Raw genomic sequence first — 72,089 nt, forward strand, 5'->3', positions numbered from 1 at the left:
GAGGAAGGCTCCAGAATGCTTAGAAAGGTAGAACCTGTAAGATCTCAGTCCTGAAGAGTTCGGGTTTTATTTAGTGGGCAGTGAGGCATCATTGTAAATTTTAAAGTGAGGGCCTGTTTTAATTAAGTCTGTGTCTGACAACAGTTTGGACAGAAAAGATGGAACACAGATTTGTTAGTAATCGTCTCATAGTCCACAGAAAGATACTGAAGTACCATACTCGGATAATGGGAATGGAGATGATGGATTGGATTCAAGAGACAAATACAACATAGTGATCAGTTGAATTGGAGGTGAGTTTAGCAGGAGTGAAGAAAAGGAAATTTGCTGCCCAAGTTTCTAGTTGAGCGATTATGTGGATAGTGATGCCATTAACCATGATAGAAAATATAGGAAGAGAAACATGAGTAATGGAATAAAGACTTTGGCTTAGAAGCTAGGCACTGGAAGTGGGCTTGAGGACCAACAGTACTCCCAGCTCCAAGAAAACTCTAAGAATGGCAGAATCTTAGACCTCCATCCCAGACCTATAGAATCAGAATCTGAACTTTTCCACCATCACCAAATGATTCATCAGTTCAGTTCAGTTCAGTCGCTCAGTCGTGTCCAACTCTTTGTGACCCCAAGGACTGCAAAACGCCAGGCCTCCCTGTCCATCACCAACTCCCAGAGTTTACCCAAACTCATGTCCTTTGAGTCGGTGATGCCATCCAACCATCTCATCCTCTGTTGTCCCCTTCTCCTCCCGCCCTCAATCTTTTCCAACATCAGGGTCTTTTCAAATGAGTCAGCTCTTTGCATGAGGTGGCCAAAGTATTGGAGTTTCAGCTTCAGCATCAGTCCTTCCAGTGAACACCCAGGATTGATCTCCTTTAGGATGGACTAGTTGGATCTCCTTGCAGTCCAAGGGACTCTCAAGAGTCTTCTCCAACACCACAGTTTAAAAGCATCAATTCTTTGGTGCTCAGCTTTCTTTATAGTCCAACTCTCACATCCATACACGACCACAGGAAAAACCATAGCCTTGACTAGACGAACCTTTGTTGGCAAAGTAATGTCTCTTTTTAATATGCTGTCTAGACTAGTCATAACTTTCCTTCCAAGGACTAAGTGTCTTTTAATTTCATGGCTGCAGTCACCATCTGCAGTGATTTTGGAGCCCCCCAAAATAAAGTCTGACACTTTATTTTCCCCATCTATTTGCCATAAAGTGATGGGACCAGATGCCATAATCTTCGTTTTCTGAATGTTGAGCTTTAAGCCAACTTTTTCACTCTCCTCTTTCACTTTCATCAAGTGGCTCTGTAGCTCTTCTTCACTTTCTGCCATAAGGGTGGTGTCATCTGCATATCTGAGGTTATTGATATTTCTCCCGGCAATCTTGATTCCAGCTTGTGCTTCATCCAGCCCAGCATTACTCATGATCTCAGCATTTCTCATGTTTCTCATGACTCTGCATATAAGTTAAATAAGCAGGGTGACAATATACAGCCTTGACTCCTGGATATACAGTACTTCTTTTCCTATTTGGAACCAGTCTGTTGTTCTGTGTCCAGTTCTAACTGTTGTTTCCTGACCTGCATACAGATTTCTCAAGAGGCTGGTCAGGTGGTCTGGTATTCCCATCTCTTTCAGAATTTTTCACATACACATGAAAATCTGAGAAGCACTGGTAAAAGAACACATAAAACCTGTGTTGGAACTTTAGGCTTTTGGAGGTCTCCATAAAGAATCTGCCTGCAATGCAGGAGACTCCGGTTCAATTCCTGGGTTGGGAAGATTCACTGGAGAAGGGATAGGCTATTCACCTCAGTATTCTTGGGCTTCCCTGGTGGCTCAGCTGGTAAAGAATCCGCCTGCAATGCAAAAGACCTGGGTTTGATCTCTGGGTTGGGAAGATCCACTGGAAAAGGGAAAGGCTATCCACTCCAGTATTCTGGCCTAGAGAATTCCAGGACTGTATAGTCCACAGGGTCAAAAAGAGTTGAACACAACTGAGTGACTTTCACTTTCACTTTCATATCAAAGAGAGTTTTATGGTTATATAAATTTGGGAAAACCTCCATATGATAATTCATACAAAAGCTGTTTTTGGAGATTCAAAACTACATTTCAAGCAACAAGCAAAGCCCAAATTTAATAAAAAGAAGGAAAAACAAAGATTGAACAGAAATAAATGAAATAAGGATGAAAAAGAGAATAGAAAACATCAATGAAACCAAGAGCTGGTTCTTTGAAAAGATACATGAAATTGACAAACTTTTAGCTAGACCCATCAAGAAAAAAAGAGAGAAGATCTAAATAAGTAAAATCAAAAATGAAAGAAGAGAGGTTATGAAAGGGTCATAAGAGACTACTATGAATCAGTCTTCAAAAATATAGAAAAGGAGGGAATGCTTCTAAACTCATTTTCTAAGGCCAGCATTACCCTGATATTTTTTTCAGGCCAATATCTTTGAACATAGGTGCAAAAATCCTCAACAAAATATTAGCAGATCAAATTCAACAATGCATTAAGAAAATCATATAACATGATCAAGTAGAATTCATTCCAAGGATGCAATGATAGTTCAACATCTACAAGTCAATCAGTGATACACCACATTAACAAAATGAAGGATAAAATGATTATCTCAACAGATACAAAAAAAGCATTTGGCAAAATTCAACGTCCACTTGTGATAAAATCTCTCAACAAAGTGAGTATAGAGGAAATGTAGCTCAATATTACAAAAGTCCTTATATGATAAGTCCACAACTAACATCAAACTCAACAGTGAAAAGTTTGGCAATGATTTTTTGGACCTGACACTAAAAGCAAGGCAACAAAAGCAAAAGTAAGCAATGAGACCACATCAAACTAAAAGATTCTGTACAGCAAAGGAAATCATCAACAAAATGAAGAGGCTGCCTACTGAAAGAGAGAAAATATTTGTAAACCATATGCCTGATAAGAGGTTAATATGCAAAATATATGAATAACACACACAAGAACAAATAATAAGCAATCTGATTTAAAAAGTGGGCAGAGATTGCATAGACATTTTTTGTAAAGAACACATACTGATAGCCAATAGATATGTGAAAAGGTGCAACCTTCTCAGCAGAACTGCTGCTGCTGCTGCTGCTAAGTCACTTCAGTCGTGTCCGATTCTGTGTGACCCCATAGACGGCAGCCCACTAGGCTCCTCTGTCCCTGGGATTCTCCAGGCAAGAACACGGGAGTGGGTTGCCATTTCCTTCTCCAATGCATGAAAGTGAAAAGTCAAAGTGAAGTCGCTCAGTTGTGCCCGACTCTTAGCGACCCCATGGACTGCAGCCTACCAGGCTCCTCCGTCCATGGGATTTTCCAGGCAAGAGCACTGGAGTGGGGTGCCATTGCCTTCTCCATCTCAGCAGAACTAGACTTCTCTAAAAGTATATGTTACATTCTTCAAGTCCAGAGGATCCTTTATTCAGGCTTATGGGCTCTAGAGGAATGTAGAAAGGAATAAATGAGGTTGTATGCATAAGAATAATAAAAAAAAGAAAGGATAAGCAGAAGTCAGACAACATACATTAAAAGAAGAGAAATTATTCCATGAATTTGACAAAGAATCTTAAAGAGATTACAGGCAGCATGATCTCTCTGGGGGACAAAAGCACAGAAAAAATATACAAAGACTGAAAACGAGATGATAAGCCAATAGAAGAAAATAAAAGACAAATTAGTAGAGCTCAGTAAAAATGAAAGAACTGATGGGGAAACGAAGTCAACATAGAGATAAAAGTCTCATTAAACAACAACAAAAAAGGCAGAATAAACAATATTGAAAACATAGGGTTAAATGGTTAGGAAATCACTCAAAAGAAAATGAAAAAGAAAAGAAAGAAGTAATAGAAATGGTTAAAGAAAAGGTAATTGATAAGGAAGACAGAAATATCTAGCATACATGCAATTCAGTTCAGTTCAGTCGCTCAGTTGTGTCTGACTCTTTGCGACTCCATGAATCGCAGCACGCCAGTATTCTAACTGTTGCTTCCTGACCTGCATACATGCAATACATGCAATAGAGGCTTATAAAGAATAGAATAGAATGGATGAAACTACAAGCCTTTTACAGATGGAAGGGTGAGAACTTTCCCGAGATAGAGATGAGACTCTGCAGAGAGCAGGAACATACTGTGTCCCAGACAAGTTTGTGATCATCAGCCCACACGATGGTACAGTCTGGGAATTGATAAAGACAGAATCCTGTGTGTATTCATGCAGAAAAAGCAGGGCAGCAAGGAAAAATTCCTACCTGCAAGTACACGGTAAGGAGTGAAAACACGGTCAATTGACCTAATTAGTGACCTGCTAATTAAAGATGTCTTACTATTGGAGCCTGGAGAAGAAGGAACTGGTCCTATCTCTAGCCTGAGGAAAGAAAGTTTCAGAAAAATGCTATTCTGAATAGCAGAAAAATAATATTTCAGAAAAATAATATTCAGAATATCTGCTATTCTGAATAGCAGAAAAATGCTGTTCAAAAAAAAAAAGGAGTTTTTGGGGGGAAAGAATTGATTGTAGGTTTTGATATTTTTGTGATTTTTTAAAAATGATAATTTCCTCTTCCTTGGGAGGGCAGTAAAAAAATGCTACTTTCCTAAGACTTTAGAAAATAATTAGTGAACTGCTTGGCATTTCTTTATTTACATTTCTATACTGTATAGATATAAATATTTACAGAGCTGAAAAGACATTAATCCATAAATAGATGTTGTTTTCAGTTTCTAATAAACATTAAGTGAATTAAATGTATTCAGAATCAATATTTTGATTGTGATTAATGTTGATTTTGTTCTTTAGAAATAGCTGATTTATTTTACAGAGTTTAATAAGTAAATAAATTTATCCTCCTGAACCTCTGAGTTCTCACTTTTAGCTTTAAGAATTCTACTTCTTTACGCTGATATTTTTGAATACCTTGTAAAATTGTTCTACACTTAATATCTTCTATTTCTTCCATGGATGGGTACGAAGCCTGGCTCCCTTTTTAGGTATCTTTACTGCAGTGCTTCCATTTCTCCTAGAAGTCTTGTCTTGATCCTGCTGCTCAGTTACTCAGTCCTGTCCAAATCTTTGTGACCCTTTGGACTGTAGCCCACCAGGCTTTTCTGTCCATGGGATTCTCCAGGCAATAATAATGGAGTGGTTTGCCATTTCTTTCCCCAGGGGATCTTCCCAAAGCAGGGATTGAACCCGTGTCTCCTGCATTGCAGGTGGATTCTTTACCTGTTGAACCACTGGGGAAACTCCCTTATCTTGATGAGAGGTTTTATTAATTAGTAAGTAGGGATCTGGGATCAGGGTCCAGATCAATGGAATGAGATCTGCATTCCTTTTATTTCTCCTTTCGGTGTGGAGATATTCTTTTGCAATGTCCTTATGTTTGCAAGATTTCCATTAATAGTTCTCATAATCAAAATTTTCACAGTTATGAGATGGTGTAAGTACTGATGGTGTAAATTGGCAAAGGAAGAACATATGGCCAATGACTCCATGTCAGTTGTGTTCCCATTAAGAGCCACACAGATAGCAGGAAAGATGTTTGGAATCCTGTGGAATAGAAAAATGGTATCCACCCCCCAAGGCTATTTTAATGGATTAGACCTCAGCTCCATAATCCCCCTTAAGCTGATGGCCTTCAAGTTGGGTTTAGGCTCCATACAGATGAATTTAACTGGCCAGAAGGGTGTTTGACAACACAGCCATGGAGAAGCCCATCTGTCAGAAGGCAGACCCTCAGTTGGTCTCTCAGTGCCCTTCTGAAAGAATTATTTCCTCTCTCCCACGACCAACTGTTTATCTTTGATTTGAGTTTTCTTTAAAGAACTTGATACTAGTGGACACTGTATGTGTATGTGTGTGAATTCATCTCAACACACCCAATAATGCAACTTAGGCCCACAGTTTGGTACCCAAGGCCTAATCCCCAGGAAAAAATGTGACGTTATCCTGTAATGTTGTTTTTAATTCTCTTCAGTATCATAAGCTACAGTTGGTCTTGTGTGCTGTCACTGTACATATTAGCTGAGGCTGGGAAATCCAGGGTGGGGACTGAGATAGGTCTCAGGTGTCCTTTGGACTGTGTTGGCTAACTCAGGGGTTTATTTCTTAGTTCCCTGACACTACAAAAGAGTCAAGAAAGCTCTTTCACAGGAAGTTCTACAAGAAGGGAAATGAAATCACCCTAGGGCTTCACATGGGGAAGGGCCTTGCTGTACCACAGGTTTTGCACTGGAACAGAAGAAACTAGGGGCAGTTGTCATCATCTCAATGAATGGCACCACCACCCACCAAGCAGAAAATTTAGAATTATCCTTGATTCCTCTCATGCCTGCAGCTTCCACATATAACTTACCAGCAAGTCCCTTTGATTTTACCTCAAAAATGAACGATAAGTCTGTATTCTGCTCCCCATCTCATGTCTACACTCCTGTGCCAGGCTCTCTAGCTCTTGTTTGGATTATTACAAGTTTCCTGTCTCCCAAATCCACTCATTTCCTCCTTCAGTCCATTGTCTGCACAGTAGCCATGCAATATAGAACATAAATTACTTCATGCCCCTCTCCTATTGCAATCTCCAACAGCTTCTGATTTGCCCCAGAATAAAGTAAAAATTCCTGATCATAGCTTTTGACATCTTGTGCAGTCTTGCACCTGCCTGCCTCTCTGAGCACATTCTGCTTGCACTGAATTCCTTTCAATGCCATGAACACACCAAGCCCTGAAACTTCTTAGGAGACTTTGAATTGGCTATTTTCTTCTACTGAAAGTGTTCTCCCTGCTCTGCTGCATAGATGACATCCTTTCATCTTTCAGGGCTCAATTTACATATCACTGTTCAGAACATCTTTCCTTCCTCATCCTGTCTAAGGCAGTTGTATCCCACTCCTTTGATTCCCCACCTTGGTCTCCTGCTTCTTTCTTATATCTTACCAGTACTTGTAATTATTTTAGTTTATTTATTTTTCTCTCTTTACTAGATCAGGAACACCTCAAGAACAAATATTCAGTCTGTCTTGTTTTATTTGCAGATGTACCCCTAGAATTTTGAACATTTGACAAATAATGGTGCTGTTGTTCAGTTGCTAAGTCATGTCTGACTCTTTGTGACCCCGTGGACTGCAGCATGCCAGACTTCCCTGTCCTTCACTATCTCCTGGGGGTTGCTCAAACATGCCCATTGAGTCAATGATGCCATCCAACCATCTCATCCTCTGTTGCCCTCTTCTCCAACTGCCCTCAATCTACCCCGGCGTCAGGGTCTTTTCTAGCTAGTTGGCTCTTCACAATACTTCTCAAAGTATTGGAGCTTCAGCTTCAACATCAGTCCTTCCAATGAATATTCAGGATTGATTTCCTTTAGGACTAACTGGTTTGATCTCTATGCTGTCCTCCAACACCACAGTTCAAAAGCATCAATTCTTCAGCACTCGGCCTTCTTTATGGTCCAACTCACACATCCATACCTGACTACTGAGAAAACTGTAGCTTTGACTATATGAACCTTTGTTGGCAAAGTGATGTCTCTGCTTTTTAATATGCTGTCTAGGTTTGTCATAGCTTTTCTTTCAAGGTGCAAGCATCTTTTAATTTCATGGCTGAAGTCAGCATCTACAATGCTTTTGGAGCCTGAGAAAATTAAATCTGCCACTTTTTCTGTTTTTTATCCATCTATTTGCCATGAAGTGATTGGACTGGATACCATGACCTTAGTTTTTTGAATGTTGAGGTTTTAAGCCTGCTTTCTCACTCTCCTCTTTCACCTTCATCAAGAGGCTCTTTATTTCTCTTTGCTGTCTGCCATTAGAGAGGTATAATCTGTATATCTGAGGTTATTGATATTTCTCCCAGAAATCTTGATTCCAGCTTGTGATTCATCTAGCCTAGCATTTCACATGATATACTCTGCATATAAGTTAAATAAGCAGAGTGAAAATATACAGCCTTGACGTTTCCTTCCCCAATTTTGAAGCCATGAGCCATGTCGTGCAGGACCACCCTCTTGAATGGATCATAGAGGACAGTTCTGACTTAATGTGGTCCACTGGAGAGGGGAATGGCAAACAACTTCAGTATTCTTGCCTTGAGATCCCCACGAATAGTATGAAAAGACAAATAATGAGCAATCAACAAATATTTGAATTAAAGAATAAATGAATCCAGTCTTGCAGACCATATATGAATTGCAGCTTTAATGGCTGCAAATGCACAGGCTATGCTCCCTTTCATTAAGGAAAGTCATATTTGGGGATGGTTCATTTTCAGAATCCTTTGAGCTAACATTTTTCAAATAAATGTCCACAGGCACAGTCTGGAACCTGATACATTGTCCTGTGAGTTTGTGTTGTTGCTGGAAGCTAGGAACATTCCAACCACAAAGCTGCTCAGTCACAGACTGCATCAAGGCCCTGATCGCTCCTGGCCTCACAGTTGTTTATATCATCTATTGGAATTTATCAAATAAGCATGAAGTGGGTGTTGATGTGGCCTTTATTAGCAACATTTAGCAACTGAAAAAAATGACTTAACTGTAATTTATATAAAAAAAACAATGATAAGGTGTATGGATTTCAAACATATCTTCCATTGGGAGAAACTATAATGAAGGAATGGTGGAGGTAGAAAATTTGAATTAAATGGTGCAAAAAAAGTTATTATGCAAGCATACACTTGTCTTTAGGTATATTTGACAGGATGGGTTTTTCTTATTCTCCACACATCCTTTATTCTGCCACTTTTCTTTACTCTTGGTAGGAAAGAAAACTTTTAGCTTTACAATGCATGATCTGCTGTCAGCCAGTATAGATGGCTATAAGAAACAACCTATACTGCCAACAGGAAATCTTGTTCATCTTGTAGTCATTCTACATAGAAGAAGCTGAAAGACCACAGATAATGCGTACAGAAAACTTAAAGGAATTACTGATAAAAGGATTCCTTATAGATTCTCCATCCCTAAAATGGGCAGGGATCCTGATCTTTGTGGTCCAAATGAAGGGGTGAAAATGATGGATACACTGGGACACTGGAGAAAGGTGGGAGATCAGAAAAGGAGAGAATATAGCACACGGAACTCTGCTCAATGTTATGTGGCAACTTGGATGATTAGGGTGTTTGGGGGAAAACAGATACATGAATATGTATAGCTGAGTCCCTTCATGGTCCACCTGAAACTATCACAACATTGTTTTTGACTATACCCCAGCACAAAGTAAAAAGTTCAAAAGCAAAAATAAAGGAAAAGAAGAGAAGATGGGGGAATCAGAGGATGAAGAGGTTCTTGGACATGCATCCTAGGCTGACTTACACAAAGTTAAAATTGGCCCCATCTGATCAATAAGGAAATGCTCTGGCCATCTTTCATCTTTCAGAAGAGCTTGGATAAATTCACAGTAGGATATATTTCTCCTGACAATGGACAATTTTCTGCCACTGCATGCCCTTCTAGATATTTTGGGAGGGATTGGTGGAGGGAGATAATGTTGTATTTACATCAGAGTTTTATCTAAAATCTCATTAGCACAAAGGCTCAGTTCAGTTCAGTTCAGTTCAGTTGCTCAGTAGTGTCCGACTCTTTGCAACTTCATGAATCACAGCACACCAGGCCTCCCTGTCTATCACCAACTCCCAGAGTTTACCCAAACTCATATCCATTGAGTCAGTGATGCCATCCAGCCATCTCATCCTCTGTCGTCCCCTTCTCCTCATGCCCCCAATCCCTCCCAGCATCAGGGTCTTTTCCAATGAGTCAACTCGTCGCATGAGGTGGCCAAAGTATTGGAGTTTCAGCTTCAGCATCAGTCCTTCCAACCAACACCCAGGGCTGATCTCCTTTAGAATGGACTGGTTGGATCTCCTTGCAGTCCAAGGGACTCTCAAGAGTCTTCTCCAACACCACAGTTCAAAAGCATCAATTCTTCGGCGCTCAGCTTTCTTCACAGTCCAACTCTCACATCCATACATGACTACTGGTAAAACCATAGCCTTGACTAGACAGACCTTTGTTGGCAAAGTAATGTCTCTGCTTTTGAATATGCTATCTAGGTTGGTCATAACTTTCCTTCCATAGAGCAAGTGTCTTTTAATTTCATGGCTGAAATCACCATTTGCAGTGATTTTTGGAGCCCCCAAAAATAAAGTCTGACACTGTTTCCACTGTTTCCCCATCTATTTCCCATGACGTGATGGGACCAGATGCCATGATCTTCGTTTTCTGAATGTTGAGCTTTAAGCCAACTTTTTCACTCTCCACTTTCACTTTCATCAAGAGGCTTTTTAGTTCCTCTTCACTTTCTGCCATAAAGGTGGAATCATCTGCATATCAGAGGTTATTGATATTTCTCCCAGCAATCTCAATTCCAGCTTGTGCTTCATCCAGCCCAGCATTTCTCATGATGTACTCTGCATATAAATTCAATAAGCAGGGTGACAATATACAGCCTTGACGTACTCCTTTTCCTATTTGGAACCAGTGTGTTGTTTCATGTCCAGTTCTAACTGTTGCTTCCTGACCTGCATATAGGTTTCTCAAGAGGCAGGTCCGGTGGTCTGGTATTCCCATCCCTTTCAGAATTTTCCACAGTTTCTTGTGATCCACACAGTCAAAGTCTTTGCCATAGTCAATGAAACAGATGTTTTTCAGGAATTCTCTTGTTCTATGATCCAACAAACGTTGGCAATTTGATCTCTGGTTCCTCTGCCTTTTCTAAAAGCAGCTTGAACATTTGGAAGTTCACGGTTCATGTACTGCTTAAGCCTGGCTTGGAGAATTTTGAGCATTACTTTACTAACGTGTGAGATGAGTGCAATTGTGTGGTAGTTTGAGCCTTCTTTGGCATTGCCTTTCTTTGGGATTGGAATGAAAACTGCCCTTTTCCAGTCCTGTGGCCACTGCTGAGTTTTCCAAATTTGCTGGTATATTGAGTGCAGCACTTTCACAGCATCATCTTTCAGGATTTGAAAGAGCTCAACTGGAATTCTACCATCTCCACTAGCTTTGTTCATAGTGATGTTTTTTAAGGCCCACTTGACTTCACATTCCAGGATATCTGGCCCTAGGTGAGTGATCACACCATCGTGATTATCTGGGTCATGAAGATCTTATTTGTACAGTTCTTCTGTGTATTCTTGCCACCGCTTCTTAATATCTTCTGCTTCTGTTAGGTCCATCCCATTTCTGTCCTTTATCGAGCCCATCTTTACATGAAATGTTCCCTTGGTATCTCTAATTTTCTTGAAGAGATCTCTAGTCTTTCCCATTCTGTTATTTTCCTCTATTTCTTTGCATTGATCGCTGAGGAAGGCTTTCTTATCTCTCCTTGCTATTCTTTGGAACTCTGCATTCAGATGCTTATATCTTTCCTTTTCTCCTCTGCTTTTCACTTCTCTTCTTTTCACAGCTATTTGTAAGGCCTCCTCAGACAGCCATTTTGCTTTTTTGCATTTTCTTTCCATGGGGATGGTCTTGATCCCTGTCTCCTGTACAATGTCACAAACCTCCGTCCATAGTTCATCAGGCACTCTGTCTATCAGATCTAGTCCCTTAAATCTATTTCTCACTTCCACTGTATAATCATAAGGGATTTGATTTATGTCATACCAGAATGCTGTAATGGTTTTCCCCACTTTCTTCAATTTAAGTCTGAATTTGGCAATAAGGAGTTCATGATCTGGGAGTTCATGACTGGGAGTCAGCTCCCAATCTTGTTTTTGCTGACTGTATAGAGCTTCTCCATCTTTGGCTGCAAAGAATATAATCAATCTGATTTCGGTGTTGACCATCTGGTGATGTCCATATGTAGACTCTTCTCTTGTATTGTTGGAAGAGAGTGTTTGCTATGACCAGTGTGTTCTCTTGGCAAAACTCTATTAGCCTTTGCCCTGCTTCATTCCGTACTCCTAGGCCAAATTTGCCTGTTACTCCAGGTGTTTCTTGACTTCCTACTTTTGGATTCCAGTCCCTTATAATGGAAAGGACACCTTTTTTGGGTGTTAGTTCTAAAAGGTCTTGGAGGTCTTGATAGAACCATTCAACTTCAACTTCTTCAGCATTACTGGTTGGGGCATAGACTTGGATTACTGTGATATTGAATGGTTTGCCTTGGAAACGAACAGAGAATATTCTGTCATTTTTGAGATTGCATCCAAGTACTGCATTTCGTTCTCTTTTGTTCACCATGATGGCTACCCCATTTCTTCTAAGGGATTCCTGCCCACAGTAGTAGATATAATGGTCATCTGAGTTAAATTCACCCATTCCAGTCCGTTTTAGTTCACTGATTCCTAGAATGTCGACCTTCACTCTTGCCATCTCCTGTTTGACCACTTCCGATTTGCCTTGATTCATGGACCTGACATTCCAGGTTTGTATGCAATATTGCTCTTTACAGCATTGGACCTTGCTTCTATCACCAGTCACATCCACAGCTGGGTATTGTTTTTGCTTTGGCTCCATCCCTTCATTCTTTGTGGAGTTATTTCTCCACTGATCTCCAGTAGCATATTGGGCACCTCCAACCCGGGGAGTTCCCCTTTAAGTATCCTATCATTTTGTCTTTTCATACTGTTCATGGGGTTCTCAAAGCAAGAATATTGAGATGGTTTGCCAGTCTCTCCTCCAGTGGACTACATTCTATCAGACCTCTCCACCATGACCCGTCCGTCTAGGGTGGCCACACATGGCATGGCTTAGTTTCATTGAGTTAGACAAGGCTGTGGTCCGTGTGATCAGATTGACTAGTTTTCTGTGAGTATGGTTTCAATGTGTCTGCCCTCTGATGCCCTCTTGCAACACCTACCATCTTACTTGGGTTTCTCTTACCTTGGACGAGGGGTATCTCCTCACCGCCACCCCTGCTGACCTTGAATGTGGAGTAGCTCCTCTCAGCCCTCCTGCACCCATGCAGCCGCTGCTCCTTGGCTATGGGGTTGCTCCTCTTGGCCGCCGCCCCACCTCTGCCTAATACATTCTCCAAATTGACATTTGGAAACTGCAGGCCTCAACTGTCTGTTCATTGAGGCCACTTCCCCAACTCTGTGTGTAAATGACATCATTTTATCTTTTTACTTTCTATCCTTTTAACGTTGATTTAAGGTCCTTTTTATCTTTGGTGGAAAAATGCAAAGATTCTGGCAGGATGCACTTTTAACATAATGTATTTAATAACTCTACTATGCTGCTAATGCAAAATTTGATGATATCTCAGCTGGTATGATTAGCACTTAATCATTTTTTATCATGGTGATACTGCATTTGTTGCCTTTCAGCCTTGAAGATGTCAGCAGTCTCCTCTATTCATTTAGAATTTTATGTTTTGGAGATTTTGACTTTTGAATTTTAAGGGTTTGAGGGCATGAATGCTTACAGAAAATTATTTCCATGTCTGCAGAACACAGATGATTCCTGCTTTTTTGTCCTCGAGCTGTTTTGCACAGGTTAGGGAAAGAGCTTTGACACCATCCAAACCTTCAACACAGATCCGTTAACTGTATATCATTAACTCCCTATGCCTCAGCTTCTTCTCTTGGCAACTGAGGACAATTGTGTCTGACCACGAACTCCTGGTCATGGTTATGGGCATCACATGACAGGTGTGTGAAAGTGGCTTGGAAACCTATAAACTATTAAATGAAACAAGATTGGTTTCATGATGTTTGACATCATCATCTAAGTTAACCCAATGTGGAGGCTCAGAAAAGTCATGAGTGATTCTTTTTAGGTCTGCCTTTGACAAAATTCTTCACCATGAGATTTCCTTAAGTTGTGAGTATCCCCAGGACTTTTAAATCTGAATTTGATTCACAGGAAATGTTTGAAGAAAACAGTTGTACAAAGGAAGCACGGAGTGATTAGGAAGCAAGAAGTGATTCTTCATCTGTGGGTGACAAAACATTGTCATATAGTTACCTAATTTTATCCTTTTGGGAAATATTGAACAGGAGATATTAAGCCCCTTTGATGTAAGAAAAAGCTTAAATACGAGGCAGCTAAATAAAAGGTTCAAGGTATCTTAACAAGTAGGATAGCCTATTTTTTTAGGATGGACACCCAAATAGGAGAACAGGACTTAAAGCTACTTAGGGCGGTAAGGATAAGGAGGTATAGGGGTGGGGTACATAGAATAATCCCTTTTGGAGGCCTGGACTCCCCACATAAGTGATGCTTTGTTATAGACCTTTCTCCCCCATGGTTACCAGCTTATCCTCTAAACTAGCTGGAACATACAGACCTTAATGCAGTGCTGGCTGAGGCAAATGGATAATTTTGTTTGAATTTTAAGTATTATCTTAAAAAAATTAGTGAGCCACTTGTGGGTGGGCAGCTTTAGCTCCTGAATGCCTAACCTGCTCCAAATGAATCTAGGTCAAACTGAATTCACATGATAAACAGAAAGAGTCAGTTTCTCTCTGGAGGCCTGAGGCAACAGGTCATACAACAATGCTGTCCAGGTGGCTACAACTACACTTTCTGAAGACCACCGATAGGGGTTGTTTCTTGTTCCTTGCATCTCAACTCTGGAGCAACTCTGGTTTCTTGGGCCACTTGACCTGTGGAAAGCAGGGCCACCACTTATGTGGTACATTTTTGAGAATTAGGAAAAGTCATAGACTCTGGGTCACCCCAGCTTCACAGGTATGTAGAGAGGCAAGCATATACTACCTTTCAGTAATAGAAGAGACACCTCTTCATCTGAGTAGTTGTGGTCCTGCCAAGACTGGATTTCATCTCTCACTCACCTGTTCAGCCAGGGGACCTTCGTGCACTTTACAAACTGCATGACTGTACATTTCAGCCCTGTGTGGAACAACTCCACCTTCTTATCTTGAAATCTTCTGCTTAAAACAGTGAGAAGTGCAACCTTCCCCCTACTCTCTTTGGATAAGGACTTTCTACTTTGTCCCCCTCACTAGGGAGAATTAGAGACAGTGTTTACATTCTTTTGACTTTATTCATACCGTGAGAGTCTGTATTCTCTGGATAAAAAGGCCCATGTATTTACAGAAAATGAGAATTGCTTCCAGTTCTACACCTTAGCAGATCAACTCAGGAGAATGTGGTTCCTGATTAGTTTGGAGAAACTAAACTAATTTGGATAAGTTCCTGGTCAATGTGGAGCCTGGGGAATAATGATAATTACTAGACATAGCTACCCTTTGGTGGTTGGTGGTTTAGTCGCTAAGCTATGTCCGACTCTTGTGGCCCCGTGGGCTGTAGTCCACCAGGCTTCTTTGTGCATGGGATTTCCCAGGCAAGAACACTGGAGTGGGTTGTGTTTGCCAGTGGCATCATTTCTTGGTCTTAGTTCTCTCCGCTATTTCAGTTACTTTCCATTTTCATATCTGAACTATAATTCCCTCTCCTCCCCCTCTTTCTGTTCCCTCTTGAAGGGAACTTGAATTGCCACTTGAAGAGCTTTGCCTTCTTCTGTACATGTGTGGTTTTCCTGTGTTTGCCTGAACCACACAGGCTGGAGAACCAGATGACGTTCTAGACAACGTTGAGGTTTCAGGACTCAAACTGTCTGAGTGGGATTTGCAGCCTGATGTCACCTGGGTTTCTGCTTGCTCCCACGATCTGTAGTTTTGAATTTTCTGCAGCAGCCATAGTAGAGGTTCTGGTGTCCTGTCCCTGGTCCCCTGGGCTCTGACAGGTGGGGTGCAGGGCATCCACCTTTCTGGTGGCCCTGCTCCTCCATCTTAACCACACACATGGTCACCTCCTTTTTTGGGTGGGTGAGGTGAGGAGAGTTACCCTTACTCACAGATGTTTTCTTTGCTTGAAGAGAAGAGAGGAAAGTGCATTTCACTTTGTATGAGTGTACAACATGGCATGTGTGAGTGTGAGTGTGTGTACATAGGTGTGCACCTACATTTGTTTCTGGTTTTTCTTTTTTTTTTTTAAACCTCAAACTACCAAACTATTATTTTCAACTTCAATAAAACCCACTAAGGTTCTTCCTTTTACCACTTTTTTTTCTGTCTTTCTAAAGCCTAAAATCTCATAAGGTCATCTACTACAAATTTTTCCTTTCTGGCCTGTCTTAGCTTCCCCTTCTGCAGCCTCCCTGAGTTCTCTCGTAGCGTGCAGTGGCCTGGATTTTGCCTGGTTCCCAGGGGCACCCCATGCCTCTGTCCTGCCCTAAAAACACTCCTACCAGCCTCTTCTGCCTTAACTTCCCTCAGTCACACTGGATTCTTTGATTTCCCAGTTCCCAGTCTTTGTTTAATGGCAGACACAGTCTGTATGATGCTTGCCCATATTCAGGAAGAAGATGTTGAAAACAACTCAGGTGTGTAGTAGATCAACTGTCAGAAAACATATGCTCCAAATGCTGAAACTAAATGACCTGCTCTTCAGACTTTTTTCAAAACCTAGAAGAAGAGAGCTGGTGGAGATACCCATATCTTTATATCAGTTTATCCCTTTAGTTGAAACTGTCAGATCCTCTGCTTTGGCAACAATCTCACCAAACAAACAAGCCAACTGAATGCAAACTTACCAGTTGGGCTTTGGTGTAGCTACATCTGTACAGAGCCCCATTTATAAATCTGTTAATTTGTTCATTCATTCATTCACATTGCCCCTAACAAAGCATTAGGTGTTTTAAAACAAAAAAATCACTCTATCTATTCAATTTTCAGATATATGCAGGACTGTAAAACCTTCAAATATACATATCCTCAAACTGTTCACCTGACATATTCTTCTATTTTTAGAAAGCTGCTTGCATTTCTTTAAAGGTTAAATATTGAGGCATGCCAGCCTTAGTTAAATACAATAAGTTGGGAATTCCTAATATCAAATTCCCAATACCCTAATTTAACATTCAGTGGCCATCAACCTGACCTTGAGGAAGAATTCTCACTTACACAGATGCCAAAGCTTCCTGCTGGGCAGAGAGGGACATTTTTTTCAGCCAGTGATCCACTTGTAGAGACCATCCCCTACTGTTGTAGTGGCTGGTGGTGTAGAAGCAGCATGAATTATTCATGTGAGGAAGACAAATTAGAGTTAGAACCGGTGCTCTGTCTTCCCTTGTGAGGACTCTGCCAATTAAGATAAAGAAGGATCTCTCACTCCATCAAGCCACAGTCTCACTCTGTTATACTGTGCTTAACCCAGATTCCCAAACTGGGTTTGGAAATGGATTAGTGGATGATGAGCTTGTTTTAAAGGTGATATAGTCTTCAAGAAAAAGGGAAAGTTAACTCTACCAGTGGTTTTACCAGTAAAATGCAAGGTTCAAGGGAATTGTTTTAATAGTGTTTGCCGTGGAAAGCCTGTTAAGCATCACAAGTTCATTTTGGAGAAGCAGCTATTGCTTTCAATTATAAAAGCTGCCATTCGGACACATTTTTAGACCTGAACACAGCTTGCTGTGGTCCCATTGTCTTAGACAATGTCTAAATGGATGGAATTGCAAGGGATCTAAGGGTTGGTAGGTTTGATTTGCCAAAGTTATTCAAAGGCCACTCCACCTTCAGAATTCTAACATGGTGGTTGTTCTGGCAGCTTTAGTAAGAGTAGTTGTGGGGTCGACAACTTTTCACCTCTACTCTGCGGCCATTCCAGGGCTGGAGATGGTCTTGAGTGAATATTGTGGAGGGTATAGTAAAGGCTGGAAAGTCACATCTGTGTTATGATAATCAACTGTTTGCCCTGAATTTTCATCTGTTCTCAGAATATGTTGTAAGTATAGAAGCAAATTAAACTAAATAGTTTTTATCTAATTTTTGAGGATAAGTAACCCATCAATCAACAAACATTTATTAAGTGCTTGCTGTATACTCAGCATTGATAAGAGCTGGGGTGAGTTCAAAATTCTAATGTGTTGGCCCTAGGAGAGGTAATAATAAAAACATGGGATTATAGAACAGAGAGGTTGAATTCCTAAAGAGTGAATTCCTTTAGGGAAGAGGGAAGATAAAGTGAAGTGAAGTTGCTCAGGCGTGTCCAACTCTTTGCAACCCCATGGAATGTAGCCTACCAGGCTCCTCCATCCACGAGATTTACCAGGCAAGAACACTGCCATTTCCTTCTCCAGAGGATCTTCCTGACCCAGGGATTGAACCTGGGTCTTCTGCATTGTAGGCAGATGCTTTACCATCTGAGCCACCAGAGAATTGGGAGGTTGCCCAGTGGTGAAATTGGAACTGGGCTTGGAGAGTAAATCATAGTCAATAAAGAGGAGATGAGAGGCCAGTGCAAGTGGGCAGAATGGAGTATTTTGCCTCACTGGATTCCATGACCAATGAAGTATGGTTCCCTTTGATATGCAAAAATTTAGGTGGTCCATATATCAGACTGCTTGGGCTGCCATAGCAGAGTATCACAGGCTGGGTTACTTAACAGAAATTTATATTCTCTCAGTTCTCTTAGTTCTGGAGGCTGGAAGTCCAAGCTCAAGGTGTCAACAGAGCTAGTTTCTGATGAGGACTCTCCTCTTAGCTTGCAGACAGCTGCCTTCTTGCTGTAACCTCATGTGATCTGTCTCTTTGCATGTATCCCCAGTGTCTCTTTCTCTTCTGGTAAGAACACCGATCCTATTGGATTAAAGCCCTACCTTAATGATTTCATTTAACCTAACTCATGCATGCTTCGAAGTTGCTTTAGTCAAGTGGCTGACTCTTTGTGACCCTATGAACTTTAGCCTGCCGGACTCCTCTGTCCGTGGGGATTCTCCAGGCAAGAATAGTGAGTTGCTATGCCTTCCTTCAGGGGGTCTTCCTGACCCAGGGATTGAACCGGTGTCTCTTATATCTTCTGGATTGGCAGGCAGGTTCTTTACCACTAGCCAACCTGGGAAGCCCCATTTAACCATCATTACCTCCTTAAAGGTTCTGTCTCCAAATATAATCACATTGGTTGTTAGAGCTTCAGCCTATGAATTCAGGGGTGCACAATTCAGTCTAGGACAGTCCAATAACACTTTCACATCTAGAGTGACCTACAGTGTGTTTGTGCATATATGTGTGTGTGTGTGTGTATGTTTCTGTTTTCTGAAGCTTCACTGAATATACAGGCAAATACAAGGGAGATCATAATTCAGCCATAAAGAGTTAAGAAACCAGTAGAAAAGTGTTTCTCTCACTCAAAATGCACATGGAGAGCATAGCTCTTAGGTCTAAGCCAGTAATTTCAATGACCCATTCACCAGTACCCTCTATTCCTCTCTCTTTTCTTTTGCCACATGTATTCTTCCACCTACAAGCTTCCATGAATCCCACCATCCTCTTTATCTGCATCTTCTCATGGATAGCAAGATCACCCAGAGAAAATGAGCATGACAAACTTAGGCAAGGTGCTTAAGACAATGCTTTTACTTGTCTCCACTCAACTTCCTCTTGCATTCTGTGTCAGTCAGGATCCCAGAGAAGAAACAAATGGCACACTCAAGTGTGAGGAAAGTTCAATAGGAAGGCTATTTGTTCAGATGTAAGCCAGGTTATGGGAAAACAGGATGGCAAAATGTCCTGGGGTCAGCAACAGAGGAAAAGCCATTACTCTCCGAAGCCTAAAAGGAAGAGGAAGCTACCAAGACTAGTAGCTATAAGGGAAGGCCTCCTAACATCAGCTGTGTTCCTTGGGAGAGGAACTCTTGCCACTGGCAGATCATGGCCGGGCAGAAAAAGACCTGGTAGGATAAATATTCCCAACTCTCTTTGCTCTCATTTGTTGAAACCAACCAGAAGTTAGAAAGTTAGGAAACTGGTTAGTATAACCCATGGCATCTCAGGGCACAAAGCAGGTACAGAAGCAGGTAGAATGGATTGAGGGACAAAAGGGAGCACACAGCATGCATTCCTCATAAAAACATTTCCAAACATTCATCATTCTCAAACTGTTTGCTTCTTCGTTATCTACCTTCTTCTTAGAACATGATTTATATTCCATTTTCCCCAACAGAGATGAGAGGCTTTTCTCATATTTTTCACTTCACTACTCTCAGTTTCAGATTCTAACTGTCGTCATATTACTTCTTTCCCTAATATTCCTGGGGGAGAGATGTCTTTCCCTCCCAAGACCAAGATCAACACCCGTAAAACATCATATCACTACTCTGGAGCTCGCCACATAAATTATCTTCATTTTTTTCTGTATTGTCAATTTCTCCCAATGATTTGCTCTTTGTTTCTAAGTTTAAAATCATACTCAAATTTCTTCCTAACCAAAACCAAACTTTTTTATGAACAATCTCTTCCCCATGCGTTACTACAGTATCTGTTTCCTCCTTTTTTGCTACTTGTGTTTTAAAATAAAGAGTCTGTCCTCGTTGGCTCTAACTCCTCACTTGTGTCACCTGTAGTCTGTATTTGACCCCTCCATGCCCTCCATCCCATTGAAAACACTCTTGTTAAAGTTGCCAGTGTTGTTCTTGAACCAAATTAATGTTCTGTTTGTAGTCATTCTCCTACTCCTCTTCTGAATAACTTAACCTGAAGGTGGGTATGAATTAGCCAGGTGAAGGTGCAGGGGTGGGGGAGTAGGAAAGGGGAAAGAGACTGAGGAAGACACTGAATGCCTCAAGTGTCTAATTTAGGTTTTTCATTTCCAGAACCTATTGCACAGTGGATAGATGTGAAAAAAATATTTATTGAAGTATCAGTTCAGTTCAGTTCAGTTGCTCAGTTGTGTCCGACTCTTTGCAACCCCATGAACCACAGCACGCCAGGCCTCCCTGTCCATCACCAACTCCCAGAGTTTACCCAAACTCATATCCATTGAGTCGGTGATGCCATCCAACCATCTCATCCTCTGTCGTCCCCTTTTCCTCCTACCCTCAGTCTTTCCCAGCATCAGGGTTTTTTTCCGATGAGTCAGCTCTCCACATCAGATGGCCAAAGTATTGGAGTTTCAGCTTCAGCATCAGTCCTTCCAATGAACACCCAGGACTGATCTCCTTTAGGATGGACTGGTTGGATCTCCTTTCAGTCCAAGGGACTCTCAAGAGTCTTCTCCAACACCACAGTTCAAAAGCATCAATTCTTTGGTTCTCAGCTTTCTTTAGAGTCCAACTTTTACATCCATACATGACTACTGGAAAAACCATAGGCTTGACTGGATGGACCTTTGTTGACAAAGTAATGTCTCTGCTTTCTAATATGCTATCTAGGCTGGTCATAACTTTCCTTCCAAGGAGTAAGCGTCTTTTAATTTCATGGCTGCAATCACCATCTGCAGTGATTTTGGAGCCCCCCAAAATAAAGTCTGACACTGTTTCCACTGTTTCCCCATCTATTTCCCATGACGTGATGGGACCAGATGCCATGATCTTCGTTTTCTGGATGTTGAGCTTTAAGCCAACTTTTTCACTCTCCTCTTTCACTTTCATCAAGAGCCTCTTTAGTTCTTCTTCACTTTCTGCCATAAGGGTGGTGTCATCTGCATATCGGAGGTTATTGATATTTCTCCCAGCAATCTTAATTCCAGCTTGTGCTTCATTCAGCCCGACATTTCTCATGATGTACTCTGCATATAAGTTCAATAAGCAGAGTGACAATATACAGCCTTGACGTACTCCTTTTCCTATTTGGAACCAGTGTGTTGTTCCACGTCCAGTTCTAACTGTTGCTTCCTGACCTGCATATAGGTTTCTCAAGAGGCAGGTCAGGTGGTCTGGTATTCCCATCTCTTTTAGAATTTTCCACAGTTTATTGTGATCCACACAGTCAAAGGCTTTGGTATAGTCAATAAAGCAGAAATAGATGTTTTTCTGGAACTTTTTTACTTTTTTAATGATCCAGCAGATGTTGGCAATTTGATCTCTGGTTCCTCTGTCTTTTCTAAAACCAGCTTGAACATCTGGAAGTTCACAGTTCATGTATTGTTGAAGCCTGGCTTGGAGAATTTTGAGCATTACTTGACTAGTGTGTGAGATGAGTGCAATTGATGTATCAAGTGAATAAATAGAAAATCTCCAGGGTTTTGGTGTTGAATAAGCATATCATTCAATAAGCATATCATCCATGTAAACACTGAAAGAAGCAACAATAACAATGCACTCTAGCCATACAACAATGACAAGAAAATCAATGAATAAACCCCAAGGAAATTCTGGTAAAATGTTTTTGAGTATCATTCATGGAGAAGAAAGTAAAACAGCAGACAATAAAAAGAATGTAGACAATTCAAGATGCTCAGATTGAGAAAATGATCGGTCTTCACAAAGACAGTTCATTTTGTTAAAAATACACTAAAAAAAAATCAACACAAATCAACATGGAAAAATGTATACATATTGCCCACCCTAAGGGATCAGTAGTAGAATTCCAGTGTAACTTATTTTACAGTATATGACATACTACAGGTCAGTGTGACCTTAAACATGCACAGCATCAATATTGCTAGCTTCATAGACAATAGGGGTTTATATAGAAAATAATGGTCTTTCCAGGTGGCTCAGTGATAAAGAATTCACCTGCCAATGCGGAAGACACAAGTTCAATCTCTGGGCAATGGCAACCCACTCCAGTATTCTTGCCTGGGAAATCTCATGGACAGAGGACTCTGGTGGGCTACAATCCATGGGGTCACAAAAGAGTTGGACATGACTTAGCGACTAAACAACAATGACATAGAAAAGTACAACTAAGTTGCCCCTGAAGAAACAATGTCCCTCTACATAAAAACAGATAAATTAAAGTGACTTTACTCTTCAAAAGACATCTGATCTCATCTTTCCAAAAACCATGCACATCATATTTCATTTAAATAGTGAATTTTAAATAAAACTCTGATAAATTTTTAATATAATCCTCATGCATTTTGTGTTTTTAGTAGTGAAAACTGATTATTATTATTATTATTCCATATCAATTGGACTGGGGAACTCGCTAAAGGATAATATGCAATAATTTAATATCAGGATTAGGAGTAAGAATCTGAGTAGTAATTGAAATCACTTATCTCCAAATTCATAAAGTCTTTTTCTACGAGAGTTTTCAATTCTTCCTTAGAATGGCCTCAGCTGAATCACAGATAGTAAGCAAGCCATTATAATCCACAAATTAAAATATTTTTACCCTGAACTTTAACTTAAATTCTTTCCTATTGCATGGCTGTAATAAAAACTATAATATTACTCACCACATCTAAACTTAACTTTTGTTAACTCTCTAATGTATTTCTTGGAATGTAGATTTTCCTGTGGGGTCAATGAAGAAATTGGAAACTTGTGTTGTGACCTTTCCAGATTTCTCTAGTAACCTCATGAAACAGCATGTGACAATTTTTGCTCTGAGGTAATCTGCCTATTGTAACTTATGCTGAAATTAAGCAGTCTAATCATGGAGTTTCAAGCCTGTGCTTTTAGACTCTTTCCAAGCCCATGCTTTAATATGGGTTAATTCTTCCCCAAGATGGTTTCCTCTTTAGGTCACGAAGTTTAACAAGAATATACCTTTAAGGAAAGAATTAGAGTGAGTTATTTTTAAATTCCCCATAGAGGCAGGACTGGTGACTGAAAAATGGCAGGGCTTTGAAGGTTCTTGGGGTAGGAATTTCATAAAATTATTTTGGAAACTCAAGTGGTAGCATATTCAAAAGGTCATAGACTCAGAAACTAACTGAAGAAAAACAGCTATTCTTTTTTCTTCAAGCTGAAAAAGAAAGTTAGGTTCAAGCTGAAAAAGTTTGTTTAGATGTAGGTCTGAAGTATTGGAGCCATCCCCTGGGAAACAGAAACTTGAAAAAAATTACTTAAAAGATATTGATTCAGTGATTATTAATTAAATTTTGAATAAATTTATTTATTTATTTCCTTTTTGGCCATGCAGTGCAGCATGTGGGATCTTAGTTCCCTGACCGAGGATCAAACCCGTGGCCCCTGCATTGGAAGCACAGAGACTTAACTGCTGGACCCCCAGGGAAGTCCCCCAGAAGCCCTTTTTAATATGAAATATTTAAAGTACAGAAAAAAGTATAAAGAATAATATAGCACTCATCCCCCCATCTGTATTTAAGTTCACTTTGGGTCTTTTTGATAAAGCTCATATCCTTTTCTATTGTACGTAAGTATGGCATAGAATATGAACAATAGTTTCCTAAAAGTTTTCTGAAAAGAATATTAACTATAAAAACCAGTGAGTATGGTGTCTTACTGGGGGAGAAATAATGCAATTTAACTACAGAATCAATCTCTTTAATTGCAATGTTTAATTAGTTTTAAACTTTTTGAATCAGTTTTAGGAATTGAAATCTTTTCAGAAAATTGCCCGTTTTGTCTTTGTTTTAACACTTCCTGGCATAAGGTTGATGACAGTATTCTCTTATGTATTTTACAATTTCTACTATATTGGTAATTATGTCTTCTTTTTTATCCATGATTGGTATGTGCCTTATTCATTTTTAAAAATTTCAGATTGCTCTTATAGGCAGTTCAGTTTTTAATTTCTTGAATGCCTCTAACATTTCTGTTTTCTATGTTATTAATTCTTTGGTTTTGCCTCAATTACTCAACATTATGGTTAAAAGTTGAACTCTGAAATAAAAAATGTCTGGATTCACATGCCAGCTCTGCTTGTATCTCAGTTGTGTGACCATGAACAAGTTACTTAACCTCTGTGTCTCAGATTTCTTGTTTATCAAATGAGACTTTAATAAAATTTACCTCATTGGTTGTTTGTGAGAGTTCAGTTTTCATATTAGCTCCACCTGTGCTTAAAAAAATCATGTAACCTCTCTTTGTTGATTCCGAGATTTGTAAGGACTGTTGCTATTGCTAAGTCACTTCAGTCGTGTCCGATTCTGTGTGACCCCATAGCCGGCAGCCCACCAGGCTTCCCCATCCCTGGGATTCTCCAGGCAAGAACACTGGAGTGGGTTGCCATTTCCTTCTCCAATGCATGAAAGTGAAAAGTGAAAGTGAAGTCGCTCAGTCATGTTCGACCCTCAGTGATCCCATGGACTGCAGCCTTCCAGGCTCCTCCATCCATGGGATTTTCCAGGCAAGAGTATTGGAGTGGGGTGCCATTGCCTTCTCTGAAGGACTGTTGGAACAGCTTATTAATTGTTCAATTTCTCTATAGGTGTACATTTTTCTTTTTTCTTGATGTGTAATTTTTGAGTGAGGCATTTTTAAGATCTCCAGTGTAATCGTGGATTTGCAAATTTCTCTGTAGGATAAGATGAATTTTTCATTATGTTTTAAGTTAAATGTAAGTTCATGGTTGTGATATGTTCCCTGGCAGGGTTTTCCTTTTTATCATTAAGAACTATTTTTATAGACCTCAGAGTCTGTGCTAGTCAGGGCACCACGTCACTTGACCATCAAATGACTGTAGATTTGCTGCTTGAAGCATCAGGACCCACAGTTTGGCTGAGGAGGGTTAGGTCTGGGCATAAATTTCCTGCACAAACCTGTCCGTCATTATCAGCCCTGACTCACTGACTTACTATCACCATCTGGCCTTTACCTGGAACCTATCCCACACCCTCTCTACTAACACCTTCCCAGCCTTCCCCAGAAGGACTGTCCACCTTGCACCTCCAACAACCTTTGGGGCTCTTCTATTATTATATTTCACTCTGAATTTTATTTTGTGTCGTATATCCCAGATGGTGCATTTGGTAAAGAATCTGCCTGCCAATGCAAGAGACACAGGTTCGATCCCTGAGTTGGGAAGATCCCCTGGAGGAGGAAATAGCAACCCACTCCAGTATTCTTGCCTGGAGAATCCCATAGACAGAGGAGCATCATGGACTACAGTCCATGGCTTTGCAAAGGGTCAGACATGACTGAGCATACACACATACACAGACACATACAGTCTTGCTACAACAGGTTTATTTCAGGTAATATTTGCTCAGTATATTTTTGCCATTTCTTTCAGCTTTTTTTTTTCTTTTTTTTAAAAATTTTATTTTATTTTTAAACTTTACAAAATTTTATTAGTTTTGCCAAATATCGAAATGAATTCGCCACAGGTATACATGTGTTCCCCATCCTGAACCCTCCTCCCTCCTCCCTCCCCATACCATCCTTCTGGGTTGTCCCAGTGCACCAGCCCCAAGCATCTAGTATCGTGCATCGAACCTGGACTGGCATCTCGTTTCATACATGATATTATACATGTTTCAATGCCATTCTCCCAAATCTTCCCACCCTCTCCCTCTCCAACAGAGTCTATAAGACTGTTCTATATATCAGTGTCTCTTTTGCTGTCTCATGCACAGGGTTATTGTTACCATCTTTCTAAATTCCATATATATGCATTAGTATACTGTATTGGTGTTTTTCTTTCTGGCTTACTTCGCTCTGTATAATAGGCTCCAGTTTCATCCACCTCATTAGAATGGAGTCAAATGTATTCTTTTTAATGGCTGAGTAATACTCCATTGTGTATATGTACCATATCTTTCTTATCCATTCATCTGCTGATGGACATCTAGGTTGCTTCCATGTCCTGGCTATTATAAACAGTGCTGTGATGAACATTGGGGTACACGTGTCTCTTTCCCTTCTGGTTTCCTCAGTGTGTATGCCCAGCAGTGGGATTGCTGGATCATAAGGCAGTTCTATTTCCAGTTTTTTAAGGAATCTCCACACTGTTCTCCATAGTGGCTGTACTAGTTTGCATTCCCACCAACAGTGTAAGAGGGTTCCCTTTTCTCCACACCCTCTCCAGCATTTATTGCTTGTAGACTTTTGGATCGCAGCCATTCTGACTGGTGTGAAATGGTACCTCATAGTGGTTTTGATTTGCATTTCTCTGATAATGAGTGATGTTGAGCATCTTTTCATGTGTTTGTTAGCCATCTGTATGTCTTCTTTGGAGAAATGTCTATTTAGTTCTTTGGCCCATTTTTTGATTGGGTCATTTATTTTTCTGGAGTTGAGCTGTAGGAGTTGCTTGTATATTTTTGAGATTAGTTGTTTGTCAGTTGCTTCATTTGCTATTATTTTCTCCCATTCTGAAGGCTGTCTTTTCACCTTGCTAATAGTTTCCTTTGTTGTGCAGAAGCTTTTAAGTTTAATTAGGTCCCATTTGTTTATTTTTGCTTTTATTTCCAATATTCTGGGAGGTGGGTCATAGAGGATCCTGCTGTGATGTATGTCAGAGAGTGTTTTGCCTATGTTCTCCTCTAGGAGTTTTATAGTTTCTGGTCTTACGTTTAGATCTTTAATCCATTTTGAGTTTATTTTTGTGTATGGTGTTAGAAAGTGTTCTAGTTTCATTCTTTTACAAGTGGTTGACCAGATTTCCCAGCACCACTTGTTAAAGAGATTGTCTTTAATCCACTGTATATTCTTGCCTCCTTTGTCAAAGATAAGGTGTCCATATGTGCGTGGATTTATCTCTGGGCTTTCTATTTTGTTCCATTGATCTATATTTCTGTCTTTGTGCCAGTACCATACTGTCTTGATAACTGTGGCTTTGTAGTAGAGCCTGAAGTCAGGTAGGTTGATTCCTCCAGTTCCATTCTTCTTTCTCAAGATAGCTTTGGCTATTCGAGGTTTTTTGTAATTACATACAAATTGTGAAATTATTTGTTCTAGCTCTGTGAAGAATACCATTGGTAGCTTGATAGGGATTGCACTGAATCTATAAATTGCTTTGGGTAGTATACTCATTTTCACTATATTGATTCTTCCAATCCATGAACATGGTATATTTCTCCATCTATTAGTGTCCTCTTTGATTTCTTTCACCAGTGTTTTATAGTTTTCTATATATAGGTCTTTAGTTTCTTTAGGTAGATATATTCCTAAGTATTTTATTCTTTCCGTTGCAATGGTGAATGGAATTGTTTCCTTAATTTCTCTTTCTGTTTTCTCATTATTAGTGTATAGGAATGCAAGGGATTTCTGTGTGTTGATTTTATATCCTGCAACTTTACTATAGTCATTGATTAGTTCTAGTAATTTTCTGGTGGAGTCTTTAGGGTTTTCTATGTAGAGGATCATGTCATCTGCAAATAGTGAGAGTTTTACTTCTTCTTTTCCAATTTGGATTCCAAATCTCGTGTAAACACCATTTAAGAGCTGGAATTTTTCTTGTTTTCAATATTCCAAATTTCTGAGAATCTTCCATTTTTATAGGTAGTAGTAAATGTAATCCATTTACTTTTTTGTGATTACTAACTTTTACTTAGTTAAAAAAATTATTTAAAGTTCAAGTGTTAGTCACTCAGTCATGTCTAACTCTTTGTGACCCCATGGACTGTGGCCCCCCTAGCTCCTCTATCCATGGCATTCTCCAAGCAGGGGTACTGGGGTGGGTAGCCATTCTTTTCTCCAGGGGATCATCTCGACCCAGAGATTGAACCTGGGTCTCCTGCATTGCAGGCAAATTCTTTACATCTAAGCCACCAGGGAAGTCCTCCAAAATTATTATGCTTCTTCATTCCTTTCCAACCTTCTATTTTGTTGAGCATTTTACCTTTACTTGTCCCATCTTTTCCTCTCTACAATTTGGAGTAATCCCTTTCATTTTTATCTTTTATATTAGTGATTAAAAATTTTTAATGTGAAAAAAACCTCAGTAATTTTTTTGAACAATATATAAACCTTAAGATGCTTAGAATCTGAACATCCTCCTTCATATTTTTGTATTGTTTCTGTTTATAATTTTAGGTACACCTTGAATTTAGTCCCTTCAATTCTAGTCATTGTTATTCTTTTTTTTTTTTTTAGTAACTGTTAACCTACTCCAGTACTCTTGCCTGAAAAATCCAATGGATGGAGAAGTCTAGTGGGCTGCAGTCCATGGGGTCGCTAAGAGTCAACTGATTGACTTCGCTTTCACTTTTCACTTTCATGCATTGGAGAAGGAAATGGCAACCCACTCCAGTGTTCTTGCCTGGAGAATCCCAGGGACGGCAGAGCCTGGTGGGCTGCCGTCTCTGGGGTCGCACAGAGTCAGACATGACTGAGCGACTTAGCAGCAGCAGCAGCATTCTTAATAATAGTCAATACTTATTCAAATTTGCCAAAAATGTGTAGTTTCTTTACTTAATGTTGTTTCTTATACATAGTTACATGTGTCTCAGTTTGAGGCTATGACTAATCACCCATCTTCAGTTGGTCTGTTCTTACTCTTAAAGACAAGTTTGGTTAGATATAGAACTCTCTGTCAGTAAGGATTTTCTCTAGACATTTTGAAGATAATATCTATGACTTCCAGCATATACTATTACTCAGGCCTCCTAAGGAACTAATTGTCATTCCTTAGTATATGGTCTACCTTTTCCTCTTTGATATCTTTTAGGATTTTCTCATCTTTGATGTTCAATAGTTGCACTGAAATTGTGTCTAGGTGTGGAATTCATTTATCTGGTTTAGAATTTGATGAGCCCTTGCTGTCTAAGGACTATAGCTTTGTAGGGGCTTTCAGGTTGTGGGGTAGAGACCACACTCAAATGCTTTATAGGTTTCTAATATAATTAGCCAAAGATATGAAAAGTGAGTGGAAGCCAGTGAACAACTTGTGCCTCCATAGACATGGCCATCTGGGCCCATTTCCAGCCAGGTTAGCACTTGCTTGATTCCATCTCATCTAGCAACTTTCTGATACTTGGGTTTCTTGTACCTATAGGGAAACAAGATGCTCATCAGTCTGACACAAACACCAGGTTACCTTGAGAAGCTGGTAAAGGGACCCAAGGCCTACTGTAGTGCCAGGCATTAACCGTATGGGGAGAGAGCTGGCATGTCCTGGGAAGAAAGGCTGGGGCAGCTTAGGAACACTTGGAGGCTTGGGGGCAGAGCTATTTACTAACTCATACAGAATAACTTTGGTATTTTAAGGACCACTCTGCTGGTGTACATACATTAAAAGTCAGCTTACTCTACACTATTTTGCTAAGTCAGATTTTAAAATGTTCAGATGTAGGATCTGGAGCTCTGCACTAGCATGGCGACCATAATTTGTCAGGATGCCTGTATCTCTAAATGCTTTAAAAAAGTGAAGGAAGGAACTGGGGAATGTTTTCCTTTTTTTCATCCATATGCACATAACTATGTGCTTTCCCAGCACTCAGGACATAGGCATCCTTTGTGCTTCTTTCAAAGTGGGCTTATGGTAGCAGAGCTCCTCTAGGGCCTTCTTAGACACTGGAATCTTGTTTCTTGGGCACCTTGGAGGCTGCTTGCTCACCTCTCTGGACTATGGTCTCTTGGTTGATGCCTCATTTCAGTGTGATTGCCGTCGACTCTCAAAGTCGACAGGGGAACTGTATAACTATCTATTTGACAATGTGACAAGCCAACCAAGGCATTCGTTCTGTAGCCTGGAGTCAACACGGGACTGTTTGGAGAAACCTAGTCATTCTGTTGTTATACTTCTTAGGACGGTTTACTGCAGTTCTTTCTGAATGGATCTTCTGAAACCATATGGAGGCCATGTAGTATTGTCCTGGTCTGCCTGAGCTTGGGTCTATTGATGCAGTCTATTTATTCTTGTGGTGAATAAAATTTTTTATTCCTTTATCTTCTGGAATACATTCTCATTCTCTTCTGTCTCCTTTCTCTCTCTCCTTCATTCCCTTTCTCCTAAAGTTCTGTGTAGTGACTATCATTTCCTGCATTGCATTAGAAGCCATTGATGAGTTAATTCACAAGGAGTATACCACATTACTGATGCTGCTTATAAATCTGCGTATGAGATGCCTATCACCAATTGAAAGGCACTGTGCAGCCCCAAGTGCAGCCTGCTGAAACCTCATTCAATAGAAACCCTCCTGAGTGAATTACTCAACTGAGCAACAGTATAACATATACTTTTCAGGGTGTGCTTCAGGGTAGCATATTCTGGGCTTCCCTAATAGCTCAGTTGGTAAAGAATCCACCTGCAATGCAGGAGACGCCAGTTTGATTCCTGGGTCAAGAAGATCCTCTGGAGAAGGGATAGGCTACCCTCTCTAGTATTCTTGGCTTCCCTTGTAGCTCAGCTGGTAAAGAATCTGCCTGCAATGCAGGAGACCTGGGTTCAATCCCTGGGCTGGGAAGGTCTCCTGGAGAAGGGAAAGGCTACTCACTCCAGTATTCTGGCCTGGATCTTATTCTAGTTCTGTTAACGTGAGGCAGTCATCTTTTTCTTCTTTTAGAAGATCTAACATAGCAGGATAAATTCATTCTAGATAAAACAACACATGTGAATCAACAAACCTTTACTGGCAATACAAGATAAAGTTATGAGCCAGTATTCCTGTCTTCAAGAAACCTACTAACTGAAGTACCAAGGATAGGTCCCATGAAACAGCCAAGGAAGAGGACATAGAATGAAATGTGTTAAATATCATGGATGACTCCAAGAGCACAGGAGCATGCGTATGAATGAGTCTACTCTTGTATTGCTTCCATAAATATTTAGCCGGAAGTTTCTCTATGTATGGCTCCCTGCTAGTTGCCATGTGGGACCCACAAGTAAATAAAAGCTGACTCTGCCTTCAGGAAGCTTACATCTGCTTTAAGGTGACAAGAAGAGCACTGGAAAAAGAATAACCCTTGCAGGACCTCTTCAAGACCTCAAGCACTTTCAGGTCCAGGGGGAGTTCTTTTTATTTCTTTTTTTTTGGTTTGTTTCTTTTTATTTTGAAGTTGAAACAGCAAAATAAAGTGTTTCAGCTTTATAGTTTGTTACAGTTTGGCTGTAACAAGGTTCAGGCAAAAGAAAAGTTGAGTCTTTATTAGTTAAAAACCAACTCGAAAACTGTAAACCAGCTGCTTTACTTCTCTTAGACAAAGTAGAGAACAGCTTAAAGGGGGAAAGGCACAGTGGAAATCAGGGTCAGTGATGGTTAGCATGTAGCAAAGGTCAATTTTCAAAGTTTCTGCTATTATAGGAAAAAAAGGTCGTATTTAAATTGAGGAACAATCACAACCAGACAATCACCTGATCCACTAGCATTCAGTCCACCCTCAGCATGCTTCCAACAAGTAGAAGAAATCAAAAACAGCTGGGCAGGGGAAGCTCAAGGGGGAGGGATACATGTATGTGTGCTAAGTCGCTTCAGTTGTGTCCTACTCTTTGTAACCCCATGGACTGTAGTCAGCTAGATTCCTCTGTCCATGGGATTCTCCAGGCAAGAATACTGGAGTGGGTTGCCATGCCCTCCTCCAGGGGATCTTCCCAACTCAGGGATCAAACCTGTGTCTCTTATGTCTCCTGCATTGGCAGGTGGGTTCTTTACCACCAGCACCACCTGGGAAACCCCAGAGGGGATAATTATGACTGATTCTCATTGATGTACGGCAGAGACTGCCACAACATTGTAAAAGCAATTATTCTCCAATTTAAAAAATCTTGGACAAATAATAAAAAGCAAAAATCATAACTATTTATATAAATAGTTTGGCTTCCAATGAACATTGAACATCTTGAGGGCAAGAACTATGTCTCCTCATTTGTATCTGTAAAGTTTAGCTAAACCCATACATACTGAAGAGCCAACTGCTTAGTGAATGGGTGACAGACATGCTATTAGGTGGTGGCTGAGTGAAGGGGAATTCTGGAGAGGAAAGGATCATGGTTTTCTAGACAAGGAAGAGGAAGGAAGTCCAGCTAATAGAAGGGTCTTGAGCCAAAGCACAGAAGCAAGAATGTGAATGAGTTTGGGAGACTGTGAGGAATCAGCTGGTATTTTAGAGAGAAATGCCATCAAGCAGGTGGGGCCAGATTTTGAGGATGCTCAGGTCAGCCTCAGCAGCCTCTCCTCATTAACTGAAAAGCTCTGGACACCACTTAATGCTCAAGTGCTGTCAAATGAACATGTTTCCTAAACACTTACCAAGTCTTCACTGAGTCCAAGATATTACATATATTAATAACTATATAACATTTGGTTCAGCTATGGTGGCTTAGATGGTAAAGAATCTGTCTGCAATGCAGGAGACCTGTGTTCAATCCCTGTGTTGGGAGGATCCCCTGGAGAAGGGAATGTCAGCCCACTCCAGTATCCTTGCCTGGAGAATTCCATGGACAGAGCAGCCTGGTGGGTTACAGTCCGTGGGATTGCAAAGAGTTGGACACGACTGAGCAACTAACACACCGTATTTATTAAGAATTTACCATGTACTTGGAGCTGTGACAGATGTAGATGAAGGATAATGAGACACTCTTGGTTTGATGAGGGTGACATCAATAAACAAATATTATAACATCACATGTCAGTGCTCTACTAGAGTTATTTAAATGGTGTTTATGAAGCTTGGATGAAGAAGTTATTAATTATCTGCAGGGAGTCAGGACAGAATCTCAAAGATAATATGAGCTTGGCATACATGGCTCCATTTATGATCCCAATTGAAGAATTTCCTCTAGGCATCTTGATAGGAAGTCTTTACATTTCTTTCAGTGATGCTCAAAGCTATATAATTTTTTTCCATCTTGAACCATTATCTTGGATAGAAAGCTATTTCTTATAAAGTTATTTACTGTCTCTCTCCCTGCAATATTAATCCATTGATTCCAGTTCTGGAGCCCTTCAGAATAAGTTTAATTAAAAGAGATAACTTTGTAATTTCCCAAGGACATCTTCAGTTCTTTAACTATTCCTCATTTGAACTCTTCTCCAGACATTTTTCAAACCTGTTATTTTGAGTTTCTCTATTCCATGGCATACTTACGGAATTGTTGGATGTCTTGATGTTTGCATTTGCAAAAGAGTTTTTGAAGCTCAATAAACAAATACAATTAATACCTTCAAATGCTATGCTACTCCCTAGAAAAAAATATGGGATGAGTAAAGTGGTGTAGCCATTATGTCAGCCCCAAAGCACTGTCCAGAGTTACGAATAATCTATTGGAAGGGGCCTTGGAGACGTATCTTGACCAACCTCCTCATTGTACAGATGGTGAAGCTAAGATCCAGACAGATAAAGTGGCTTTAAAAGTGCACACAGTTAGTTTATTCCCTCTATCTTTGTGTATTTCTAGTTGGTATTTGAAGATGGGCATGGGAGAGTTTGGGAGCTCATTGCAAGATGAAAGTGCAGTAATTATTTATCCTAATTAAAAGGGAATCTAAAACACTTGCTTAAAGCATTTTCCAAGTAACTGTTTATATAATTAATGCTGTAGCTTTTTCTCTCTTTCCACAAAGCCTCAGGGATTGGGGATCCTGACCCACAGCTTTATCTGCTGTGGACAGTCTTGTATGTCTGTGGTTTATTGGGTAATGATTTATATTTGCAAGGGAATGCTTGACTGGCATGGGCTGGGTTAGCTCAGCTAGAGAAACTTGCTAATGAAGCCAAGGTTGAGGGGTTTGGTCCCTGTGAGCCCCTTAGCTTTGCTGTGATCCTTAGCTGCAGCCGATACCCCTAATCCCCACCAGTCATCTCACATGTGTGGGTTTTTGAAAGCAGTGGGGTGAAGAAAGATCATTCCTTCCAAATGCTTACCTACAATGGAAAGTTGTGTGGGTAGTAAATAATAATGGAGAGATTACAGTTACTGCTTATGGTGCACTAAATATGTAGCTAGAGTAACACATGTATGCTTATCGAGGTGACATGTGACTTAATTCTCATAACTCTATGAGGTATGTACTGGTATTATCTCCATTGTAAAGATTAGAAAGTGAGGCTTGGGATAGTAAAATAACTTGTTCAAGTTTCACTGACTAATATGCAATAGGGCCTATCTAGGATTTGAACTTGAGTCTGACTGATTTCAAAGTCTACAGTCTAATTGAAAACACTCAACATTACCACTGTGAATTCTTGATTATGCATTGGTTATCTCTGAGTTCCAAGTCATGGATTCATTTCTTCACTCTTATTTTATTACTAGTGGGATTGACAGGTATTATAGTATACCTGTATAGTATATCTTAAAAACTTGGATTCTGAGGCCAGAAATCTTGTGTTCAAATTTTAATTGCCCTGTGTATTGACTTTGTGACCAAGAGCAAGTAATCGTTCTTTTTTTGTGCCTTGTCTTTCTCATTTGTAAAATAGGAAATATAATAGCCCTTACTTCTTAGATTTCTTCAGTGGAGATTAAATTAGTTAATACCAACAGAGGGCTTAAATAGCACTTAGTGTTTGATATTATTGCTGGACTACCTAGGATGAAGCTAACGGCTGCATCTTAGCCTTTGAGAAATGCGCTCATTTACATTTATTATTCCAGGGAGCACCACTCCCAAACTGCAAGTTTGCATGCTCACAAACAGAGGCTGAGAAAGCTGGGCAGAAACCCAGAGCCACTGGGGACTGTGTGTTGAAAATAAGCATGGATCACTAGCAACAACAGAATTCCAGAAGGTGCCCATGTGAAAGTTTGACTTTCCTCCTTTCAGCTCCTTCCCTCTGAGTGTGCCAGGAGCTCATCGGTTATAGTGGGCCATTGTGCAGCATCTTCTGCTGGGAACACAGAGCGTGCGTATTGTGTTCCTTCCAATGGCCACCCCGCTCCCATGCTTATTGTCTGGCTCTAGCCTTCAATTAACAGAATCCCTGGGATAGGGTAGTTCTCTTGCAGTAGGTAGTAATGCTCTTGTTAATGATAAATTGATGAGCTTTTTTTTTTTTTTTAACATTAAGTAAACGGTCCTTTTTGATAATGGGATTGGGATCAGACCAAGGGGTTTATTTTATTTTGCAAAGAGTGAGAACTACCTACAATATAATTTTTTTTTCTTGTCTGGTCCTAAAATGTGACACAAAGCGTTTTGACTTTCCATTTTAATAGAACTCTAAATGTGCATATGGGATAGGTGGTTTTATTCCTCTTTTCTATTACATTGTCACTGGTATGTGATGAACTTCAAAATAAATCTTAAGGCTTCATCATAAACCATGGCCCATTGGTGGTCCCAGAGATACCACTTGGCTTGAGAGGCTGTGCTGTGCTTTTAATTGGTTACTGAGCCTTCTATGCTGCTGCTGCTGCTAAGTCGCTTCAGTCGTGTCCGACTCCGTATGACCCCAGAGACGGCAGCCCACTAGCCTCTCCCATCCCTGGGATTCTCCAGGCAAGAACACTGGAGTGGGTTGCCATTTCCTTCTCCAATGCAGGAAAGTGAAAAGTGAAAGTGAAGTCGCTCAGCTGTGTCTGACTCTTTGCGACCCCATGGACTGCAGCTTACCAGGTTCCTCCATCCATGGGATTTTCCAGGCAAGAGTACTGGAGTGCGGTGCCATCACCTTCTCCAAAGCCTTCTATACTGAGGAGTAAAACTACCCTCTCTAGGGAGGTCTGGTGATTTGTTTTATTTTAAGATGTCTGATGTCAGGGTGGCCTGACCCTGGAGAAAGAACAGAGTTCTTTCTGGATGGGCAGTTGAACTATTATGCGGTTTGTTGAGGGTCTTTGAAAGTGAAAGTGTTAGTCACTTAGTTGTGTCCAAATCTTTGTGACCCCATGAACTGTAGCCCGCCAGGCTTCTCTGTCCATGGGATTCTCCAGGCAAGAATATAGGAGTGCGTTGCCATTCCATTCTCCAGGGGATCTTCCCAACCCAGGGATTGAACCCAGGCCTCCCACATTGCAGATAGACTCTTTATCATAGTCACCAGTCTTAGGAGTCTTACTAACACCCTAAACAACATGGTCTTCACTTCCTCTCCTAGTTGGGAAAGAACAACATCAGCTTCTGGGACTGAGGGAGGAACTCCTGTTTTCCAAGAGGCTGACCCCATGGTGATGGAAGTCTTGTTTTTCACAGTTACCTAAATAGAAGCCAGCAGAGCTTAGTTATATAGCCTCCTTTGCTGAGAAAGAGTCTGCTACTGCAGGGTATAGCTATGACCAATCTAGACAGCATATTAAAAAGCAGAGACATTACGTTGCCAATAAAGGTCCATCTAGTCAAAGCTATGATTTTTCCAATAGTCATGTACAGATGTGAGAGTTGGACCGTAAAGAAAGCTGAATGCCAAAGAATTGATGCTTTTGAACTGTGGTGTTGGAGAAGACTTTTGAGAGTCTGTTGGACTGCAAGGAGATCAAACCAATCAATCCTAAAGGAAATCAGCCCTGAATATTCATTGGAAGGACTAATGATGAAGCTGAAACTCCAATATTTTGGCCACCTGATGTGAAGAACTGACTCATTGGAAAAGATCCTGGGATGCTGGGAAAGATTGAAGGCAGGAGGAGAAGGGGACAACAGAGGATGAGATGGTTGGATGGCATCACTGACTCAATGGACATGAGTTTGAGCAAGCTCCGGGAGTTGGTGATGGACAGGGAAGCCTGCATGTTGCAGTCCATGGGGTCACAAGAGTCGTATACTACTGAGCGACTGAAATGAATTGAACTGAACCCTACGGTAAAAGACCCTTGCAATTTCTTTCAAGAATTTATAAGAGGAGTTTTGAGGAACTTGTTAAAGTTCCAAACAACATCAAATTGGAACCCATCAAAGTAGTGCTGGCTTGCTGATTTAGACCTAAGGCCTGTATCAACAAGCATAATCCCCCTTTGGTATAAATTAGTAACAGTGGATAGTTTGGATATGATTAATACAGCACATACATTTAAAAAAGTGTTTATAGTCTGTTTTAATTGAATGGTTATAGGCTCATAATAAGTTGTCTAGTTGTAGAATTGTCCCTTACATAGTGTTTTTTTTCCCAAAATGTTTAAGAAACAAGTCCTGGGTAGGAATCAGTTTCTGGGAGAAGGAAACATTGGTTGAGTTCCTACTGTAATTGTTTCAGGGCCTTTATATAAATTATTTTTTAGAATAAGTTTGTGAGGTAAATTTTAAAATCAGTTTCTTACTCATTTTCCAGAAAGAAAAAAAAAACCGAAGAGTTATGAACAGGTGGTTAATACATTGTTGAACTGAGAGCCTATCCAGTCTGACTTCAAGTTCACTATGCAGTGTTGCACTGATGAATCAGAAGTTGAACTTGAGGCAAGGGTTGGGAGTTGTGGGCCCTGGACAGGGTGCTATGGACTGGGAACTGCAGCAGAGCCTACTTAATCAAGTTCTCAAATTGTACCCTTTGCATGAGTTGCCTGGGGGCACAAGGCAGCTAGGGATCTTGTTTTAGCAGAGTTAAACTCTTTAATGGTTTTTCCTCCCCATGCCCTGAGAATATTTCTGGTTTAAGAGATATCTTCCTTTTTAACAAGATCTGTTCCCTACAACAGACCACAAGCAAAATGTATTTCTAGTCTCATGAAAAAAAAAAAAAAAAAAACAGAAAAGATTAATTAGGCTTTATTTTTTTCTGCATGTCTGGCACACTTTAAAAAATTGTAGTTCTTACTTCTATCTTGACATGAATTTAGAATTTTGCATGAAGTGACTGCACTAGGAAAAAAGCCAACGAAAGCAACGTTGGTAAATGTTGATAACGCATTGATAATCGGACATGCAATTATGCTTGTCAAACTTCTCCAATGTATTAAAGCATTGACTGTGGATTTGAAAGTGAGGGCCTTCTCTCTTCTTCCTTTTAATACCTGGAGCTTGAATATTAATATTTCAGGTGAAATATAAGTTTCAGACTTGCAAATTTTTGTCGCAAAATCAAAGGGAATAGACAATTGTAAGAGGTAGGCGGGGAATAAGGGGACCTCTTGGTGTCAGCTGGATGGAAATCAACAGGATAACGAGGATCGCCAGAGTAAATAATTTCCATTTCATCCCCAATAAGAATATTCCCTCCCTCACCTTTCAAATTCCCTGCTCACTTGCTGTGCATTCGAAACAAATGATTATCTACTCTTCATTCCTGAAACAAGCCCTGAAGTAGGTGAAGTTATGGAATTCTGAAGTATTTCTCTCTGGGGCCCTCTATATTAAGCTGGTCGACCATGGGCATTAACATGTATGTTGGTTTTATACATGTTTTGCAAAGCCCGATTTGTTCTTCATCATTTGAATTTGTGAGCATGGTAACACTTCCCCAATTATATTAGATATTCTCATCCTGGGGATTCATGGATAACTCTAGAATTTCTGTAAAGAAACAAAAGATTCTGTGTAGTCCAGTTAAAGTTAGCAGAAACACAAAATGAAATGGATTGGTTGTGTATACTCCTCCATCTTAACACGACAGTGTAGTTTTTCTGTCTTACTTCACTCAGACAGATTCGGACATTTTCTCTGGCCACATCATAGGGAGGATATTGCAGTATTTGTTGAAGCAACACTTTAGGTATCTGACATGGGTTTAGCTCTTTCTTGTGGGAAAGACTCAAAGAGCTGCACCCAAAAAAAAAAAAAAAAAGAGCTGCACCAAGTAAGCCAAACTAACCATGAATAAGCACAAAGAAAAGTATTCTTTTTCTTGCCATTTGTCTTCAGTGACTGGAGGGGAACATAGGATCTGCTTTCCATCAGAGGTGGTACTTGTTGCAGTTGGTTTGGTGTGAAAATGAACCACTTAACCTCATAATAGTTGCACTTTTTCTTCCTTTCTTTTAGGTGTGTAGAAAGTATACACCTAATCGGGTTAAGATCAGATCAGCATGCAGGTGGCGCTAGTGGTCAAGAACCTGCTTGCCAATGCAGGAGACTCGAGAGACATGGGTTCAATTCCTGGATCAAAAGGATATCTGGAGTAGGAAGTGGCAACTCACTCCATATTCCTGCCTGGAAAATTCCATGCAGGAGCCTGGTAGGCTCCAGTCCATGGGGCCCCAAAGAGTCAGATCACGAGACTGAGCACAGCACATAGAGCCAGTGCTTTCTGGGATGGGTATCAAAGTAAGGCTCTGGCAGTCAGACCTCAATAAAGTATAAACTGTCTCCATCCATTCTCCTTCTGCCTCTGCCTCTTCCCCTCACCTTCCTCTGTTGGATTTAGAAACTTGAATTGATGTACATTACTGTTATAGGTTAGCACTTGAAAACAAGAAAGATTTACCGATCCTCAGTGTTATTTATTGGCAAAGCATTTGGCATTCATACATTATAGTGGCAGAATCAGATGGTAAGGGAACATGTTCTTCTTGATAGCAGACTCTAATTGAGAAGGGAACATAGTTATGTCAATATTGCCCTGAGAAAAATGATGGATTATCCAACATGAAAACATTATTGTCTAAGACACTCATTTTTTTTTTCTAGAAAGCTGCACACAATCTTACACTTTAACTGTTTATTCATCACATCTTATTCTGCAAAGAATTTAAAATGGCTGGCATTATTAGTATCATTGACACATTAAAGGATCTTTAAACTCTTCGTTTTGACTTTGTTGAGAGTAAAATCTAGTTCTTTTTCTGCCTTTTCTGGATTGTAACTCAGGGACTTGTTCAAGGATGGGTTGTTTCCAGTCATGTGCTTAGTGCGTAGTAAGTGATCTATGACTTTGTTAATGATGTGATTGGACTTCCCTGGTGGCTCAGACAGTAAAGCGTCTGTCTACGATGTGGGAGACTTGGGTTCGATCCCTGAGTAGGGAAGATCTGCTGGAGAAGGAAATGGCAACCCACTCCAGTACTATTGCCTGGAAAATCCCATGGACAGAGGAGCCTGGTAGGCTACAGTCCATGGGGACGCAGAGAGTCAGACACGACTGAGTGACTTCACGTTCATGTTCAATGATGTGATTGACTAAGAAAATATAATTCAACAGAGACAAATGTATTTCCGTATAATCTATTTTTTATGACTGAGGAGAGGGTCAATCAGAACTAGTTACACTCTGAACTGTTGAATTTATATCAGGGACTACAGAATGTTCTGTTCATCTGTCCCACCAACTGAAAAAGTTAAGGAGGTGTTTTCAGGTGGGTGACATGTGGGGCCTGCTTGAATTGGTAGATTTAATCACTCAATAAATCACATTTGAAATTAATTTTTTTTGCATGGGTCTAACAAAATTCTTAAAAATTATTTCATCTTGTAAGCTTATCAACTTGTTCTCCACTCTAGTTCTCCACTCTAATTTTGTATTATACTATTATTTGTGTTCTTTTCTTGCAACAAATTAACGTAAGTCTAGATGGTGAGGTATAGATAAATAACTGGTAGCCAAGGTGATTCTCCTTCCTTGTTTTCCAAAAAGAAGTTGCTTTTTAAAATAGATTTATACTTTGGGCAAACTCTAGGAGATGATGAGGGACAGGGAAGCCTGGTGTGCTGCAGTCCATGGGGTCTCGAAGAGTCGAATACTACTTGGCAACTGAACAACAACAGCAACATACTTTAAAAGAGTATTTTCTATATTTGTAAGGTAAAATGCATTGTGCATTTAAGTACATCTGGAGAATAAAATGAATATTTGCTGAACTGAATTGGATACCAAAGCTTAATGTTTTGGATTTAAAAAAAGGGGGCTTCCTTCACCTCAGACAGTAAAGCGTCTGCCTGCAATGCGGGAGACCTGGGTTTGATTCTTGGGTCGGGAAGATGCCCTGGAGAAGGAAATGGCAATCCACTCCAGCACTCTTGCCTGGAAAATCCCATGGACAGAGGAACCTGATAGGTTACAGTCCATGGGGTTGCAAAGAGTCGGACACGACTGAGCAAACTGGTATTTAAAAACTTCTATGGGGGCTTCCCAGGTGGCACAGTGGTAAAGAATCTGTCTGCCAATGCAGGAGACACAAGAGACATGGTTTTGATCCCTGGGTCAGGAGAACCTCTGGAGGAGGAAATGGCAACCTGCTCCAGTATTCTTGCCTGGAGACTTCCATGGACAGAGAAGCCTGGCAGGCTACAGTCCATAGGGTCACAAAGAGTCTGACATGAGTTAGCAACTGGGCACACACGTGCACACACACACTGGGAGGTCATATTCTTAGTGCATATGTTTATAGAGGCAAATTTTCCTTCAGTAGCTGAGTTTTCTTCCACTGCTGCCCCGTTTCCCCTACCCTCAAAGAGAAAGCTTGAAGGAAGTGAACGCTTGTGATAAAAACCTTCTAAATCTTTCCCAGTTAAATCCTGAGATCCAGTAGCTTGAGGGTGAGAACTCCAAAGGAGATGTTTGCTCCTGCATGTGGGAGGAGGGGTGGCTGAAGCTTGTAACCTATGTCCTTCCTTTTGAGCCACACAAGGGACAGGGGGAAGTATGGAGGATGTCAGCTCTATCACAAATGTATTTCTGCATTTGAATACATAAATGGTAGAGTTCTTTACCTTTCATAAGTTTCGTCTGACAGGTAGGCTCTGAAAACATCTCTCCCTAAAACTGAAATGTTGATATAAATATCTGAAGAAAAATTCTAATCACAGAATACATTGAACAGGCTCACTGATCTTGTATACCTGGAAAAAGATTTTCAAACAGACTTTGTCAGCTCAGCCTTGGCATTCCTTGTCAAACAAAAGCATGCCTAAAGACACATTTCAAAAGCAGACGATGCAGCACTTGCTAACCTGCAGAAAATCGAAAAGGAACACAGAGGCCAAGAACAAACAGAGTGGGAACCAATGAGAAATGGAGCCCAGTTCTGAGAACCAAATGTGTTTTAAAAAGACCACATCAATAATTAAACATCAGCAAGTCAAATTCTATTTTTTGTTTGCTGCGATTGTCTTAAGAATTGCAATGAAGTAATGAGAATGATTGATTCAGCCTCAGCCAAAAGGAGCCAGTACTTACAATCTGGAGGGCAGGATGTGAAAAAAGAGGGTGGAAGAAGGAAAGAAATCTTGTTTTGGGCATGCACAAATTATCTTCAATAATGTCAGAACTTAAATGACTCATTCCACTGTAAATTTGAGTCAGGCATCCTTTAGCAGAATTGTCTCAGAAGTCTCTTTTTCTTTTATTTTAAGGCAAGACCCTGTCTCTTTATTCACATCATGGCACTCACGTGACTGGACTCAGACTGACTATATTGTGATTTGATAATGTGCAGCACAGTATGACACAAACCCAAATTTACTGCTTTCCATATTAAATTATAGGGGTTTCCTATAACTTAAATACCCTTTTCTGTCCATTTTCAGAGTAATACTTGTAGCATATTTGAGCTTAGATTTCATCAACAGATTTCTTTACTTAAATACAATTTTTATTACTCATAAGGAGCATAAACTTGGACTCTGATGGTCATTTTCTGTACCAATATGTACACAGCTTATGGTAAGGCACAGGTTAGTGGAGGATTTGCAAATGACAATGCAAAGCGGAGGCCTCTCTGGAGCAATGTTTGCACACAGGTGAGTACAGGTGTGTGAAGCTGGTCTTCATGAATGCCAAGTGAGGAGCTTTGCTTTGACTGAATCTGAGGTGTTGGCACCTTTTACTCCCTTCTGTGTTCAAAAGGACCTGGATCCATAGAGTACAATGAAGATGAGTAAGGCTTGCTTTTGATGATGTACAATAGTATTGCTATAAAATCCTGCCTTTCCATAGTAGTGTTTAGGCAGAAACGTCAGTTTTACCCAGTGAAAATGATGGGAAAGAAGAAACAAATGATAGTTTTGGGTCTTTTATATAATTTTGGTTCCAGTGTATAACTAAAAGGGAAAAAGAATAAGCAATCCAAACGTTGTTTATTTCTATTATTTTTTGAATAAAATGGAATTTTTTTTGATACAACAAATGTTGTGATTTGGCAATTTCATTTTCTTCCAATATTTGCAGACCCACCGTTTCTCAGGTATGTGACACTGGACAGGTTATTTAACTTCTCTGTGCCTCGGGTTTCTCATCTGCAAAATAGGGATAATAATAGTCTCAGTAGTGTCATTACTGTGATGATTAAATAGATACATAGTTAACATGTATAAAGTGATAGATGACTGCCTGGCACACGGCAGGTACGTAAATGCACATGGTCATTGTAGTGGTATTAGCCATATCTATCTATACACGTGAAAAACAATCATTTATTCTTTATTTAAAACAACTTGTTGAGGGACAGTTTGTATATCACAAAATTCACCTGTTTAGGGGCAATAATGTTTTGTTGTAAATTTACAGACTTGTGTTACCATCACCACAATCTAATTTTGTTTATCCAGTTAATGGATACTTGGATTGATTCCACTTTGTCTTTTTTATTACAATTTTTCTAATGAGAGTGACATGACATTTCATTGAGGGTCTGATTTTTATTTATCCAATGACTAATGACATTGAACGTTTTTCTCTGTGCTTATTGGTCATTCATTTGTCTTCTTTGGTGAAATGTCTGTAAAATATTTTGCCTATTTTAAAATGAGTTTTTTGTTTTCCTATTATTGAATTATTGAATTGAATTGTAAGAATTCTTTGTATAGTCTGGATACAGGCTCTATCAGAAATATAATTTGCAAATATCTTCTCCCAGTTTGTGGTTTGTCTTTTCATTTTCTTAATGATGTCAGACTCCAAAACTTTTACTTTTAATGAAGACAAATCTACCAGTTTCCCTTTTTATAGGTCATACTTGTGTTATACTATCTAAGAATTCTTTGTCTATGAAATTTCCCCTTTGCCTGAGAATACTTGGGCTGTCAAGTTTTTCTTCTATGTGTTCTAAGTTTTGTAGTATAGTTTAGCTCTTATATTTCTATCTATTCTAATTTATTACTTCCTTGAACAATATTTGAGTACTGTGAATATACATATAAAAAGACTTGGCCCATTCTCTGAAGAAGTTTATACTATAGTGGGAAGATAAGTGTGCATCCAAAAGACCACAGCAAATTATTGCTATGGCAGACGCAGGTAGACTATTCAGAAGGAGCACAAGAGTAGAAAGATCCAAGTGTGTTTGTGGGAGTCAAGGCCCATCGTCCAGAGAAGTTACTGTTGGAACTGAGACTTGAACAAGAAATAGGAATTTTCCAGGTGGCATGTTGGGGGGTAGCTATCAGGTAGAGAGATAAGAGAACATGCAAAGTTATAGAGAGGTGGATGAACAAAATTATTAGAGAATCAATGGTTAGGTGGAGAAGCGGGGTAGGGGTTGTTAAGGCTAGCGGATAGGGAGAAACCAACTCACAAAGGGTTTTGAAGCACATTCAAAAAAGTTTAGATTTTTACCATATAGCCTTTGGAGAATTTGTACAGTTGAGCAAAATCAGAATTGAGTGATGGAAAAAATAATATCAGTGGCAGTGTAGCTACTAGACTAAAAATAACAATATATTCTATGGACCACAAATTTCAGGGTCACCTTACCAGGCCCCATCTAAGCTCAGTAATCAGAAACTCAGGGCTGGCTCTCATGAATCTGCATATTTTACAAGGTCCCTGTGTGATGATTATACCCTGCAAAAGACAGCCACCCACTGGGTTAGAGAAGAGAGCAGTTAGGAGGCTATGGTGACAGTTCAGGAAAGAGGTGATTTGAGCCTGACCCCAGAAGTGACCCCAGAAGAAGGCACTAGGGGAAGAGAACAAGGGAGGGTGTGGGATTTTGAGGAAGGGAAATAGGCAACATCTGGTGATTTGCTGCATGTTGGAGATGAGGAATGTATGACACTTGGATTACTACTAACTTCAACAACAAAGTCCATGGAAGGAAGAATGTGGTAGAGATGCACAGGAGAGGTAGATGAGATCAGTATTAGAGATTCTGAGTTTGGGGGTTCTGGGGAATGTCTGGCAAAGCTGCCTAGCAGCAATTACATACGCAGTTTAGGAAGTGGTTTGGGCTGGTGATAGGAGATATAGGCAACTTCAGATTATATTTGTAACAACGGGCTTGGGTGTATTACAAAATACAATAAAGTCATTTTGTTAGGACTGGGGGAACATGCCTGAATTCCTCATTAAATGTACAGAGGCACACTTTGGAAGCCAATTAGCCTTCACCTTGATAACCCATCATGTATTAATGCATGAGAATTTAATTGCTTCTCATCTTGAATGCTCTTTCCCTCAGTGGCAATTTCACTCATTCAGAGGCAGGTAAGTGGATTAGTTAACTGTAACAAACCTCAGATTTTCAGTAACTAAACACAAAAAAGCCTATTTCTCCAAGATAACAGCCCAGTGCAATTGGCAGGAAGCTTCCTTCATGTAGTGATTCAAGGACCCAGTTCCTTCCAACATCTGGCCCCACCATCCTCTATAACCTTGAGAGATCTTCATCCAGGCAGCAGCTAGGAGGAGAGAAAGAGGAGAAAGCACATCCACTTCTTAGCCACCTTAGCCCAGAAATAACCTTGGCTCACATTCTGTTGGTAAACACTACTTAATGGCTTTATTTAGATGCAAGGAAACTGGAAAATGTCCTGCCTGTCTGAGGAATTGCTACTCAGAAACAAATCTATATGAGGGAAATGAAAACCGCTTAGTCATCTCTGACTCTTCGCGACCCCATGGAATAGTCCATGGAATTCTCCAGGCCAGAATACTGGAGTGGGTAGCCTTTCTCTTCTCCAGGGGATCTTCTCAAACCACAGATCAAACCCAGGTCTCCTGCATTGCAGGCGGATTCTATACCAGCTGAGCCACCAGGGAAGCCCAAGAATACTGGAGTGGGTAACCTATCCCTCCTCCAGGGGATCTTCCTGACCCAGGAATCGAACCAGCATCTTCTGCATTGCAGGTGGATTCTTTACTAGCTGAGCTACCAGGGATGCCCATATGAGGGAAGGGGGCACACAAATTTTTGTAAGGTGGTTAGTCTTCTTTAGCATAGTAACCATACTGTTAGATTAGAGAATGTTCCACCCTGATATCTGGAGTAGACTAAGAAAAATGCTCCATGAAAGTGACCAATTATTGATTAGCTAGACTTTTTGAGCCCCTGCTATATGCTTAGCATCATTTTAGGCACTACAGGGAAAGAATTAAAGCATGAATGTATCAATGAATCCAAAGGTATTTATTTTGCACCTACTGGGACCATAGCTTTAGAAGCAAGAAAGACTCCCCTAAAGTAATCAGCAATGAGTGCTAGACAGAATACTAAACTTGAGTAGTAAATAATATTGTGCAGTTATCTCTCACATCGCTGGGAGATTGGTTCCAGCCCCCCCAGGGATATTAAAACCTGAAGATGCTAAAGTCCTTATATAAAATGACATGGTATATTACTTGCAAGGATAAACTCCTGGAGAACTGGGTCTTTAGTAAGGGCAGCCATACTTGAGCAGGTGGAGATTGGAACCAGGACTAAGCCTTACAGAATGGGATTTGAATGGATAAGTGGGGAGGAGGGAGCATGCTGAGAAGAGCAAAGCAGATGTGAAGGCAAAGAGGAGGCATGAGTACAGGTGAGCAGAGAACTCTAAGGAGAGCAGAGGCCGTGTGTTGGGCAATTGTCATTGCAGTGAAATTGTTTTTATTTGCTATTACAGCATAAAAAATAGTTTGGTAGGTTTGCAGCAAATTTGAGTTTATGAGAAGAGGGGCTTCTTTGTGGGAATAGGGTGAGTGGGTAATAGACCAAGAAAATGAATAGCATTTTTAACCTCCAAAATATAATTCACAAAGGCAGATGCTGTATACTGCAGGTTTTGTTTTTGGATTTTTACTGTTCCTCACACTGGTAGCTCTGTGTAACTTGCTCATTCTTTGTAGTGGCCTCCAGAGTGAGCAGTAGCAGGGATTTATTTATTTAATGATGGCTAATGATTCTCTTGAGCCAAGCAGGGTAAGATAGCTTGTGGGAAATGAAGCCATCTCAGTTGAATGGGGTCATCTTATAAAGGGCTTTGAAAGTCAGGCAGCTGAATCTAGACTCAACGTGGTGGGTACTGGGGAGCCACTGAAAGTTTTCAAATAGGTAAGTAACTTTCTGAGAGTGTTAGTTAATGAGGATTCATTTTCCATCAATATGCAGGATGGCTGTAAGTGAGGGAGGCTGCTGGAAGGGAGTTTCAGTAGACAACTTTAGAAATTCAAGGGTAGGACTGAGAGCTGGTATAGAGGGAATGGATGGGAAATACAAGGGGAAATGGTAAATGTGATAGAGGAGTCAAATTCCTAAGATTATGGGCCTGGAAGAATGGCAGTGCCATGAAAGGAAATTAGTGGATGGCAGAGTGTGGGGAGGATATGAAGATGATTGGGTGATTATAGTGGAACTGTGGGTTGACAGCATGGATGATAAAAAATGCTCACAATCTCTTTAGTCTCTCATTAGTCAGGCTGAGCCCAACCACTTGCTTCCTGCAGCTAGCAGGCACTGCTTGGAGCCTCCTCAGGTGCCCAGCAGCCCTCTAATCCAAGGATAAAGGGTTGCAAGCCAAGACTGAAGGCTTTGGAGTAGTCTGTAATTTTTATTGACAGCCCGAAAAGTTCTAGATGCACTTAGCACCTCCAAAGAAGCGCTAAATGATTTAACATTTTGGGGACAAATTGGTTCTATTAGTCTCTAGTGCCAAATTCACCAAAAATAGCTCATTAGCTGTGCATTGTGATTTCACTAGGGTGCCCTGCTCTTGGCTGGATTCCAAAGAACACATTTGTATAAAAATGTTCCCATTATGGAGTGTGATACCTATTAATGGAACGCCATATGCAGCAGAGCATCTCCCCTCGCCTCCTCTGCGTCTTTCAACCTGAAGTTTGTATTTTCCATCCATTTTTGCCAAGTGACCTGTTTTGCAAAGGTTAAACTTTACCTAATGGGCTAAGGCCTGAGATGTTGCAGCAATCAATCTCTCATCTGGGTTTAAGCATCTTGGTTTCCCTTTCTCTGTGCCTACTGCCAGTCCTGACCCTTTCATTCCATCCTAGCCTGGGGGAAAGAGAGGGAGGGGGTAAGGTTGAGAGCGGGCTCCAAGCCCAGACCTACAGCTGTGCCTGATTGACCGACATTTCTGTTGTTAGCCACAAAAAAGGCCACTTTTAATGGCTAAAGCAAGAATGACCAGCTGGTGTGACAGGCCTTGGGTTTTTGCCTAGCTGCATTAAAATTTATCAGTTCCGGTCCTTTTTCATCATGTACATGATTTCAAGCGTGGCATTTCCAGATACATCTTTTACTGAAGTTTCTGAGTATCAGATATTATCTGTAATTATTCTTAAAAAATGATATTCTCCATTTTGTACATGGCTTTAAACTATCATTAAAAATGACTTAAAAATAAATGAGGGGATATCTATGATCAGGAAAGACCTGTAGAGAGGTTCAGTAATAATAGAAAATCAATAAATCATACTAAATTCAAGAAAGTCCACTGAATAATTATAAACATTTGTCTGAAAAAGAGTGGTTTCTGAAGTTTTGGATAAGAAGTCCATTGTTGTTGTTGAGTCACTCAGTCGTGTTCAGCTCTTTGCAGCCCCATGCACTATAGCCCACCAGGCTCCTCTGTCCATGGGATTTCCCAGAGGAGGTTGCCGGGCTACAGTCCATGGAATTTCTCAGGCAAGAATACTGGAGTAGGTTGCCATTTCCTTCTCCAGGGGATCGTCCCAATTCAGGGATTGAATCTGCATCTCCGGCAAGTCTCCTGCATTGCAGGTGGATTCTTTACTGCTGAGCTACCAGGGAAGTCCAAGAAGCCCATTAGGTGCCCTCAGTGTTTAACTCAAGCATGATCTCTTTGGATCTGAGATCTAGATTTTCTTCTTTGGGCCCGGAGTAGAAGCGTTGAGGCTGGTACCATAGGTTGGTATGAGGGGAAATGTGGGTATATGTCAATATAAAGCATCATTAGTACCAGGTACATTTTTTTCCCCACATAGAAATGCATTTATTTGTTTTCAGAGTAACATGTTAACTCAGCAGACATACAGTGAACACCTACCTAGACTTACACTGTGGCTGATAATGTAGAAACGAACAGGACACAATCTCTAATTTCATAATGTTCACATACGATGTTTACAAAAATAAGTGCTTTTAAAAATATAGAACATGAGATATGCTAAATTGAATAAGCAAACAATGAAAAGCAAAGAAGTAACATGAGCAGAATACTTTAGGTTGGGTGGATGGCAAGATTCTACTGGAAAGGTTGAAGAATGAAGGCTTGGTGCTTTATCACCTACACTGTGCTGGTTATTCTCTGCAGGAAATAGTGGGCTTGGAGAACTATACAGGCAAGTTTTAGTTTGATAATTTTCACTTTCAAAGAAATTCCACATTCTTCCCCTTAAACCACAAGCTAATTTTAATTTTGTCTGTGAAGAATCTCAATTTTAATTACATTAAATTCATTTCTTATTTAAGAGCATGATTATTATGTGAAAGGTGACTTCTATTTCCCTTGTGTAGATATTTCCAAATAATAAATCATCTTGGGAATAATATGGGAGATATTTAAAAGATATGACACAGAATGATGTTAACCTTTATTGATAGATCAAAGAGGTCTGGATAAAATCTCCATGTAGAGCTTCCTAATCATACACCCACAGTTTTAAATTAATCATTCCCAATTGAGAATTTCTGGGGTAGCTCACAGGATCTTGTATTAGTTCTGAAGTTCTGAGGGTGATGCTGGTGAGTATCCAGGGTTGAGACCACTGCATTATACCTAGAATTGGAACACATAAACCTGTCCACTTAAAAAAAAAAAGTCCACAATATAGCCATGGATCTGAAAGAAATAAGCACAATCTGTGGATACTTCATTCATTGCAATTTTTAGTCCAGGAGGGATTAATAGAAAAATTTCTTAACATATTTCTGCAACCAAAAGAGAAGGATGTTGCACAAATCTTAGGGTCCTCAGAGAATCACCATGATGGGTGAGGTTATGCTACTTTCCTTCTTTAGAAATTAAGATGACCTTTCCTTTCTAGTTACACCAATAAAGACCAGACAGAGGAGCCTGGTGGGCTACAGGCCATGGGGTCACATGGAGTCGGACATGACTGAGCATGCACACAGCAGTAGCGGAGTCAAATCAGGAGGACTCTCCTTAGACTTCCCTAGAAGGAGTGTTGTGTGGATGGGGTTTTCCTGTGGTGTGCAGGTGACCGGGAACAGTTTCATTTACAGGTTTAGATATGTGTATTTTCACATACATTGTGCTGGTTCTTCTCTTCTTGCCCTTTCCCACCTCACCTGTGAGTTCATCTCTGTCCTTTTCTTTGCTGCACCAGGCTCCAGGCAGCTGATTCCTTGGCTGTGACACCCCATCTCCCTGCCTGGCAGAGTTGTATCCTTCTAGACTACAGCTCCTGCAGGCTGCTCTCCCTCATGTCTGGCTCCAGCTCTCACCAAGCTTCAGTTATGCACTTTCCTTCCTGTGTCCCTTCAGCCCCATGGTGGGAATGTCTTCCCAGTGTTTCTGGTCCTGGGCACCTCAACACCCCTCACTAGATTCCCTGACCTGCTTTGTCTACAGTCCTTCCTTACCTTTCTTCAGAATCCCATCTGAGTGAGTCTTGTGCTCCCCACCAGGACCTGACTGATAAACGAATCACACTCCAAAGAGCTCTCTGAATGTTCACACAGAGGTACCGAGAAGATTGGTCTCTTTCAGGATGACCAGAGCAACTTAGAATGACCAAGAACCAGTGTGAGAGCACCCTGGGAAGAAGAGACTGATGTAAGGAGTTCTTGCAGAAAAATTATAATAGGTTAAGGCAGAAAAGGATGTAAGAAAGCGTTATGCTGACTAAAGAGAAAATCTAGGAACATTAAAAGTAGAAAACTGTTAGATTTACCTTGCATCCTAAAAACAGATAATGCAAGAAAAATAATGAAGACTCAAAGTCTTCTTTCATAGACTATGGATCTGGAAGGACTGAGCTGACAGCAGATCAAAGTGAAAATAAATATAGTAACTACTAACTATGGACAGGGTACTGTCCTTGCTCTGGTCACTGACATTTCTGGCATTCACTGCAGCATCCATATGTCACTAGGAATGTGGGGAAGTACTGATGACAGCTCTGCATGTAGGGAAAAGTTTTCGTGTGTTGTCAGACTTTCCCCGTCTTGTCAGGGAGAAGGCAAAATTTGACTTTGTGTTATGTCTCATTTTTGAATTAGATGTGGACATTTTCAAAGGTATATGCTTTGGATTCCTCCTCTTGGTATGAGATGATGTCAACAAAAGTTGAGACATATATTCTTAGAGCTTGGAATATACTAGGCACTATGTAAACCTCATGTACTTAATTTCAACAGGTACTTAATATATATGTGTGTACATGTGTGTGTGTGAGTGTGTGTGTGTGTGTGTGTATATATATATATATACACATATATATATGGGCTTCCCTGGTGGCTCAGACAGTAAAGAATCTACCAGCAATGGAGGAGACCTAGGTTCAATCCTGGCGTTGGGAAGATCTGCTGGAGAAGAGAATGGAAACCTACTCTAGTATTCTTGTCTGGAGAATTCCATGGGCAGAGGAGACTGGCCGGCCACAATCCATGGGGTTGCAAAGAGTTGGACATGACTGATTGACTAACACTGTATATATATACATATATATATATATATATATATATATATATATATATATATATCTCCAGCTACAGAGATAAGAGACAGCATTGTTTCTGCTCCCAAGTACATTAGGCTAAAGTGGAGAACTTCAACTTGCCCAGAGTTTCCCCACTGGCTGAGGGAAATGAGAGTTCCCTTTAAACATCTAAGAAGAGTGGAAAGAAGTAGATGGGCAAGATACCATACATATAAGAAAGGAAGGAAGGCAAGATCTTTTAGAGATATTAAGGTTCTATTAGCACTCACAGGTAAGAGCTGACAATAACACTTAAGTACAGTTAAATGTTTACAGATACTTTCCTAAGTGTTTGTTATGAATTGGATTATTTGAATCTTAAGTCCTTTGGGGTAAGTTGTATTCTTCTCCAGTTTACAGATGAGGAAATTGGGCACACTGAATTTCAGTACCTTTTCCAGGGTCCACAGCCAAGAACATGCAGGGCCAAGATCAGATCCTAGGGAGCCTGACACTGTGGTTGGAGGAAGCAGTCACATCTGATGCAGAGAATCAAGACTCCATGGAAAACACTGCATTGAAGAGAGCTTGGGAAGTTGGTTAAGATGCTACTAATTTGAGATGGAGTATATGGCAGAGACAAGAGAGGCCATTCCACTTGAAAAGGAAATATAAACATTCCAAGTAAAGGTTTTCAATGCTATTCTCTCTCAATTCATCCTACCTTTTTCCTCCCCCCACTGTGTCCATAAGTCCATTCTCTCTGTCTGCATCTCTATTCCTTCCCTACTAATAGTTTCATCAGTACCATTTTTCTAGATCCCATAGCTATGTGCTAATATACAGTATTTTCCTCTTTCTGACTTACTTCACTCTGTATAACAGGCTCTAGGTTCATCCACGTCACTACAACTGACTCAATTTCTGAATAACATCCCATTGTATACATATACACCACAACTTCTTTATCCATTCATCTCTCAGTGGACATCTAGGTTGCTTCCATGTCCTAGCTATCGTAAATAGTAGCAGCACTACTTTTATCTGGCTTATAATCTGGGCTTCTACTTTAGATTTCATTGAAAGAGGGATTTTACTGTTAAGCAAGTGTCATAATTAATGCATATATATGGAATCTTGAAAAATGTTACTGATGAACTTATTTGCAAGGCAGGAATAAAGATGCAGATGTAGAGAATGGACTTGTGGGCACAGTCGGGGAAGGATAGGGTGGGATGAATTGAAAAGAGTAGAATTCACATATATAAACTACTGTGTGTAAAACAGATAGCTCATGGGAATCTGCTGTATAGCACAAGGAGCTTAGCTTGGTTCTCTGTGATGACCTAGAGGGGAGGGAGGCTCAAGAGGGAAGGGATGTATGTATACTTATGCCTGATTCAGGTTGTTGTAGAGCAGAAACCAACACAACATTATAAAGCAATTATCCTCCAATTAAAATGAATTTTAAAACATAAATAAAAATAAAAGTTTTCGGCCCTAACCAAACCTTGTTAATAGCTACTTTTCCATTTTCCTATTGCCATCATATAATACAGGAAAATGCCTCAGTTCCTAAGTGACCACAAGAGTCTGAAAAAACAGAAGGGTGAACTGATAGTATCACTGAACACAACCCTCAATTGGTGGCAATGAAGAGCTGTCATGGAAGTGAAACTCAAAATCCTGCCTGTGAGGGAGGTCCCACATCTCCCCTCACCAGGAGGGGTGGTAGGTGAATTCAGAGTAAGTCAAAGTTTTCTTTTCCCATTAATATTGATCTTTAAAAAAATCTGAAGTTACTGATAAAAGTGAAATTGAGCTTTCAAGTGCCTCTGGCCATTTTCAAGTCATGCCTTCTGTTGGCTCCTTGCTGGGAAGGTGCTTCTTCTTCTTGGTGTAATTTGACCTCGAAGCAGGGGTTTCTGAAGACAGGTGTTCTTGAGCAGCAGCAAAGCCTTTAAGGAGAACCATGCAGAGTCCTTCTGCACAGAGGCTGGGAGAGGAGACTTGATCATTAATTAATGAACAATATTTGTTGAGCACTTACTGGGGCCAGAACTATACATTCAATAGGAGGTAGAGGTTTCAAAAGCATAAAGACAGTTATGGTTAGAATTCGTCTTCTCCTGTACTGAGCTATCTCAGCATGTGTGAGTGCTCAGTCACTTCAGTCATGTCTGACTCTTTGTGACTCTATGGACTGTAACCTGCCAGGCTCCTCTGTCCATGGGATTCTCCAGGCAAGAATACTGGAGTGGGTTGCCATGCCCTTCTTCAGGGGATCTTCCTAACCCAGGGTTCAAACCCCCATCTCTTAAGTCTCCTGCATTAGCAAGCAGGTTCTTTACCACTAGTGCCACTTGGGAAGCCCAGGTAATTCCATTACAAAGGTAATCCCATTCTTCAGTTTGAACCAGGACCCAACAATTCTGGGTGCTACACACTGTGAAGAGCTCTTCCTCACGTCTCTCTGTGAATGGGGAGGCTGGCCTTGCACTGTGCTGCTGGGGAAAGGCGGGCTCCAGGAATGACAGGTTTATTCCACAAGCTTCTCTGGGAATAAATAATGAATGGAAATGAAGGAGAGGTCATGCTATAAAAGCTGAAAATGACTGTCTTCAGTTTGGACATTTAGGATAGTGCTGCAGAAAGCTACTCCCAAAGCCAGCACTGACTCCAGCAGAGTTAGGAGGAGGGTGGGTTGTGTTATTTTTTTCCCCACCCACACTCAGTTTGTCATTCCTGAGTTATTATATTTTAACAAGAAGATTTTTCTGTCTTCCAAACATGTGTTCCCAATCAGATGCAAAATATTTCCATCGGAATGTGAACCAAGTATGGAAGACCCTGCTTTACATTGCAAACAATTCCACTGAGCTTGGGGAACCCAGAAACCCAGAAACCCTGCTCATATGTTTATGGGCCAGGCATCTCCCTTCTTTGTGCAGCCTCATGGCTCTTTAAAGAATCAACACTTTTTACTGACCTTTGAATTCTGAACCAGTGACTCTCTTAGACCCTCTCCCAAAGGGACAGCTGACCTGTCTCTAGTCTTGGAGAGATCTGAGGGATGCTGGCCCTGGGACAAGCTGGTGGTCCCCAGATATCTCAATGCCTCCCCCACCTCCACTCTGACTGGCAGTGGCTGAGCTTGCTGGCACTGGTGCAGTAGAAAAAGAGGAAAGAGTCTTTGTGACAGAGAAGGAAAGGGGGACAGGTGGTCAGATGGAGTGAGAAGGCCCCCAGCCAGCTCTTTGAGAGAAGGTAATGCATTTGATGTACTCTAATGGCACCCCTGACTGAGGGGCCATATGGAGCCCTGGATGCTGCATAATTTCATCTTACTTCTCAGTTGAGACCACCTTTCTGCCAAAACCATAGCGTCATTTAGGTCAAGCAGTTGCCACTGGTATTTCCTACTGTTCTCAGAAGGGGAAAAGTTAAAAATATAAGGAGGACCCTGGCAACTGATCCTGGTACAACTTTTATAATTGGAGTCTGGCAAAATTTGAGCATTATAGAGCCTTCTGGAAATGTATCATTTCAAATACAGAGACAGTCAAGGTTAACCCATTATGTCACGGGACAGAGGTGGCCTGTAGAAGAGGTGGCCTGTAGAATAAGTGGCCTGTAGATGCACTATGAGAACTCTCACCAGCTCATACTGTTTGCTGGGAGTACCCACACTGATTTAAACAGCTAAGTCATATGCCTGGCCCCAAAGGAATTTGGGGTTTTAGGCACTGTTTAGGCACTGGCACTTTTAAGTGGCTTTTTAAGAAATATCTCTAAAAAAGATTGCACTAATCTGCCAGGAGAAATATCAATAACATCAGATATGCAGATGACACCACCCTTATGGCAGAAAGTGAAGAGGAACTAAAGAGCCTCTTGACGAAAGTGAAAGAGGAGAGTGAAAAAGTTGGCTTAAAGCTCAACATTCAGAAAATGGCATCCGGTCCCATCACTTCATGGGAAATAGATGGGGAAACAGTGGAAACAATGTCAGACTTTATTTTTTGGGGCTCCAAAATCACTGCAGATGGTGATTGCAGCCATGAAATTAAAAGATGCTTACTCCTTGGAAGAAAAGTTATGACCAACCTAGATAGCATATTGAAAAGCAGAGACATTACTTTGCCAACAAAGGTCCGTCTAGTCAAGGCTGTGGTTTTTCCTGTGGTCATGTATGGATGTGAGAGTTGGACTGTGAAGAAGGCTGAGTGCTGAAGAATTGATGCTTTTGAACTGTGGTGTTGGAGAAGACTCTTGAGAGTCCCTTGGACTGCAAGGAGATCCAACCAGTCCATTCTAAAGGAGACCGGTCCTGGGTGTTCTTTGGAAGGAATGATGCTAAAGCTGAAACTCCAGTACTTTGGCCACCTCATGTGAAGAGTTGACTCATTGGAAAAGACTCTGATGCTGGGAGGTATTGGGGGCAGGAGGAGAAGGGGGCAACAGAGGATGAGATGGCTGGATGGCATCACTGACTAGATGGACATGAGTCTGAGTGAACTCTGGGAGATGGTGATGGACAGGGAGGCCTGGCGTGCTGCGATTCATGGGGTCGCAAAGAGTTGGACACGACTGAGCGACTGAACTGAACTGAACTGAACTGAATCTGCTTTCAGAAGCAATGTGCAATGAACATCATTTTCTTTTCTGCCCTCATCATAGGCTCTAGCTGTGGTCAGAGCTACAAATTCAGAATTAGATACTGTGGACAAGGAGCTGACTGGGACTGATCCAGGCAGGCATTGGAACATGCTCTGAAAAGCATGATTGTCTGATGCTTGCAAAGTCTGGGTGAAGCTAGGACAGCAACCTAGACTCCTGTGTAGGGTGGGGTGGCAGCTTCCTTAGATTAATTAATGAGTGAATCAAGGCCTGAGCTTTCTCACCCTCCAGGATACCCTGTCTTCTTTTGTTCCCAGATCCTTGGCCTTGGCTGATCACTCCAAAAACATTAAAGACCATCTTCCTGGTGGACACAATGCAGTTGCATCAACAGAGAATCTCTTCCTCCAATCTGTGGTTTCCTGAACCTTTGGGGCCCTGGTGGCTTGTGACCTCTGACTTCTATGGTGGGATTTTCTGGTGAATGGGTGGAGTGACTTGGGCCTGTTCTGAGGGTGTGAGTGTTCAGCCCTATAGCTCTACACACGTGCACACTGGGTGGGTGTCAAGGCATAGGCTTTGGTATCCCCACCTTGGTACAGAAGTCTTCTGTTGCCTGCTTTGAAAAGACAGCCAGAGAGAGCAAAGCAATACTCTGATCTTTTTTTTTAATTTTCCTTTCTAAGTGTTTTTGTTAAAATTGTGTCTTTTACTAGAAAAAACAATGCCATTTGTCATTGAACTCCTCTCATCTGCTGTTTCAAAAGTGAATTTTTGTCCTCATTTCAGTTTTGAACAGGCAGTTCTGAATCTTGCGCTGACAGTGTGGTTGATGCACTGCTAGGCATACATCTGATTTGGAATCAGAGGATTAAAGATGGAATCCTCTTAGTTGATTAAGAGAACCAATGAATTAATTCATTACTGTTAGTCCTCTCTTGCTCAGTACATTGCACCAGGAGTCGTTTCTTGATTTTCTTTTCTTCTGGCCCTGATTGACTTAGTTACCCAACCAGGGATCGAACCCTGGCCCCTGGCAGTGGAATTGCAGACTTGTAACCACTGAGAAACCAGGGAATTTCCCGTTTCTCATCTTTTACTTCAATCACCACACAGTCCCTAGCATTAAGTGGTAGGTTAACAAATGTGAAATAAATGCTCCCTTCTAATCACTCCCTTTATGGGTGGGATCTTTTTTTTTTCTCCCCTGGTGATCTATCCTGGATTGTTCCTTGTTTCTGGAATCACTATGGCCCTGATGACTTCTCTTGGAAACTGACTTCTATAAAATCTGTCTTTTCCACTGGGGGAAAGTGAAGGAAGAAGATAAAGGTGGAGAGACAAAGGAAAAAAATATAGGAAGAAAATAGGAAGATATACATTCCTTTATACAAAAGTCTCTTGTTAATAACAGCCTGAATTCTCAGTCACTCAAGTTGTGTTCAACTCTTTGTGACCCCACAGACTGTAGCCCACCAGGCTCCTCTGTCTGTGGGATTTTCCAGGCACGAATGCTGGAGTGTGTTGCCATTTCCTCCTCTAGGCAATAACAGTCTGCTGCTGCTGCTGCTAAGTCGCTTCAGTCGTGTCCGACTCTGCACAACCCCGTAGACGGCAGCCCAGCAGGCTCCCCGTCCCTGGGATTCTCCAGGCAAGAACACTGGAGTGGGTTGCCATTTCCTTCTCCAATGCATGAAAGTGAAAAGTGAAAGTGAAGTTGCTCAGTCGTGTCCGACTCTTAGCGACCCCATGGACTGCAGCCTACCAGACTCCTCCGTCCATGGGATTTTCCAGGCAAGAGTACTGGAGTGGGTTGCCATTGCCTTCTCCAAATAACAGTCTAGTATCCTTTTGAAAAAAGCCATCCCTTGCTCAACATTGCTCATTATTAGAGAAATGTAAATCAAAACCACAGTGAGATATCATCTCACACCAGTCAGAATGGCCATCATCAAAAAGTCTACAAACAATAAATGCTGGAGAGGGTTTGGAGAAAAGGAAACACTCTTGCACTCTTGTTGGGAATGTAAATTGATACAGCCACTGTGGAAGATGGTATGGAAATTCCTTAAAAACTAGGAATAAAATCACAATATGACCCAGCAATCCCACTCCTAAGCATGTACCCTGAGGAAACCAAAATTGAAAAAGACACATGTATCCCATTGTTCATTGCATCATGGAAGCAACCTAGATGTCCATCAATCGATGAATGCATAAAGAAGTTGTCTTACATATACACAATGGAATATTACTCAGCCATAAAAAGGAACACATTTGGGTCAGTTCTGAAGAGGTGGATTAACCTAGAACCTATTATATAGAGCAAAGTGAATCAGAAAGAGAAAGATAAATATCATATTCTAACACAAATATACAGCATCTAAAAAAATGGTACTAAAGAATTTATTTACAAGGCAGCGGTGGAGGAACAGACATAGAGAATAGACTTATGGACATGGGGAGAGGGGAGGAGAGGGTGACATGTATGGAAAGAGTAACATGGAAACTTACATTACCTTATGTAAAATCGATAGCCAATGGGAATTTGCTGTATGACTCAGGGAACTCAAACAGGGGCTCTGTATCAACCTAGAGGGGTGGAATGGGGAAGGAGATGGGAAGACGTTTTAAAAGGGAGGGGATATATGTATACCTAGGGCTGATTCATGTTGAGGTTTGACAGAAAACAGCAAAATTCTGTAAAGCAATTATCCTTCACTAAACAAATAAATTAAAAAAAATCCCTGTTTATAAACATTCATTAGGGATCACCATAATCTAGGATGTAACTGGAGCCCCAATAAGGTATAAAGAGCAAGACTAAAAACCATCTCGACAGAAAGTCAACTGCCTCATTTTTAAGTGAGCACAGCTCCAAGCAAAGGTAGATATTTGACAATTAATAGTGGGTTGATGAATTGCCTCTCTGCTCTGCCCGAATGTGACCTGGATAGTTAGAAGCGGAGATGGAAACCATCCGGGGAACTTATAAATTCTGGTCTTTGACCTACAGGTCTATAATGTATCAGCCGAACTTTTACATGGTGATGCATGTGTTTGTATAACACAGAGTGAGGTCAGGTGGGACCATCCCTTCCAGCTACTTAACATGTCAAAGGCCAAATTCTGCACTATGGTGAACAGTTATCAGAACTCCTGAAGCCAGTCTGTCAATAGATTCTAGCCTCATTCTGTTTCTTTTTCTTTTTTAAGCACATACAGTTGTTCATTGGCTGCACGCTCTTGTTTTTCCAACTTCTTTGCTTTTTTTTTTATCTCTGGGTTTGGTCAATTATTTCAGTAGCTTTTTGGTGTCTCTGAGAAAAGCCATTTAAATTTTTTTTTTCAAGATTTCCACCGACAGGTAGTGATTAGAATATATTGTCAAATCTCTCTCTCTCTCTTTTTTTTTTTTTTGTCACATAGCTCACCTGCCAACTTGTTCTTGTTAATTCAGCTCTTCTGGCTCCTGCCTGTTTCTGCACTTAGTTGTGGGAAGATGAGGTGCCTGAGACGGAATAGGAGGTAGCAGCGGTAGCTGCAACAAGATGAAAATGAACGATATTTTCCAATCCTAAGCAGGGCAGCAGAGGCTAATAATTACATTAAAAAGGCCCTCTGTAGGTAGGTGCAAATAGGCTAGTCTAAACAAGTGTGGCTGTTTTAATATGGGCTGTTGGAGAGATGTCATTACCTGACGAGACTGCCACCTTTCACCTCCAGCCATTGTGATCCGTTAGGTCTCACTAACGGGAGAGCGGGGAACTTGTTTGCAGGGGATTTGTTGTCTCACGCTCAGAGGCAGCTGAGAGACTTGCCAAATGACAGGAAGACGCTTACATTCACAAGGTGTGATTGCCTAAGTGTTTGTCTGTGTCTAATTAGTTTGCCTTTGCTGGTTGGTAGCTCCGCAGCCAGGAGGCAGATTGACTCTGCAGGCTGTAAGCAAAGAGGGCTGATTGGTGTTGTTATCATTTGTTTATTTAACCCTCCCTCGAACCAGGAAATGTTCCCTAAAGGAGAGCCTTTTCTGCTGTCTTTTAAAAAGATGTTTAAAACAACAACAACAACACAACAAAACCTCAAAACAAAAGAAAGAAAAGAAAAAAAAGGGGAAGAAAACAGCTCCCACCATGGCTGTGACACAGTCTCCTTTATCCTGTATCCAGAACATGTATGTCAATGATCATGGATGCTCTTTGTTCAAGAGAGTATGCAGGGCGATTTGCTGGGAAATGATGGACCCGATGCTTGAATCCTTTGGGCTGAGGAGAAGGAGATTAATTTGAGATCAGTGATGATTTTTCTGGGCTTCCCTGGTGGCTCAGATGGTAAAAATCTGCCTACAATGCAGGAGACCCAGGTTCAATCCCTTGGTTAGGAAGATCCCCTGGAGAAGGAAATGGCAACCCATTCCAGTATCCTTGCCTTTTGAATTTATAAACAGCAGTGGAAAGGAAAGCAGTGTCCCAGGCCCCTGCTGTTGCTGCCCATGCTCTTGGGAAAGATGCGATGAGAAGTTAATTCAAAAATGGGCATTTTGTTTACACCTTGTGGTTTCCTTTCTGAGGTGTGTGGGTAGCTATATCATACGTCATAGCAACTGTGTTTACAGGCTTGCCTTGGCCCTGGATCTTTGGGGTGTGGGGTGCCTTTTGAGGCCAAACCTCAGGGAAGCCATACCCTCTTCCTCACCCTTCCTGGTCTTCAAATGTAGTCTTCAAAGCTGCCTCCAATAGGAGCCAGAGCTCAGGGGGCCATTAACCTCAGATAGGTTTTTTATAAGCCAAGTTTCCCAAGAACACTTTATAACATTGGTATGTGTGTATGTTAGTTGCTCGGTCGTGTCCAACTCTGCGACCCCATGGACTGTAGCCCTCCAGGCTCTTCTGTCTATGGAATTCTCCAGCTAAAAATACCTGAGTGGGTAGCCATTCCTTTCTCCAGGGGCTCTTCCAACCCAGGGATGGAACCCAGGTCTCCTGCACTGCAGGCAGATTCTTTACCCTCTGAGCCACCAGGGACACCCCATATAACTTTGGTGTATCCCCTCAGATCTTTGTTTAGCTAGCAAAACAGAATTGCTATAAGGATTGCTATTTTGTTTGCATGGGTCTGTTTCTTCCAATAGGTTGTCAGCTCCTTTTTAGAAGATTCTGCTTATTAACCCATGAGAGTAACCAGTACTCTGTAGGCCCTGAATAAACATGTGCTACGTGAGTGGTCAGGCTTAGAAGAGCCAACTACAGTATTCACTTATACTTCATGTTTAAGCTCAATTCTTCAAATATTGCTTGTCACCCATTAAAGGAAGTGGTCTGGATCCTGACCACAAGATCAGATTACAATAATATTCACTGTTGGGCTTCCCTGGTGGTCCAGTGGATAAGAATCTGCCTGCCAATGCAGGGGACATGGGTTTGATTCCTGGTCAGGGGAGATTCCACACGCTGCGGAGCCCATGTGCCACAGCTGTTGCTCCCATGCTCTGGAGCCTGCAAATTTCAACTACTGAGGCCTGAACATCTAGAGCCTGTGCTCCACAACACGAAAGGCCACCACAATGAGAGATCTACACACTGCAACGAAGAGTAGCCCCTGTGTGCCTCAACTACAGAAAGCCCACATGCAGCAGTGAAGACCCAGATCAGCCAAAAATAAATCAGTAAACAAACAAAAAATACGATGACAATGTTTCATCATATAAAGGATATCAATAAAGACATGGAAATGATTAAAAAAAATATTCACCGTCCCAGGCACTGCACTGCCTTACACATAACATTTAATTTAAACCTCACTGTCTAGTCCTCACAACCACCCTCTGGGGTAGGTGCTATCATTATTCCCATGACTCATATACTAGGTCTCTGTAACTCTGAGTTTCTGGCCCAAGGTCAGGCAGCTGCTGAGTGGTAGACCCAAGATTTGAACATAGTTCTGACTTGAAAGTGTGTGCTCCTAACAAGAGAGGATGCTGTCTGGGGGCCCTGTGTGCACTGAGAGCCAAGCAGCAGTCATGACAACCCAACATGGAAGCAGGTCAAGGTCAAAGCTCAGAGAGAATGAATTGGGTGCAAGGCAAAGGGATTAGCCAAGACTGTTAGAGCCAATAAGGGCCAAGCCAGTGAATGAAGCCCATGGTTTAGAGCAAGTGAGGACAGTTTGATACATTCATATGTGAGGGTTCTGAGCAGGGCATTACTTCTCTGTGAAGCTGAGGTATCTCATCGAATCAAGGGAGACTTCTCAAAGATATATTATTATCAGTACTGCCATACTTATTTACTTCCAATTTATAAGTTATACTTCTTAGTAGGCAAAATTGGGATTAGAAAAGCCAGCAGACAAGAATCCCCAGGTTATAAGCCTGGGGATAAGACCATAAGCCCCAAAAGGATGGGCAGAAATGGAGTGTGGTGGACAAAGGCAGAAGCAGGGTCTGTCTGAGGAATAAAATGATACAATTGAAAGGGTAGAAGCAGAGGTGGAGGAAAATGAGAAGTATTACAAATGGGAGGAGGGAGAAACGTCAGTGTACAGAGGTGAAAAGTCTTCCTCTGGTAATGATGAGAGCTAGAGGATCAGGTTATTGTGCCCCCCAGCCCCATGCAAATCAGCGATTAAGCAATGTTAATAATTACGGAGTCAAAATGATTTCAAGTTTGACCTTGGAGTGCAAATGAAGCAGGGCAAAAGCTAACAGAATTTGCCAAGAGAACACAACACCAGTCATAGCAAACACCCTCTTCCAAGAACACAAGAGATGATTCTACTCAGGGACATCACCAGATGGTCAGTACCAAAATTTGATTGATTGTATTCTTTGCAGACAAAGATGGAGAAGGTCTATACAGTCAGCAAAAACAAGACTGGGAGCTGACTGTGGCTCAGATCATGAGCACCTTATTACCAAATCCAGACTTAACTTGAAGAAAGTAGGAAAAACCACTAGACCATTCAGGTATGACTTAAATCAAATGCCTTACAATTATACAGTGGAAGTGACAAATAGATTCAAGGGATTAGATCTGATAGAGTTCCTGAAGAACTATGGACAGAGGTTCGTGACATTGTACAGGAGGCAGCGATCAAGACCATCCTGAAGAAAAAGAAATGCAAAACGGTTGCAAAAAGAAATGCAAAATGGTTGTCTGAGGAGGCCTTACAAATATCTGAGAAAAGGAGAGAAGCTAAAGGCAAATGAGAAAAGGAAGGATATATCCATCTGAATGCAGAGTTCCAAAGAATAGCAAGGAGAGATAAGAAAGCCTTCTTAAGTGATTGATGCAAAGAAATAGAGGAAAACAATAGAATGGGAAGGACTAGAGATCTCTTTAAGAAGATTAGAGATACCAAGGAAACATGTCATGCAAAGATGGGCACAATAAAGGACATAAACAGTATGGACCTAACAGAAGCAGAAGATATTAAGAAAAGGTGGCAAGAATACACAGAAGAACTATAAAAAAGAAGATCTTCATGACCCAGATAACCATGATGGTGTGATCACTCACCTAGAGCCAGACGTCCTGGAATGTGAAGTCAAGAGGGCCTTAGGAACCATCACTATGAACAAAGCTAGTGAAGGTGATGGAATTCCAGCTGAGCTATTTCAAATCCTAAAAGTAGATGGTGTGAAAGTGCTGCACTCAATATGCCAGCAAATTTGGAAAACTCAGCAGTGATCACAGGACTGGAAAAGGTCAGTTTTCATTTCAATCTCAAAGAAAGGCAATGCCAAAGAACGTTCAAACAACTGCACAATTGCACTCGTCTCACACTCTAGCAAAGTAATGCTCAAAATTCTCTAAGCCAGGCTTCAGCAATACATGAACTGTGAACTTCCAGATGTTCAAGCTGGATTTAGAAAAGGCAGAGGAATCAGAGATCAAATGGCCAATATCCATTGGATCTTCAAAAAAGCAACAGAGTTCCAGAAAAATCTATTTCTGCTTCACTGACTACACCAAAGCCTTTGACTATGTGAATCACCACAAACTGTGGAAAATTCTTTAAGAGATGGGAATACCAGACCACCTTACCTGCCTCCTGAGAAATCTGTATGCAGCTCAAGAAGCAACAGCTAGAACTGGACATGGAACAACAGACTGATTCCAAATAGGGAAAGTAGTACATCAAAGCTGTATATTGTCTCCCTACTTTTTTAACTTCTATGCAGAGGACGTCATGAGAAATGCTGGGCTGGATGAAGCACAAGCTGGAATCAAGATTGCCGGGAGAAATATCAATAACCTAAGACATGCAGATGATATGACCCTTATGGCAGAAAAAGAAAGTAAAGAGCCTCTTAATGAAAGTGAAAGAGGAGAGTGAAAAAGCTGGCTTAAAACTCGACATTCAAAAAATGAAGATCATAGCATCTAGTCCCATCACTTCACGGCAAATGGATGGGGAAACAATGGAAACAGTGACAGACTTTATTTCTGGGGGCTCCAAAATCACTGCAGATGGTGACTGTAGCCATGAAATTAAAAGATGCTTGCTCCTTGGAAGAAAAGCTATGACCATCCTAGACAGCATATTAAAAATCAGAGATACTACTTTGCCAGAAAAGTCCATCTAGTCAAAGCTATGGTTTTTCCAGTAGTCATATATGGATGTGAGAGCTAGACCATAGAGAAAGCTGATCACCGAAGAATTGATGCTTTTGAACTATAGTGTTGGAGAAGACTCTTGAGAGTCCCTTGGACTGCAAGGAGATCCAACCAGTCCATCCTAAAGGAAATCAGTCCTGAATAGTCATTGGAAGGACTGATGCTGAAGCTGAAATGCCAATACTTGGGTCACCTGGTGTGAAGAACTGACTCACTGGAAAAGACCCTTATGCTGGGAAAGATTAAAGGCGGGAGGAGAAGGGGACGACAGAGGATGAGATGGTTGGATGGCATCACCAACTCAATGGGCATGAGTTTGAGCAAGCTCTGGGAGTTGGTGATGGACAGGGAGGCCTGTCGTGCTGCAGTCCATGGAGTTGCAAAGATTCAGACACAACTGAGCAACTGAACTGAACTGAACTTCTGTTAATATTGCCACCAAGAAGGACCCAGGCCCGTTCTCTTCCCCTTTGATAACCATGGCCTTACTACACTTAGGAATCCATGTTTTACAACAAGCTCAGTTTGCACAAGGTGAAAGAAATGTCAATGAAAAGAGAAGATAAATAACTAATATGCATACTAAGCCTGGCCAAATCTGCATCCCCACTGGTCATTTATGACTCTTTATGATACATTCAACCAGAAAAAAGGGGGAAATGCGAGAAAGAAGAAGGTTTTCTTGTAGCTCCTGTCCTGGTGGACCTCTCTGTGGAGCTGCTACTGGTTCCTAGATGTAGCTTTATTAGTGCAACCAGCAGGCTATGCCCGGAACAGCCTGGCAGGGGCCAAGGGGTGGGGGAACCATTCTAATTCTGCTCCCTGTCTTCTACAACGTTGAGCAAGCATGTCATAGCCTTTGCTCACATGATAGTCCTAGAATTTCAAAAGTGGATTCTTAGTGTCTACTCCCTTCCCTTGATGCCAGGGCAAGCTTGGCAGAGGACTTCTCTGCATGGACAATGTCATGCATTTTGTGTGCTCTTTTTTCAAATTGAATTGTTAAAATATTTCATTTTATAGCTTGTGTGGTATTGGTCTGTGACAAGAAATGAAAAAGCAAAGACTAAAGAACAAAAACATATCCTTCACCACACAAATGTGATTTGAGAAGCACTAGTCTTGGCAGGATTGGAGAAAGGAATAAGTTCTCAGATCTTTTCTTGCATAGGACTACATAAACATTTAGTCTTTTTTCTCTGTAATGTTGGAATCTGTCTTTTCCTCTCCTGGCTGCCTTCTTTTGTTTACACACACACACACACACACACACAATCAACCTTCATAACCACCAGGCTCATTAGTCTTAAGATTTGGCTTTCTTTTTTTTTAACAACACCCAAATGAGTCCATGGCTATGTTAACTTTCCTTTGTTTTTCTGTAATGTATTTCTTAGGAGTAAGTCAAAGTATTTTTTTTTAATTATGCTATAAATTTTGGTAATTTTTTATCTGGAAAGGAGCCTGTTTGGCATGCATGTGAAACTGGCAGGATGCCATGATAAACCCAGCTGCTCTGGCACTTCTAAATGGATCAGTGAACCATAAATAAATCTCTGCAATAAACTGAGAGAAGAAACCCAGCCCAATCTCCTGCTACCATAACCTGCAACTGTATTTTCCAAGTCAAATGATATTCATTCACATACTAACATTTATTAAGCAGCAAATCTAAGACGAGAAGTGAGTTCAAGGCCACTATTTCCCCCAAGCACCTTTAGACATTATGGGTGATTTTCTGGAGATCTCTGTCTTCTGAGAAGGACACATCAAAGGCCCCCTCCCATCTCAAGCTAACACTGGCAGAATTCACAGTTGATTCCAGAGCTAATGAAGGTTTCAGGAGCTTTATGGCGCTAGTGGTAAAGAACCTGCCTGCCAATGCAGGAGACACAAGAGACATGGTTTCAATCCCTAGGTCAGGAAGATCCCCTGGAGGAGGAAATGGTGACCCACTCCAGTATTTTGGCCTGGACAATTCCATGGACAGTGGAGTCTGGAGAGATACCATCCATGGGGTCACAAAGAGTTGGACACAACTGAAGCAACTTAGCACATAGCAAAAAGAGTAATGCCCATGAACTGCCTATGATCTATGAATGAATGGGCCATGGATGGCTTAAACAGGATCCAAGAGTTTCTTGTGCGTTATAGTTGATGGTGGTCCAATAGTTAATTTTGGAAGGTTTGGGGAGCCCAAGCCTTGGGTGGAAGTAGGTTAAAGAGTTTAAGAAGGGTAGTGTATTTTTTCTATATCCTTTTGGAAGGGTTTGTTATGTGTCAGATCTTGACTGAACTGTTTTACATGCATGATCATGTGTGATCCTCACCAGTCAACAATCCTAAGAAGGAGTCACTACTGTTATGCTATTTTACAAAGGAAGAAATGGAGACTTGGAGAGGTTACATGGCTTTTCTAAGGTCAAAGAGTGATGGAGCAGAATGCAAGCCCAGGCTGTCTGACCTAGAGCCTCTCAGTTTTTAGCACAACTGAAATCACCTGGAGTACTTACTAAACACAGATTCCAGACCACATCCTCAGATTCTGACCATCAGTATGTGAGCAGGGAGTTAATATTCAGGATTTCTAATAAGCTCTCTAGTCATGCTGCTGCTAGTCCTTGCCCCAGGCCTATGATTATCGCCAGACCCACATTCTTTTTAAAAAAGTATTTATTTGTTTATTTTAATTTTTGGCTGTGCTGGGTTTTCATCGCTGTGTGGGCTTTTTTCTAGCTGTGGCAAGCAGGGGCTTCTCTAGTTTTGGTGTGCGGGCTTCTCATTGTGGTGGCTTCTCTTGACTCAGAGCATGGGCTCTAGGGTGCTAGGGCTTCAGTAGCTGCGGCATGTGGGCTCCGTAGTTGCGGCTCCCGGGCTCTAGAGCACAGACTCAATACCTGTGGTGCACAGGCTTAGTTTCTCTGAGGCATGTGGGATCTTCCCGGATCAGGGATTATACCCATGTCTCCTGCACTGGCAGGCAGATTCTTTTCCACTGAGCCACCAGGAAAGTTTCCCAAGGTCCACACTCTTAAATAGTAACTGTGAGGCTTTCTCTCACCTCCTCTCTTCACCTCCCCACCATCTCTCCTCCAGCAGAGAGGGAGCCAACCCTGCCTAACTCTTTGTTTGCAACCCCATGTCTCATGCTGGCTAGTTCTCTACTGAATCCAGCAGGTTGAGATTTCACATCCCTTTGTTATTGTGTGTATTCGGGAGAGGGAGGCGGGGGTGAAGTTGTAATCATTGCTTTGTGCTCCAAGTAAACACACTTCAGATCTTGCCCACTGGGTATGGGCTACTAAACTACTAACAAGCAGTGTGGATGTTGAAAATTAACCTTAGTGCTTCGTGAACAACTCCTGTGTATAACTTGAGCACAGCTTTCAGTTTCTCAACCCTTGAGAGTGGGTGGGTCTCTTGAGTGTACACACTAAGGTTCACATTTCCTCCTGAAATAACCAGACTGAATTGACATGTTGAACTGTGTCACCTGGTTTTTCCTCACCCAGATGTCTGCAGAGGCTCTGGAAAGTGCTGTCATTCCCAAAGGAATGGATTCTACAATCCTGGCTGCAGGAGAGGATCCAGCATCAACTCAGCATAGCCTGACTCCTGCTCTTCTGGGTTTGCCATCCCTGTCCTGCTAGGCAGGGATGGTCACCCTGACCTTCTTCCCTGGGGAGGGGGGATGATAGAAAAGTGATTGCAGAGCACCTAGAAAATACCCAGTGCTGCCCAAGAGTGCGATGATGACCATACACCATGCCACCACAGTGGCCCCCTGCAGGGGCTTCCCTGAATTAAAGGAAGGTGCAATAAATCACACCCATGGCAACACAGCAGGGAGTTCATGCTCCTCCAGCTCTTCTTTTTTGTCTAGAGGAAGGCTTTCCATAGACAGGGAAGGACAATGATTCCTTCTGAAAAAACAACACTCAGAAGAATAATTTCTATTTAATGTAAAAAAAAAAAAAAACCTGACTGAAGTTTAAGGATACTTCTTGTTCAGTCTATAAATTTCATTACAATAAGTGTGTCTAAGAGAAAATTCCCATCTGGCTCCTCTTGTATAAAAGACGGTGAGGGAGACAAGGGCAGAGACTCAAAGACTGTGGGCAGTGATGGGTTGCCACCCCACCCCTCCCTCCAGTTTGCTGTTTGGTTTTATATTATTTATATTAGCCACTGCAAAACTAGTAAACGTAGTCCTGAGCACTTGACTTGGTCACCTAAGGAGGTGCCAGAAATTAGCATGCAAGTAAGACAGCACAGGAATAAGCAACAGCAGCGCTAATGTTTTAAGTGATCTTCCCATGTACTTACAATTTGTTTCATCACAGTCATTACACGTGGCAAATTAGTGAAGCTGAGATTAGGGAGCTTTGCTTGGAGGGACTGTGACAAGAGTATAAAAGATATAACTTTTACTTAGGAACATGTATTGAGCATCTATCATGTGTCTAGCACTGGATTTGTCATTGTTGTTGTTTTTTGCTAAGTCCTGTTGGACTCTTTTGCAACCCCATGGACTGTAGCCTGCCAGGCTCCTCTGTCCATGGGATTTCCCAGGCAAGAATAGTGGAGTTGGTTGCATTTCCTTTTTGAGAGGATCTTCCTGATCCAGGGATTGAACTCTCGTTGCTTGTGATTCCTGCATTGGCAGGCGAATTCTTTACCACTGAGCCATCTGGGAAGACCCATTATATCATTAATTTCTGATAAACACCAGTGTTTCTCAAGCATGATACTAGGATCTCCTCCTGACCCCTAAGTAATGGGATCACTAGATGCCTGATACAAATACAGATTCTTCAGCCCACCAGCGGAAAAACCACAGAGAGAGATTTTTGGGGGTTAAGGGCCTTGGAATCTGTATTTTAATGAAAGCAAAGTGATTCTTGCAGTTATTAAACTTTAAGAGCTACAGATGTAAGAAGTTCTCCTTTGGGGGATATCCTGGGTGCATCCATGCCATCGTGTGGATCTCACCCTCTTATGTGCATCAGATGAGATGATGTATAAGGAAGCATTCTTTGGATGGTAAAGTGCAATATATATTCAGTATACCTACCATCAACTATTTTATTTTTATTTTTTTATTTATTTTATTTTATTTTTAAACTTTACATAATTGTATTAGCTTTGCCAAATATCAAAATGAATCCATCACAGGTATACATGTGCTCCCCATCCTGAACTATTTTATATTAGTTTGTAGTTGAATCATGAGATGTTAGCTATCTAAGGCAAAAGAGACTTGTAAATGCCAAAACATCATCAGATCTATAGCAATATTATTGTTCTAATTTGAGTATCTTTATAGACGATTTCAATGGACTTGCTAGAAATGCTATCCATAACAATCCTTGTTCATTCTGCCTATATTTCTAGTAAAAGTAGTAAAAGGTAATCCTGTGATTTTACTGATACTATCCATTTCCTTTCTAATTTCCCGTGAGTGGGATGGTATTGTGGGAAGAGCTCAGACTTTAGAGAAAGACCCATCTGGATCTGTCCTGCCTCTGTGACTTATTAACTACGGGAATTAGACGTGGGATTTTCCTTACTGTCCCTCAGGTGTTTCATCTGTAAAATGGGAACTGAAATGCCTATTTTACAAACCTGTTGGGAGAATTAAGAGTACAGCAGATGATGTCTGGCACATAGACCTCAAGAAATAGTTACTATTACTGGTCTCTTGAATTATATCTTTCTCCTAAATTTGACACCACAGTGGTGGTTGACTCTTTTATAATCTTGTCACAGTCCTTCCAAGCAAAGCCCCCCCAATCTCAGCTTCACTAATTTGCCACATGTAATGACTGCGATGAAACAAATTGTAATTACACTGGAAGATCACTTAAAACATTAGCGCTGCTGTTGCTTATTCCTGTGCTGTCTTACCTGCATGCTAATTTCTGGCACCTCCTTAGGTGACCAAGTCAAGTGCTCAGAACTACATTTACTAATTTTGCAATGGCTAATATAAACAGGAAACAGAGGAGTGGGTGACTGTTTAACCTCAAAGAAATTATTTCTCCTCCAGTTTTCCCCATTCTTTAATTTTGTGATTGATTTTCATCCCAGTGGGAAAATATAAAGAGTAGCCATGTATCACATATATATAAGCATGTCCTTGGCTAAGAGCAGGCTGTTTACATTATTCATTTTTTATAGTGGGAGTTTATAACATTTCATTAGTTTATGAGGATTGTTATAAAATCTAGAGAATTAACAGAAAAATCAAGGGAGACTTCTATTGAGTATTGGTAAAATACCAGTTAAAGTGTACTTCTGGTTAAAATGAGTAATAAAAGTTGTCAAATCTAAAGTTAGTTGACTGAAATTTATTCTTAGTTTTACAATAGCTCTTAATCAAAAGGTTATGGCTATGAGGGTTTTCATGACAAAATATGTATATATTTAAGTTTCATTGGTTGCAGAATTATATCAGATCTAACTGATGTAAATGTAAATTTATTCAGTGGAAAAAAAACCCACTACCATAATGCAATCATTTGCATGTACAATGCCAGTTCAGTCTTTCTCGGGTTTTTTTTTTTTTTTTTCCTTCTTTAACTCTCTCCTTCCAAATGCTGTCATTCAAGATAGGAATTGATAGCAGCAAAAACATTCTAATTGAGATTTTAAGCTACATAAAAGATATAATTTCAGGCTCTGATTTGATTTCCT

This window comes from Bos grunniens, chromosome 3 (assembly GCF_055505025.1).
Source record: "Bos grunniens cultivar Pamir isolate PY7600 chromosome 3, Bosgru_T2T1.0, whole genome shotgun sequence".
In the NCBI taxonomy this organism is placed as follows: domain Eukaryota; kingdom Metazoa; phylum Chordata; class Mammalia; order Artiodactyla; family Bovidae; genus Bos; species Bos grunniens.